Source organism: Malania oleifera, chromosome 8 (assembly GCF_029873635.1).
Source record: "Malania oleifera isolate guangnan ecotype guangnan chromosome 8, ASM2987363v1, whole genome shotgun sequence".
NCBI classification, from domain to species: domain Eukaryota; kingdom Viridiplantae; phylum Streptophyta; class Magnoliopsida; order Santalales; family Ximeniaceae; genus Malania; species Malania oleifera.
This window is the reverse complement of record NC_080424.1, coordinates 56,925,901-56,997,989: the sequence shown is the minus strand read 5'-3', so window position 1 is coordinate 56,997,989 and position 72,089 is coordinate 56,925,901. Positions and strand designations below refer to the sequence as shown.

Below are 72,089 nucleotides of genomic sequence, written 5' to 3'. Positions count from 1 at the left end.
CTCAAACACCCATTAGATATAATGAGTATTTGTCATAATCAAAACCAGGCATGACCTATAAGGTCAACAATTAAATACTACAATTTAATCAGTTAAATTTTTAAAACAACCCACTGAATTTGTACTCCTCACCTTAGCCTCAGAGTGGTGCTTGGAAAGCCCAATTCAAAATTTCGCTCTGGTCAAATTGACGAGGATTGATGCTAGGCCCTTGAAATGGCGTCTAATCGTCAATTAGGCTAAATATTTTAGAGAAATTGAGGAGAGAGAGTGGGTTTAACTTACCCCAAGAGTGGTGCCTACAACACTCTTATGAAAAATCCACTCCGTTTAAATTGACGATGGCAGAGAATGGAACCCAGCAGCATTTTTCGTTTTCTGATTAGCCGAGTATTTGTCGAAAAAATGAGAGAGAGAGAGAGAGAGAGAGAGAGAGAGAGAGAGAGAGAGAGAGAGAGAGAGAGAGAGAGAGAGAGAGACGAGAGTATGGAGAGATGCCTGAGAGAGAGAGAGACTCTGGATTTCAAATCCCCTTTCAATTTCAATGGGTAGCTTAAGAAAGCTTCCTATTTCTAACCTTTTATTATATATATCATAATAACATTTCATATATATATATATATATATATATACACACATATATACATATATAAAACTTATAATATATTATATTATTAAATTAATTTCTTTTAATTTAATTTAATTTAATTTTTTTATTTTTTTACTTTTTTTATTTTTAAATTTTTTTTTTTTGGGATCATTACATTCTCCCCTCCTTAAAGGAATTTCGTCCTCGAAATTCGCTAATCAATCCTTTTACATAACTCTAAAATTACCTAATCATCCTCATACCACAAATTCAATATACTCAACAGATATGCATAAATACGTTACTTAATATTCAAATCCTCAATTAAAAACATCAAGCATCCAACTTGACCACAAACCATCAAATCACAATACCTAATCACCAAGATTCTCCTTTAAAGACTTTTCTCCATAAATTAACCAACCTAGCCCTTGAGTTCTAATTTCAAGTTCTAGTCTTTTGCTCGAAAACATCACCATCGATGGATTTACCATGGTTTTTTAAAGCTAGCTACTTCTTAAAAAAAACACATAGAAGACCATCAAGGGATTTCTACCCCCAGGCTTATGAAACAAAAACTCAAAAGTCCTAACAATGTCTTGATCTACCCATTCCTATCTGCGTCCTAACTTGAACCTATACTCTGGTATTAATCCTCCTAAAGTCTGCAGGACCTAACAACCTAAAGTTCTGATACCGCTTTATCATGCCTCGAACCCGCCAAGTGGGACACAGGGTGTGATGTGATCCAATCACTTGTTTCTGATACCATAACCCCAATCACATAGCGAAAAAATAAATAAACATCCTCAATAATATACTAGAGTTCTATATAACATCCCAAAAATAATTTCCCAACATCCAGTATCCATATATAATCTCATAAATAGAAGGTTCTCTTCACCTCTTTCAAACTAACAAGAGAAGCCGAGCGGTGGTGGCTGACAATGAATTTGTTGGAAGAGCAGTGGGCAGTACCTACTGTTATAACATGGAAGCATTTTAAGGAGGTCTGCTACGATCGGTATTTTCCTACCACCACTAGGAATGCGAAGGCGGATGAATTCTTCAACTTGATATAGGGGCAACCCATTGTGCTGCAGTATGCTGCTAGGTTTGTGGAGCTTTCTTACTTCGCTCCTTTTATGGTCTCAGATGAATATCAAAAGGTGAGGTGGTTTGAGAGGGGCTTGAAACAGAGAATCCACAAATATGTGGCATGCGTACAAATACATAACTTTTCAGAACTGGTGGATAAAGCCACTATTGCAGAGTTCAGCCTACAAGGAGGTCTAAGGATGTCAGAATAGAGGAAGAGACCCACGTCTCCTAACTCCTATGCTAATGTCAAAAAGGATCCATGGAGGGGAGACATAGATACTGGGGGTTAGAGGCCAGTTAGGAGTGCTCAAGGCCATTGGGGTAACTTAACACCCTCTTACTGTGAGAGGTGTAATCAGTGGCATTAGGGAGAATGCCGGGGTAGGGGTCCTATGTGTTATCGGTGTGGCAAGTATGACCACATAGCTTAGGATTGTCATGAGTCATTGGGTTAAAACTAGGGACCGCTGAGCAACACACCCACTATAGATCATAATTGGGGAAACAATGCCACGTGGCAGACCAGCACATGTCTACATACTTGCCCTAGCTGGGACAGACACTACTAAAGCCGCAGGTAATGTGTTTATGTTTTAGATAAATAATAAGTTTCATTTAATTCTGGGATGCAATGGTTCACATGTTAGAATAGATTGAAATGTTTGGAATAAGTGATAGAATATATGTTGATTAACAAATTTTGAGGACGAAATTTTGTAAGGGAGGAGAATGTAATGACCCGAACCCAGAAAATAAAAGAAAAATAAATAAAATGAAAAAGGGAAATAAATAAAGAGAAAATAAATTTAAAAAGGGGAATCGGTAGGGACTCATCGACGAACTCGTTTTCTTCATCGATGAATGTCCTTCTGGCTCTCGTCGACGAGTACACGTGTCTTGTCGATGAGTAATTACCAAGTGTAGGGAAAATTCAGGTTTTTAAATGATTCATCGATGAACCCAATGTTCTCATCAACGAATGTCCTTCTTTTTCATCGAAGAACCTTTTAGACTCGTCGATGAATGCCAGATTATAAAGAGGCCCTGGACCCATTTCTGCATGAAAATTCTCTCTCCTCTCGCTCTCTCTCTCTCTCTCTCTCTCTCTCTCTCTCTCTCTCTCTCCAGGGTTCGGCCCTACCACCTTCTCTTTTTGATTCTGACCCAAATTTAACCCAATTTGATGATCGGAAACAACCATGAGGTTCCTAGGGTGATTCTCTTCAAGTTAGCCGGAGCAAAAACTTGATTTGGAGGTCTTGGGCACCACTCCAAAATTAGGGTAAGTGGGATATTTTTAATATTAAATTAATTATTGAGAGTGTGTGAGCCTAGGAATAGGTAAGGGGAATAAATTACACTAGGATTTTTATTAAATTGAATTGGTTATTTTTTTAGTATAGGAACCGTATATATTTATAGTACGATTTGTCTCAACGGATTAGATATTAAAAATTGATTGGTTTTGATTATAAATCATATTTTGAAAAAAAATTGAGCGGCATGAGAATAACCTTTCATAATTAACTGATTGTAATATTGTTCGGTTGTGAATATAGTTTGCTTGTGAATACTGCCTATTTGGGTGAATAATGTCTGTTGTGAGTGTAAATGTGTTGTAATATACGTAGCTACCCTACGTGGGCCACGTATAGTGAGGTACACAGTTGCCTTATGTGGGTCATGTATTGTGACATACGTAGCTACCCTATGTGGGCCACGTACTATGTCATATGTAGTAGTCCTATATGGGCCACTTGTTGGTTAGTATGTAGTAGTCCTATGGGGGCCATGTACCGACATAGTATGCAATAGTCCTATGTGGGCCACGTATCGACATAATATGCAGTAGTCCTATGTGGGCCATGTACTGTGTAGTACGCAATAGTTCTATATGGGCAGTAGTCCTAAGTGGGCCACTTATTGGTTAGTATGTAGTAGTCCTATGTGGGCCACGTACCGACATAGTGTGCGGTAGTCCTATGTGAGCCATGTACTGTGTAGTACGCTGTAGTCCTATATGGGCCACAGACTAAGATCAATGGAATGTATTTTCCTATGTGGATGAACTGTGGTGTATATGTTTGTAGACTATGTGAGATGATTGATGTGAATATGTGTGAATACTGGTATGAAAATATTTATGGCAAAGTAAATCTCTCCGCTTGGGGACTTACTATGAAAGGTGAGTGCCCTGATAAGTATCAGTTGTAGCCGCACCCAAAATAAAGGGTAAGGTTACAAATGATATCAGAGCGGAGAAAAGGTACATGTATGGCGTGTAATCTTCCCAATCCCCGAGAACTTTCGTTATAAATATTGGTTTTGTTTGTGTGACTACAGTTTGCATACGCCTTGCCAGTTATTGATTAATTGATGAGTTTATTATTATTATTATTATTATTATTATTAAAAATCTCCTGCCACACACTGCTATAGTTTATTTCATCCTTACTAAGAGGTGTCTCACCCCGGCGAATTATTATCTGCTGGTTCTACAAGGCTTAAAATCCTGTTTTGATGATAAAAAACAAGAGGAGCTTAACATATTTTGTTAAGTGATGATATTTCAAGATTCAAGTATGTGATTACAAGGTCAAGTGCTTACAAGGATCATTCAAAGCTTATACTTCAAAGAAAAGATGATTTAATAAAGCTTGAAGATCATGAGAGCATAGATTCAAAGATGATTTAATAAAACTTGAAGATCATGAAAGCATGGATGATAAAGAAGACTTGCTAAAAAGCTTAAAGTATATTAAAACTTGAAGACAAGATGGAGCCAAAGAAATACAAAGCAAGAGAGCCCAAAGAAAGACGAGCATGAAGACTATAGTGCTTAGAATGTGTAAAATCATAAGAAGTCTTTTTGTCAATACTTCATATTTTAAATACCTTGTGAAATATTTTTGAAGCTCTTCTAGGGTTAATTATGGACTTAGAAACCATTTTTCAAAACCCCAAATTTTTTTTTATAAATACTCAAAGCAAGAGAGCAAAGAAACTTTGAAAACTAAAGTGGAAAACTAGATTTTAGTCTGCCCAATCATCTAAGGTGTACCCTCAGAAGATTGAAGGTGTACTTCAGAAGCCTGAAGTTTTACTTCAGACGACTAAAGAATTTTCTCAGAATACTGAAGATTTAGTTCAATCGTTTGAAGATTTATCTATTGAAACACAGAACAAGCAGAACACCCTTGGAAGACTGAACCTTCAGTTCAGTCGTCTGAGATGGGACTTCAAAAGTCTGAACCTCAGTTCAATCGTCTAACCTTGTGTCCAGTTCAAATTTTTCAAAGTATTAAGGAACATTAGAAGACTGAACACTGTTAACAGTTAGAAATTTTAAATATTTTAAATTTTAATTAAAGGTTTCTTGTGCCCCAAAATTAATGAAAACTTGGGAAATACTCTAAGTAATCTTGCGCATCATGAAAACACTATTCTAAGCCTATAAATACATGGTTTTCAAATTAAATACAACCAAGAAGAAAGAAAGAATTGAAAATTTGCTGAAAGCTTTCTTGCAAACAAAGCTCTCTCTTGCTCTCTATCTTGCAATACTCTTTTGCTGAGAAATCAAAGTGTTGATCAACTCAAATCTGAATTCTACTGCTGATCTTCATCTAAGAAGGATATTGGTGAAATCTATACTTGAGCTTCAATTGTATTTCATAGTGATATTTGATTATTGAAGTGCATAGTTTTTGAAATTGTACTAATCTGCTCTTTGTGAGAGTGTACATGTATGCAACTTTTGTTTCTTGTTTGTTGACGATTCCAAGTTGTTGGATCGTTGACCAAGTGTGGGGTGACTCACTCAAAAAATGAGCAGCTCAAAAGCTATCCCAAGTATAGGAGTTCTGTCATGTAATATTTAGCCCAAAGGTCAGATCGTCTCCTCAGGGAATGCAGCTTAATTTCAAATTTTACGTAATTCGAATAAGAAAATAAGAAACAAAAGAGTTACTGAACACAGTTCAGATTCAGATTTTTTTGTGGTTTCAAATTCTTTTTGACAAATTAAAAGAGCATGCAATTTAAATTCTAAATCCTAACTCGCATTAAATTCAACAACTAGAAATGGAAATCCTACGTTTAATAGTCAGGCAAGAATTGAAACACGTGTTGAACTTCAGAAAAAGATCAAAAATGATAACTTTAAACACAAACTTAAGCATGCATTTAAAAACTTAATCGAACACAAACTCAAACAAGAAAAAAAAAACAAATTTTTGTAATCAGTAACTTGAATCAAAATCAAGACTTTAACAACTAAATGATAAAATAAACACGATAAAAATTCAAACTATAATCAAATTAAACTTAATCTAAATAGAACCCAACAAAATTTAATTTCTAAAGAAGATTTTTTTTTATTTTATTTTTTTAGAGAACAACCTGAACTTTATCAAAAAATCTAACCCAAAAAAATTTAATTCTAATGATAATATTAAATAAAAAGAGGAAGAAAGTGAATAAACTTGAATAATAATGCTCAAACAAGATTCAAAAATTAAAACTTTGAGTGAATCTCCACTAAAATTAACAATAATCAATTAACTAATTAAAAGAGAGAATAGAGAGAGAGAGAGAGAGAGAGAGAGAGAGAGTAGCTGGTTTGAGGGAATTTCAGTCATGGCAGCAAGGCAGTAAGAACCCAACGAGAGGGCCTCTCGGGTTATAGCACAACAGCAGGCAGTGAACTTGAAGGAGGAGCAACAGCTAGAAGGGAGGGGACCTCGGGTTCTTCTTCTTCTATAGATAGCAACAACAGGGGGCCTTCTCGGATTGCTGGGTTGGCCGCACACAGCAGGGGAGCTTCGGGTTCGTGACAATAGTAGGAAGAAGATGGGCCAGCAACAGGGGCTTCAGAACAGAGAAGATATTGCAAAGTAAAGCAAAAGGAAAAGGAGAGAAGGGGGAGACCGAGAGAGAGAAGAGAAAAGAGGAGAGGGAAGAGAATAAGGAGAGCGGAGAGAGTTAGAAAGGGTGAGAGAGGGGGTGGGTGCTCCTAAAGAGAAGAAGAAAAAATATATATAAGGAGGGAGAGTGGGACTCTAGCCCTAGCCAGCACATGGAGAAGAACCCAGATGCATGGCCGGGTCAAATCAACCCAAAAAAAATATATTCTTTTTTTTTCTTCTTTTCTTGTTTCTCCCTTTTTTCTTCTTTTTGTTCCCAGTGAACAAGGGAAATTTTTACTATCCTAGAGCTTGTATCTCTTAAAGCTTGAAACATGAAAGTCGTAGATAATTTCCTCAGATTTTCATAGCATTTTGAGTTGCCTCGATTGGAGCTCGGAAGAGAAAGTAACGCATATATTACAAAGTGGTGCCAATTTTAGCTTCCTATAATTGCCCTATAATAAAATACCAAAAATTCATAGATTATTCAATAAAACCAAAATATTATAAATGAAGCGTAATGTTAAAATATTGAGCATAATTAGGCATTTAATTAAAAATATAATTCGTAATGAATGAATTAAGACACTTAATTATGCAATTTAGGCATGTAATCACACCCCCAACTAACATTTTGCTAGTCCCTAACAAATAATGTGAATGAATTCTAGGGCGGTACCCACAAATACTAATTCCAACAAACATGAAATGAATGGACATGCGACACAATCATACCATTTCACATATGGGAATATAACCAAATTTCACACAAACTCATCATATACAATGCTCACAACTTCAAAGTAAGTCATTCATGCAAGTCTTATCGTTATATAGCCATTAAGAGCAGTATACTCACATGAAGTTAAACAGCAATACAATTCATAGTTAATGTAGTCATATAAATCCGAGTATAAACAGGTAAAATCTCGAGGTATGTGTAATGTGTATGACTCGTGACACCCAAGATACCAGTGGACACCTACAAAACGGTCATTTTGACTCGGCCTAACTAGTGTACCCTAAAAAAAAATACTCAGAAAAAGATGAGTTCACTCGTCATATGTGAAGAAGAGTATCGCGATCAAACATTACACATATTGCAAGGAACAAACGCTAAATATATGGAGTGAACTAGTCTGAAAAGGATCTAGCCTATTTGTGAGGTGTCGTGTCCTTCACCCTAGCATCTTCTCACCTACTCACCATGTCCAACCAAGACCACCCTAGATTAACTTATTTACAAACCTGGTGTGAATACATCTGAAGCATTAAGTGGTTGAAGAGTCTTCATATGTGGAGAACGTGTGTCGTGTCTCTGACTTTGTGTGGTATTTATGTGGAGCAGGTATTAACCTTTCATTTCATGTGCATTTCTATTTTCCTTATTCTTTCTTCTGCTCATTCTTCAATTTTTTCCTCTTCATTGTCAATTAAGACAATCATTACACTTCTTTTATTATTTTCATACCACCCATGTGAATTAAGCTCGAACAGGAATCCATGAACTAAGTCTATCTTTAGGGGGGCTCAGCCTTCACATCTTGAGTAGGTTACAAGACCTAGGTTTCTATCTCCCCGCTAGATGTCACCTTTAGGCTAGCAAGTCAAAAACAGAGACTAGTGTACAAAGAATCATCCAGAAGAAAAGAGAACTGAGTTTCATGAACTTTGATTTGATGTTAACACTCGAAAGGATGATAAATAGCTCAAGGATACCTCATAAGGTGTCATAGTCACCACGGGTGTTCTCTCAATGCTCGCAAGGAACCCTAAGTACAATGAATCATGTGAATGTGTCTATTCAGTCTCATGAGATACCATGTAAATACAATAGTTTATATAGCCAAATTAACATTAATGAATTACTACTTAACCTTTATGGAGTTACAAAGTTATATAAAGAGAAACTACACATAAATGACTCAAGTGTGTAATTCTTAGGTTATATGCAAGTATGTGAAAGGTATATGTCAATGTTAATCATGGCATAATCATCTATCCTCAATACTCTTTCTTTTTTTCTTTCCTTTTTTTTTTCTTTTTTTTTATTAATACAAAACTCAACAAGTAGACGTACACAGTGTCGCATGCAAATTCTCACCCCCTAACTAAAGTGGAAGATTGTCCTCAATGTGAAAGCGTAAGGGAAATAGAAAAACTATGCACAGATGAACAAACTAATAAAAAAATACAGAAAATCACTACCAACTAATGCAATAGAAATAGAAAAGAGAAATGCAAATAAATAAAACAAATAAAATAAATAAATAAAAAAAGTAATGAGAGAAAGGTCAGAAAACTCTTCTAGGGTCTTGCAGAAGCAATACCTCTTCATTTGGATCGAAGGGTGTCACGAGAGGCTTAAGCTGTTGTCCATTGACCATGAAGTTGTTATCATTCATTGGATCCACAAGTTCTACAGTGCCCTAGGAATGAGCGTGTTCAACGATGTACTAGCTAGCCCATCGGGACCTCAGTTTCTCCGGAAATACATGGTATCTTGAGTTGCAAAGAAGATCTTGCTGATTCAGGAAAAGTTGTTTATCCTTGATTTTATGCAACAGCTTCATCCACTTCTTCACTAAGTGGTCCTTGTCATAAACTTTCCTCTTGGATTCTTTAAGCTCACGCACCTGCAACTTTCTCAAGCCTATGGCATCATCAAGTGAAAAGTTAATATGTTTTATAACCCATAACACAGTATGCTGAATCTCAATAGGTACATGACAAGCCTTACAGCAAACTAACTTGTAGAGAGACGCCCCTAAGTTCTTCTTAAGTGCAGTTTGGTAAGCCCAAAGTGCATCAATCAATTTCTCGAACCAGGCCTTTCGATTAGGACAACTTGTCTTCTCAAGTATGATCTTGATCTCTGCAAAGAATTGACGCTTATCCTGCGTTACCCCATGTTTTGGCATTCGATCAGTGGCAAGGTAGTTCACTATATCATCAAACTAAGGGCCGCATGACATGTCAGTGATAGGATAGATGATGTCAGAATCTAACATCTTCAGCACTTCTTTCTTTACCACCTTCATCATGGTTGGGTTCAGTCTCCATTGCGCATCACGGACTAGTATTGCTTCTATCTCTGTGGACTGCCCCTCTTATTCTAGTAACTCTCTAATCAAAGGAACTTTTTTTATTAAATACCTTAGGTTTCTTGGGAGATTCACCCTCAAATGCACTATCAGAACCAAATGCCGACAACAGTTCTAACATATCCGAGTCATCTACCACATCAACTATGTGTACCTCTGAATCATCACACCTAGTCGGCGTCTTATTAAACACGCTCATCTCCAATGTCATATTTCCAAATGTAAGCTTAAGTACTCTTCTTTGACAATTAATTAAGGCATTAGAATTTGCAAGGAATGGTTGACCAAGAATAGTAGGTGCCCGGTAGATGTTGGAGACAGGCTACTGCATGTCCCAAACCACAAAGTCCACTAGGTAATAAAATTTGTCAACTTGTACTAACACATCTTCAATAACACCTCATGGAGCTTTTAGTGATCTATCTTCCAATTGTAGAATTATGGGTGTTTTCTTCAGCTCACCTAAACCCAACTACTCGTATATTGAAAATGGGAGCAAGTTCACACTACTCCCCAAATCACGTAAGGCTCCCCCTATACGAGATTTACCAATCATGATATAAATAATGGGGAAACCAGGATCTCTGAGCTTCTAGGGAGTTTGACTCAATATTAACGCACTAACATGCTTGGTCAAGAAAGTTTTCTTCTTCACGTTCAATATCCTTTTTACTATGCATAAGTCCTTGAGAAAATTTGCGTATGCAAGAACTTGTTGTATGGCATCCAGAAGTGGAATGTTGATCTTCACCTGTTCGAAGATTTCTTGAATCTCAGTGTGATACTTATTCTTCTGACCAAATGTCAACCTCTAAGGATAGGGTACCACAGGTTGATACTCCTTAATAGTCTCATCCTCCTTATTATTTGACTTCTTTGAATCTAAGCCTACATCGTATGATTTTTCATTTCCCTCATCTGTCTCAGTTGCCTTTTCAGGTGTTGGAGTAATTGTTTGTTGATCAACGAGAATTTCAGGACATAAAACCTCTTTTCCACTTCTCAAGGTAATAATCGCCTTTGCCATTTCAATAGAATCCCCTGAAATAGTATGCACTGGTTGCTGTTGTTGACGATATACCCGGGGATTAGGTTGAGGCTGTGCAGGAAATTTTCCTTTTTCTAAGGTATTCAGCTATGTACTTATCTTATTCATGGTGTCTCTCAGTTCATTGATGGCTTGAGTATTCTGACTGTTCGTTATGACGTGAATTTGCATGAATTGCTGAAATATATTCGCCATCTGCGTCATGCTATCATCAGAAGATTTCTTTGACGGAATAGAAGCTAAATTTGGTTGAAATCTTAGAGGTGCTTAGTTCTAAGAGACCTGTTGCAACTGATACTGCTATTGAGGAGCTGCAACTAAGTGATATAGCGGCTGCGGAGGTGGTGCATAAGATTGAGGGAATTGCTGAAACTGTGAGGAAGATGGACCAGACTGATCATTCCTCCATGATAAGTTCGGATGATTCCTTCATCCCAGATTATAAGTGTTCAAGAATGGCTGATTTTGAGATTTTTTTTATCCAATTTACTGAGTGCATTTGATCAGATCCATTCTCCTACAATACTGGTAAAAGTGGACAATCATCCACCGATTTCGCATTTTTCACTTTCTCTGACTCCATAACCTCTATCTTTTTAGACAAAGAAGCAACAAGAGCCTGTAAATTAGTTTCCTCTTTGACCTCGTATCTACCTCCACCACTGATCACTTTGAGAGGTTGTGCTGCCATGGGTGCCCGGTCATATCGTGTGTTCCATTGTTGGGCACTTTTAGCTAAATAATCAAAGAATGACAGAGACTCATTCGGTTCCTTGTTGAAGAACTCCTCGTTGCACATAGTCTAGATAAACTGTTTACATTTAGGGGTAAGTGCAGTATAAAAATAATTCACCAACCTCCAAGATTCGAATCCGTGATGTGGATCAGGTCCTTGAATCTCTCCCAGCAAGCTTGGAACGTCTCATCACCTCTCTGCAGAAACTGATTGATCTGCTCCTGTAGGTACTGAGTTCTCTGAAAAGGAAAGAACTTATGTAAGAACTCACGTTGTATTTCAGCCCAGCTAGTAATAGAGTTAGGTCTCAAAGAATTAAACCAGATTTTTGCCTTATCTATCAAAGAAAAAGGAAACAAGCGAAGTTTGATATACTCATCGATTCCAGCCTTATTAATGAAAGTGGTGCAGACCAACTCAAAATCTGTCAAATGCGGGTATGAACTCTCAGAATCCATCTCGTGAAATCGGGGTATCACATATAACACGCCATGCTTAATTGTGAAGTTCGGTGCATCTTGTGGTAACACAATGCAGGAAGGTGTAGAAGTACGTGTAGGCTATAGAAGTGTATGTGGTGCAGGTGCAACCATAACTTCCTCAAAGAATTCTTCAAACAGATTACTCAAATCAATCTCAAAATCATTAGTAGAAGTAACAGGAGAACAATCAGATTCGGTGCTATGTGTGTCACTACTGGTGCTAAGTGAAATTTTGGACAGTCTATTTGAAATATCTTGGACCCAAAGCATCAAATATCAATGCTAACAATAGAAATTCACCAATACAGCAGCAAACAAGCATGATGAAATTTTGTCAAATTTTTTATTTTTTTATTTTTTTATTTTTTTTATTTTTTAATTAAAAATTAAAATAATTTGAAAAACACAAATTTTGAAATTAAAGCTGACACTCCCTGGCAATAGCGCTAAAAAATTGACTCACTCGAAAAATGAGCAGCTCAGAAGCTATCACAAGTATAGGAGTTATGTCGTGTAATATTTAGCCCAAAGGCCAAATCGTCTCCTCCTCAGGGAATATAGTTTAATTCCAAATTTTATGTAATTGTAATAAGAAAATAAGAAACAAAAAAGTCACTAAACACAGTTCAAATTCGGGTTTTCTGGTGGTTTGAGATTCTTTTTGACAAATTAAAAAAGCATGCAATTTAAATTCTAAATCCTAACACACATTAAATTCAACAACGAGAAATGGATATCCTATGTTCAATTGCCAGGCAAGAATTGAAACACATGTTGAACTTCAGAAAAAGGTTAAAAATGATAACTTTAAACACAAACTTAAGCATGCAATTAAAAACTCAATCGAACACAAACTCAAACAAGAAAAAAATATTTTTTTGTAATCAATAACTTGAATCAAAATTAAGACTTTAACAACTAAATAATAAAATAAACACAATAAAAATTTGGACTCTTATCAAACTGAACTTAATCTAAATAGAACCCAACAATATTTAATTTCTAAAGAAGATTTTTTTATTTTGTTTTTATATTTTATTTTTTTAGAGAACAACCTAAACTTCATAAAAATAAAAATAAAAACCCAACCAAATTTAATTCTAATGATAATATTAAATAAAAAGAATAAGAAAGTAAATAAACTTTAATACTAATGCTCAAACAAGATTCGAAAATTAAAACTTTGAGTGAATCTCCACTAAAATTAACAATAATCAATTAACTAATTAAAAGAGAGAAGAGAGAGAGAGAGAGAGAGAGAGAGAGAGAGAGAGAGAGAGAGCAGCTGGTTTGAGGGAATTCTAGTCGTGGTAGCAAGGCAGCAGGAGCCCAAAAAGAGGGCCCCTTGGGTTGCAACACAGCAGCAAGCAATGAGCTTGAAGGAGGAGTAATAGCCAGTAGGGAGGGGACCTCAGATTCTTCTTCTTCTGCAGATAGCAGCAACAAAGGGCCTTCTCGGGTTGGTGGGTTGGCCGCACACAACAGGGGAGGTTTGGGTTCGTGACAGCAATAGGAAGAAGATGGGCCAGTAAAAAGGGCTTAGGAATAGAGAGAGAGAGAGAGAGAGAGAGAGAGAGAGAGAGAGAGAGAGAGAGAGAGAGAGAGAGAGAGAGAGAGAGAGAGAGAGAGAGAAGAGAGGAGAGGGAAGAGAATAGGGAGAGCAGAGAGAGTTAGAGAGGGTGAGAGAGGGGGTGGGTGCTCCTGAAGAGAAGAATAAAAAAGAAATATAAGGAAGAAGAGTGGGACTCCATCCCTACCCAGTGCACGGAGAAGGACCAGGCTGCATGGACGGGTCAAATCAACCCAAAAAAAATATATTCTTTTTTTTTTCTTTTCTCGTTTCTCCCTTTTATCTTCTTTTCGTTTCCTAGCAAACAGGGGAGATTTTGAATATCCTAGAGCTCGTATCTCTCAAAACTCTAAACACAAAAGTCATAGATAATTTCCTTAGCTTTCTACAGCATTTTGGGTTGTCTTGATCGGAGTTTGGATAATAAAGTTACGCACATATTACAAAGTGGTGATGATTTTAGCTTCCTATAATTGCCTTGCAATAAAATACCAAAAATTCATAGATTATTCAATAAAACCCAAATATTATAAATGAAGTGTGATGTTAAAATATTGAGTATAATTAGACATTTAATTAAAAATATAATTCATAATGCATGAATTAAGACACTTAATTACGCAATTTAGGCTCGTAATCATAGGATATCACTTGTAAAGGCACTGCTCTAGCCTATTGAAGGAGTGACCAAGCGTGGGGTATCGCTAGGAAAGGTCTTGCTCTAGCATACTTAGGGAGTGTTTGAGCATGAGGTATCACTTGTAAAAGATTTGTTTTGCTCGGAAAGGAACGTCATAGTGTCATCCTTTGGTGGTATTGGGCAAAGGCGTGGACATAGGCTGGGGATAAGCCGAACCTCATAAAAACTCGTCTCTCTCTCTCTCTCTCTCTTTCCCTTACTCTTTAAATTCCAGCATACTTATAAACTGCATGGATGTTTTAAGTTTCATGATCAAAAATACTACGTAGTTTGGAAATTAAATAAACTAAATTTTTTTTTTTTTTTTTGGGATTACGGAAACCAAAAGTGAGTACATTGGTTGATCAATAATTTGCGGAAACGATAAGGTAGTACATTGATTGGTTAACACCCAAAGACTCTTTCACTAAAAGTTTATTTAAAGTCTAAGCTTTTGGAAAGAGTGTTGATTGTGCAGCAAATTGAGAAATCAAATCAATTAACCACAAGCCTTACATATATTCATAGGGCTGTAAACAAACAAATATTTCGAATTCCTGCAGAAGATAAAATTGCTAAAGTGCTGCAGATTATATTGAGTGGTTAATTATTTTAAGTTGATGATTGGTTGAATGAATTTTTAAGTTTTGGTTTACTTGAGTTGTTTGTGTTGTGTTGAAGTATTGGTTTGTGGTTTGAATAATTAATTAAGTACTTGTTGTGTATTTGATAAATAAACAAAAGATTAAGAATTCATAAAAGGAATTTAAAAAGAAATTTTAATAATCCAATTCACCCCCCTCTTGGGACAGCTTCTTAACTATCTATTGGTATCAGAGCGGGGTTATAGTAAATCTTAATTAGAAGTTATATAAAGATCTAGATGGCACAAATAGGAGTAGCTCCCTTTGGAGAGTGTCAATCCTCAACTAGGCCACCCATCTTTTGTGATTTAAATTATACATTTTGGAAACAAAGGATGAAAATTTATATTCAAACCATGGATTGGAAAGCTTGGAAGGTTGTTACACGTAGTAACCTAATCCCTACCAAACTTGTGGATGGAAAAGAAGTCCCTAAAGATGAAAAAGAGATGAGTGATTCAGATCATAAAATGTTGCAAGTTAACTGTAGTACAATAAACACCCTACATTGTGCACTTGATATTAATGAATTCAATAGAGTTATGGCATGTAAAACAGCAAAATAAATATAGGATACACTAGAAGTAACCTATGAAGGAACCATGGATGTTAGAGAGAGTAGAATAGACATGCTCACAAGCGAGTATGAGGCTTTCAAGATGAACTCAGATGAAACCATAACAAATATGTATACAAGGTTCACTCACATAATAAAGTCGCTCAATGCTTTAGGAAAAATATACTCCACCTATGAATGATTCGAAAAATCCTTAGAGGACTTCCTCCAATATGGGAATCTAAAGCTACAACAATTATGGAAGGAAGAAATCTCAAAAACACATCCTTAGATGAACTCATAGGATCCCTTTTCACCTATGAGATGGCCATAAATGAAAGGAGTGGAAAAACTAAAGCCCAAGAATCTATTGCATTTAAAGCATCAAACGAAAACTCTAGTAGTGAAGATAAAGAAGATGAACTAGCCTTCATATCCAAGAAACATGCAAGAATACTAAGAAGGAAGAAAAAATTCAAAAGAAAAATCCAAAACTCAAATTCAGATGGGGAAGAAACTAATAAGAAAGAAACAAAGAAAGAACTTCCAACATGCTATAATTGCAAGAAAGTTGGACACCTAAAACCGGATTGTCCAAAATTTAAGAAAGATTCTAAAAAGAAAAAGAAAAAGGTAATGAAGGCCACTACATGGGATAATCTAAGGTCTAATAGTTCGGAAAGTGAATCAAGTAACCATGAAGTTGCTTAGACTTGCTACATGGCATGGGATGATAATGAAAAACAAAGTTCCACATCCAAATCGTCAAATAACTCATACAATATATTTTGCTCATATGATGAGTCTAATGATGAGAGTATGTCATCTTATGAAGAATTACAAAATGAATTATTCAAAATTCATAAGATTCTAGTTAGAGTAACAAAATGATATATACTTCATTGAAAAATAAGAATGAAGCTGTAATAAAAGAATTAGAATCTAAAAATCTTACTGAAAATGAAAGAGATTTGAAAATCAAGAAATTAGAATGTAAGAATGAAAAGATGATGAAGGAATAGAAGATATAAGATCCCTAAATTCCATTAATAATGAGAAAGATCAATGTATTTTTGAACTAGACAATAAAACCAGCAAAATATCTTAAGACAAAGAAAAACTATAAGAAAAGGGTAAAAACATTCTAGACTCGGAAATTGGTGATCTTAAGAAGAAAATTGAAGATCAAGCAAAAATAATTTACAATTTCATAAAAGGAAAAGAAAACTTTGATAGAATGATAGGTACACAAAGAATGTGCTTGAATAAAGAAGGCATAGGATTTAATGGAGTTGAAAATACAAAGAAAAAAAACCTCTATATGGGGCACTTTGCAAAAGCCTTCAAAAATTATGCTAGCACCTCTTCAAATGCCTACACTCACACTATATGCTTCCTCTGTAAGAAGAAGGGACATATAAAGTTTGAATGTCCATTAAAGAGGAAAGACGTAAAAGTTAAACAAGTTTGGAAAGTAAAAGAAACATCTCATGTTAAACCATCTGGACCCAAGAAAGTATGGGTACCAAGATGAAAGACTAGTTCATAAACCATAGATTTTAAGTATTCCCTTTTTGAAATTAAGAAAGTCACTTAATTCAATTTTCAACAAATGAACTAGTTGAAATCAAATATGAAATTAAGAGTTTATTGATAACTATAACATTGAAACAAATACAAACAAAAATGGCATTGTTGGCCAAAATAATAGGATGATTTGTATAAGGCTTAACTTTTTAAGGTTTGGAAAGCAATATGAAATGAAATTAAAAGAAATAAAATCTAAAGCAAAATTGGGCTTATTGCATGAGAACTTTGATTAAGAAAAGATATTTGATCAAAATGAGAGATAGAATGAAAAATATTTAAGAAACATGAGAAACAATTTGAACAAAATACAATGCAATAATATGCTCCATGCTTATATATGCTGATATGCTACATGCTAAATGCTGATATTCTGATATGCATATGTGATGAGATACAAATATGAACTATATGTTAATATGCTATGCTATAATGCTAACATGTATGATTTTTATATTGCTAAAGACATGATATTGACTTGACTCATATATGAATGATTTATGGCTCACTATACATTGCAAATTTGAGCATGAAATTATTGAGTATGGTTATAAAGCATAAATCTTGGCATGATATGATATTAGTACTTGTATCTATAAAATACATTCGTATCTATGAGTATGCTAAGTGATACTTGAGAATGAAAGCATATTTGTATCCATGTGCATGTTATGATATTGATATGATATAGGTACTATTCTTGATATTGGCATCCATGAGCCTTACGTAAAATAATTAATATTTGAAGCAAGGCATGATAATTTTAAAAGCACAATCGGTAATCTTGGTATCTTCATGAATACATAGTTTTCAATTGGTGAAATCTGAATTTATTGAATATAAGATACATTTCATTCAGGGGGAGTTAGTAGACTTGATAAATAATGTTATCATGATAAAAATCATTGAAAATTATGACGTAAAATCTGCTGTATTTTCTCATGCTACTTTGGATCTTGTTGTCTATCTTTTCATGCATGATGAATGCAATTTTTTTATTATGGTTGCTCAATACCTTAGCATTTATACGTTTTTTTTATTTATATCTTACTCTTTTTGATTGATGTCAAAAGAGGGAGAAATTTTGGGCAAAAATTGAGCATGATATATGAGCATAATGTTAAATTAATATCGAACTTGATCTTGATATTACAAATATTGTTAAGATGATGCTTATTGTGAGGGGGAGTCTTTTTAAGACATTCTCAATTTTTTGCTCCTTGTTTGTCATCATCAAAAAAGGGGAAATTGTTGGACTTACAAGGCTTAAAATCTTGTTTTGATGATAACAAATAAGAGGAACTTAACATATTTTATTAAGTGATAATATTTCAGGATTCAAGTATGTGATTATAAGGTTAGGTGCTCACAAGGATTATTCAAAGCTTATGCTTCAAAGAAAAGATGATTTAATAAAACTTAAAGATCATGAGAGCATGGATTCAAAGATGATTAAATAAAGTTTGAAGATCATGAGAGCATGGATGATAAAGAAGACTTTCTAAAAAGCTTAAAGTATATTAAAACTTGAAGACAAGGTGGAGCCAAAGAAATACAAAGCAAAAGATCCCAAAGAAAGACGAGCATGAAGACTTAGTGCTTAGAATGTCTAAAATCATAAGAAGTCTTTATGTAAGTACTTCATATTTTAAATATCTTGTGAAATATTTTTGAAACTCTTATAGGGTTAATTATGGACTTAGAGACCTTATTTCAAAACCCCGGAAAGTGTTTTATAAATACTCAAAGTAAGAGAGCAAAGAAACCTTTGAAAACTCAAGTGGAAAATTGGATTTTAGTCTGCCCAGTTGTATGAGGTGTACCCTCAGAAGACTGAAGGTGTACTTCAAAAGCCTGAAGTTTTACTTCAGACGATTGAAGAATTTTCTCAGAATACTGAAGATTTAGTTCAATCGTCTAAAGATTTATCAGTTGAAACACAGAACAGACAGAACACCCTCAGAAGATTTAACCTTCAATTTAGTCGTCTAAGCTAGGACTTCAGAAGTTTGAATCTCAGTTCAGTCGTCTAACCCTGTGGCCAGTTCAAATTTTTTAACGCATTAGGGAACATCAGAAGACTAAACCCGAAAATTCAGTCATCTGAACACTGTTAACAGCTAAAAATTTTAAATGTTTTAAATTCCGATTAAAGGTTTCTTGTGCCCCAAAATTAATGAAAACTTGGGAAATACTCCAAATAAACTTGGGCGTCATGAAAAAATTTTTCTAAGCCCATAAATGCATGGTTTTGCAAATCAAATACAATCAAGAAGAAAGAAAGAATTGAAAATCTGCTGAAAGCTTTCTTATAAACAAAGCTCTCTCTTGCTCTCTATCTTGCAATACTCTTTTGCTGAGAAATTGAAGTGCTGATCATCTCAAATCTGATTTCTACTGCTGGTCTTCATCTAAGAAGGATATTGGTGAAATCTATACTTGAGATTCAATTGTATTTCATATTGATATTTGAATATTGAAGTGCATAGTGATTGAAATTGTACTAATCTGCTGTTTGTCTGAGTGTACTTGTACATAACTTTTGTTTCTTGTTTCTTGACGATTCTAGGTTGTTGGATCGTTGACCAAGTGTGGGTTATCACTTGGAGAGGCACTGCTCTAGCCTATTAAAGGAGTGACCGAGCATGGGGTATCGCTTCGAGAGGTAGCGTACTTAAGGAGTGTTTAAGCGTGGGGTATTGCATGTAAAAGGTTTGTTCCACCCGGAAAGGAACGTCATAGTTGAATCCTTTGGTGGTATTGGCCAAAGGCGAGGACGTAGGCTAGGGATAATCCGAACCTCGTAAAATCTCTTGTCTCTTTCTCTCTTTTTCCCTTACTCTTTAAATCCCAGCATACTTACAAACTGCGTTGATGTTTTAAATTTCATGATCATAAATACTCGTAGTTTGGAAATTAAATAAACTAAAGTTTAATTTATTTTTGGGATTGCAGAAATTGAAAGGGAGTATGTTGGTTGATCAATAATTTGTGGAAACCATAAGGAAGTACGTTGATTGGTTAACACTTAAAGACTCTTTAACTAAAAGTTTATTTAAAGTCTAAGCTTTTGGAAAGAGTGTTGATTGTGCAACAAATTGAGAAATCAAATCAATTAACCACAGGGCTTACATACATTCACAGGACTATAAACAAACAAATATTTCAAATTCATGCAAAAGATAAAATTGCTAAAGTGCTGCAAATTATATTGAGTGGTTGATTATTTTAAGTTGATGATTGGTTGAATGATTGTTTAAATTTTGGTTTACTTGAGTTGTTTGTGTTGTGTTGAATTATTGGTTTGTGGTTTTAATAATTAATTAAGTACTTACTGTGTATTTGATAAATAAACAAAAGGTTGAGAATTCATAAAAAGGAATTTAAAAAGAAATTTTAATAATCCAATTCATCCCCCCCCCCCCCCAGACTCTCGGGACAGCTCCTTAACTATCATTATCTTTTCAAGTCGTTCAGGTGATCGAGCTTAGAAAGCTCAGAGGGCAGGGTTAGTTTCTTTTTGGGAAGTTTGGGGTGGTTATAAGAATAGATATATGTTCAATTTATATTTTTGGTACTTTCCTGGTAATGTAATATGGAGAATTTATTATATACCTTTTGGGGTTGTATAAATTAGATCTCTGGTATTTTATTTTAGGTTGTTTATTATTTTTTACTACGTGAATGCTATCAGAGACGATGATTGGTCTCATCACACCCCGGGGCCCACCTAGAGGGTTTGGGGTGTGACAATATGTATCTTAAATATAGCATATTTTTTTCCAACGCACAGAATTGAGTTTTAGGAAATAAATCTTACACTATATATCTTGTAATCGTAAACTCATCATTGAGCTTTAACGATAAATAATTTTCAAATAATAAATTTAATTTAAGGAATTCATATGCTCATCCCCATATTTGAAAATATAAGTAAGGCCAAATATTATTAATTGAATATAAAATTCTTTGGCTGCATAATTTAGGGGGAGCAGCAATTTTAAAAATTCATCCAATATGCAATCAAATGTATTATACATATCCTATCATGTTTATTGGATGACTTGAGTGATAAAATGTGTATATATCCATCCTTCCCTTTAAGTTCAATTATATTTGATGGATAACTTATTTGTACTAAATGCCACTATCCATTACTCGCCTAATGATTATATCTTCATATGAATAATTTATATTTTATTTGATATATTGATTAACTACTGAATTGCATGTTTGTACTAAATGCCTCTTGCATGGCTAATGTAGTGATGTGAACTGCATACTAGTAGTGAATATAGGTTCTCGCATGCTTAAACTGAAAGGTATCTACATGATGCAGATTATTTTAAATTGCTTGCTTGAATCTATTAGGTTTTTAGTGTATGAATTTTTGGGAAATTTCCTATTTCTAGACGGTATGCTGCCAAAATTTCATTAGAACTTTCCCAAACATAATCAAAAGTCCAAATCATGTGCTAAGACGATTATGATAAAATGCATGCTAGGTGAACCTTAGAAATATCTTTATAGAAAATGCATACTAATTAGTTTTATAGGTCTGTACATGTTAAAACTTATATGCTTTGGGCTAAAACTGAAAAACATGTACAATCAAAGTTTTTGAATTCTCCTGGGATGTCCTTTGTCATATACACTTCTTATTGACCTAGGATAACTAGTTCATGGACACCATTTAGTCCAAATCTTTGGGTTATGTACTTTCATTCCGGACCCAAATGGTTAAACATCATCCTTGTAATTAAACGTCACATGTTTTGATGATGGTCCATAAACTAGGAAATTTGCATGACTTAGGGGGAGTTTTTCATTTTGCACACTTATAGGTATTGTGAGTTGTGTCATTCTTATATTGATCCCCTATTGCATATCTATTGAGTATAGCCTCGATTGGCTATCATGCCTTAAATTGAAATAAGTCATGCTTGTATGTGCTAAAATGCCTATATATGCTACATGCTGAATTCATTTGAAAGGATAAATATATGATGAATGTTTTAAATGACTATCATCCTTAAGCTAAAATTCAAGTAAGCATGTATCCAAATATACATGGGGAGCTTAAGCCCCACTTTTAGGAAAAATGAACAAGAGCTTAATACCTATAATCGCATGTGTACTAAGTTTTGTTATGAAGGAAGAACATATGTTGAGCGTGCCTAAATGAAATTCATTCTTGTTCTTAAATGCACTTATGTGTGCTTCAGACTCTACCGGGGAGCATAATCCCCATCCTTGAGAAAAATATTAAAGTCACTTGACTCGTGGACTTGCGTTATTATTGTTCTTACTTTTTGAGTCCGATGTTTCCTTAAGTACCCTGAACATCATATCTTGTCTTTATCAAATCATCTTTGATATGGATTGCTCCTAGTACGCATAAACACATCGCACATGACTTGATATTAGATCTCTGGTGCATGTGTTCTAGGAATAATTTTACTGGTAAAATATAAATTGTTTAACATATATACAGTAAAATTTATTTTAAAATGAAAATAGTACTTATACTGTTTAAACTCTCAATGATTTTTTATTAGCATTAGTATAAGTAGTTGACAATATCTAAGCACGAATTCAAATTGATAGGGGAGAGCATCTAAACATAAAATGCTTTATTGTGTTGTTCACCAATATTTTAGGCTTAGATTTATCTTAAATTAATTGTGGCTTGTGCTTAAACGAGATGATTTTATTGAAAATCTTTAGTTAAAACATATTGTTTGGCCACAGTTCTTTGTTTTGCCATATGATCCCTACTTTCAAATTTATTTAATATCTTTGGATATATATGCTTGCATTTTTCTGGTACTTTGTGATTTGTGCTTAAATGATAAACCAGAAGAATAATGCTTGCTTGAGTTTTGAATTAAAGTTTCTTTTTCAGCAAGCACAACCCCCAACATTTATTGAAAATCATAAGGGAGATATATATATATATATATTTATTTATTTATATATACATTTTTAAAAGCAAGAAATGAACTTCTATGGAATATATTTTATGTCTTACTTGTGTGCTTATGCCTTCATGACTTGTGCTATTAAGTGTTAAAATTGTACGTCATGAAGTTTCAAAATTTTTAAGGGTGTTGCACAACCGGTTCATTGACTTTACATGAAATGTATGTGAACTTGTTAGATAATGTTTATGCTCAAACCTATTTTTTCATATGCCGCATGTTTTTAAATTCCAATCTTAGTGGGATCTTTTTTTGTGCGTAAATTGAAATGATTTTTGCATTTTTTTTTTATCTGGCCTTGTTCATCATGTCATTTTTTATCTTTTAGATGATCAATTAAACTATTTTGTGTGCTTAATTGCTATTTTTTAAATAGTTCAAAATTTTCTATGCCCAAATCCTATACCAAAAGGTGGGAGAATTTTTCTAAGAAAAATAAAATTATTTTCAAAAAAGGAGAGTTCTCTTTGCTAAGTTTTTTTTAAATGATCAAAATGATTTTCTACTTAGCTAAGCCCTTTTTGCTAATGCCAAAAGAGGAAGAATGTTTTATGAGCAAAATGTTAATGACCAAAAATGGAAAATCTTTGGGGGCAAATATCTGAGCATGCGCTTTAATGCAAAATTAAATGCATAATTTTATTTTTTATGTCTTCTTCCATGAATATGCTTGAGCTATTATTGTTATTTTTACATTATGCATATTCTTACCGGGGGGGGGGGGGGGAGGAGCCTTTTCAGACTACACTCATTTTACTCTTAAGTGTTTGTCATCATAGAAAAGGGGGAGGTTGTTGACTTTTTGAGTCTGATCCCTGTTTTGATGCTGACAAAGCACATATTTCTTATGTGTATTTTTAAGTGCTTGAATAGGTTTACTATTCAACACACATATGAGGCAAAAGGGAAAATGGAAGTTACAAGACTTAAAACTTACTTCAATTGGCGCGTTCCATAGAGTGAAGAGTAAAAGAAGCAGACATTTTGATTTTAGTTGTATTACATTTAGTTTTTATTATTTGGTCTTTAATAATGTATGCATTTGCATGATATGAATGAAAGCTCAGAACTATCGTAGATAGACCCTAGGGACCAACACACTTCATAGAAAATATTTTTTTTAACAACTAAATCATACAAAAATGTTTAAATTGGTTAGGGTCAAAATCGGGGCAAAAACAAAGCCAACATTGGATTTTTCTTTTAGTTAAAGAGCCTCAGTCGACCGAACCCTTATGTACTAAATGACTCGGTCAACCGAACCTGTCATGTGAGGCATGTCTATAAAGCCTCGGTCGACCGAACCCACCTTGCACAAATTAGCTTAGTCAACCGAATAGACCATAGGCCAGAAAGTCAAAATTTTGACTAAGCCTCAGTCAACCGATTGATTTGCGTTATAAATGCTTTAGTCGACCAAACGGGTGAAAGTCAAATATTTGACTTTTCTCAGTCGACCAACCCACTATTGAACGCACTGTCCTTGGTCGACTGAACCATAAAGTATTTGACACCTCAACAACTTGGTCGACCAAATCTTGTAGTTCAAAATATCCTTGGTCGACCGAACCTCGAAGATGGTCAACCGAACCTAAGCCATGGTCGACCGAACCTACGAAGGGTTCACAATGGCCAAGGTCGACCGAACTTATTAAACAATCTAGAAAATACCTAGCGTGTCCTCAACGGTCATATTTTTCACAAAGTCTATATATACCCCCTCATAACCTCATATTAGTAACTTTGATTAACTCTAAAATTCTCTCTAAACCTTTGTTAATCAAAGTTCCCCCAAACCAATTTTTATAGTTAAAATCATTCTTTTGGGGAAAATTTTTATCCAAACCTCTCTAAATCTCTTCCATGCTTTTACTTCAAAATTATTTTTTAGGAGAGTATTTTATTTAGGGCATTTTACTTGCACATACTCCCACTTGTTCTTTATGTTCTAGAAATCATTTCCTGAGAGTATTGCTTGCATTTCTCCCAGTTATTTCTTTGATAAATATTATTGGGAGAAATTATTTAAAGCACAAATGTTTTCTTGAACTTAAAATCCCAGATTCTCCAAATATTTTTATTTGCAAAAATATTTATTGGAGAACATACTTATAATATTCACATATATTTTATTTGTGCATTAACTATTTGAAAAACGCCCTTACTATACTGAGAATATTTAATATCATATTAGAGAGTGCATTGTAGAGCTTTAATGTATACATCTTTACTTGTATTTTCAGAAGCATTATCTTGTACAAAAATCTTTTTAACGTACCGGTTTAGTTCAGCCCAAAATTGAACTGGGGAGTCTCCACCCCGTAAAGGAGACAAGTTCGACTCAACCTTGTAATTGAGCTGAGGTTTGCCTCGCCCCATAAGGAGAGGTTGTAACGGCTTCTGCTCCGCACATTTAAGTGAGTAGGGTTAGTGGAATCCTTAGGGGGTAAGCCAAAGGCGAGGAAGTAGACTACTTTAGCCAAACCTCGATAACAAATATCATGTGTCTCTCTCTCTATCTCACTTAATTACTGCACTTTAAATCTACATATGTGTATGCTTGTTTATTCATAGTTCCAATTATTTGCATGCACACTTTTATTTAAATGAGATATGTTGTCGTGTATGTTCACACTCATAGCTTAATCATTTTACATACACCAGCGTAATATCAAATGGGATATGATTTGTGGTGAATTTGAAAATGTTTAAATTAGTTAAAAAGTTTTAAAACTCAATTCACCCCCCCCCCCTCTTGGGATCACACCACTTCCAACACCACCTCTAGCTTGGATATTCATGGGGCCACACAAATTAGAGTGAACTAGTTCTAATGCCTCTTTTGCTTTATAGACCTTGGCCGAAAAGGGCCGCTTGGTCATCTTACCTTCTAAGTAGGATTCACAGATTGGTAGTGCCTCCACTTCTAATGAACCTAATGGTCCATTCTAAACCAGCCTTGAAATCCATCTTAGATTAGTATGACCTAGGCATAAGGGCTAAAGATAAGTTTGGTTCAATTCAGAAGGTTTCTTTCTCTTACATGGTAGTTTATCAGTGTTATTTAATTCATTTAGTTGCACTATAAGAGAAACATGATTAATAATATAAAGACCATCCACCAATGTATCATAACAGATAAAACGTTTATTTAACTTAATGACAACTGAGTTATTAAAAAAAACAGAATATCTATGATCAACCAACTTGGAAACTGAGATCAAACTCCTTTTAATGGAAGGTACATAAAGAGAGTCTTTCAATATTAAAATCCTATCTCTACCAAAATAAATGTGACTATATCCTACAACAACTACTGACACTCTCGTGCCATCTCCCAGAAATACGTAAATCTTCCCATCACTTTGCTAGTGGGTTTACTAGAACCCTTGCAAAGAATTGCAAATATGATTAGTGACTCTCGTATCTACACATCAAATACTAGTAGATATCACCACTAGACATGTTTCAACTACTAGTGAATGAGATATACCTTTGTTGTTCTATTTGGCAAGATAAACTGGACATTATGATCTCTAGTGCCCTGACTGCTTGCAATGAAAACACTTTCCCTTAGGCTTTTTCACTCCATCCTGCGGCCCACGTACTACTGAAGGATCTCCATGTGGTTTCTAAACCTTTTTTATGCTTTTTTCTATCTTTCAGCCTAGAAGAAGAACCTTTCTCGGTCACAAGAGCAATAGTGGTTTCCTGATGAGGCCCTCAGCTGCTTGAAGCTCGTTAAGTAGTTTTGTCAATGAGTAAGAGAGCTTATTCATGTTGTAGTTCAGGAAAAACTGCTTGAAAAAGTCAGGCAGCGACTAGAGAACAATATCGACCTGGGTTTCCCTATCCATTTCAGCTCCAAGGATCTTTAGCTCATTGAGAAGACCAATCATCTTCAAAACATGATCCCTTACTGAGGTCCCTTCTACCATAGTAGTATTCATAAGTTCCTTCATAGCAACCTTCCTAGCACCACAATTTTGATCCCCAAACATTTCTTTGAGGTTCTACATTATATCATAGGCAGAAGGCATATTCTGATGCTGATGTTGCAGAACATTCGACATATATGCCAAAATGTAACACCGCACCATCTTATCAGCCTTAATCCAATTCTAGTAAACCTGAGTTTCCTCATCAGTTGCCCCTTCACCGGGTTTCTATGGACATACCTCTACGAGCACTTACTTGTACTCCTCTGCAGTCAGTACAATATCCAAGTTCCTTTTCCAGTCAATATAATTAAGTGCAACCAATTTGTTTTCTTTGAGAATAATAGCCATTGAAAATCATTTTAATCCTGAGAATCATGTATTATAACAAAATATGATGAGCAATAATAAACTCTTAATTCAATTAAAAAAATATGGTTCCCTCTACCAATATTTTCTTTCAAAGAATCTATCAGCAGCCTAGCACACCGTGAGTTGTGTACCTCGATGGGAGGTTGTCTACTATTCAACATTTGTGTAGACAGGTGAGGACCTATAAATTTTACTATCTAGGCAAGTAACTATGTCAAGCAAAATTAAACTGCCGACTTAACTCTAGTCCTATAAACAATAGCAGTGACTCAGATAGTGAGGATACTATTATTCGTAACTAAGTGTATACCATCACATAATACTAGACCTATTGTCCCGTAGTGAATCCCCAGATAGAGAGGTGACTCAATACTAACAATTACTAAAGTCTATACTTGGTGAGTCTGTAATTAATTCCATCTGATGGGGGGAAAGACACTAATATCATCACATAAAATTAATTATTTCACCTATAAACTAGTGATGGAAACCATGGAATTTATATGTAATAAATTCCCTCACCCACTTAGTTATTTAAATCATGAGGGATACAAACACGTGTTTAATATTTAAATAAATTTAATATTCCAATATTGGTAACTAAATTACATGCAACAAATAAAATTCCAAATACCCTTAATATTTTTTTATAAAAAAAAATGGTATTATAACTTAGGAATTAATTTTATTCTCTAGTTGCACATGCATAAACCAACATTGATATTTTAAATTTTATATGCTAATAAAATAGCGCAAGAACAACAAATACGCCAAGCAAGCATATATAAACAAGAAATATGATATAATAAATATTCAGCTATTATGGTCAAGCAGCTTGCATCATAACACCATGAATCCTTGATTGCCATTACGCAGTGCCAGGGTTCGGCAAGGCCCTGGGACCAACGCCCCCGGCAGTATTCGACCTGCCCAGTTAGGTCACAGGGGTCCAAGTAAATTTAAATTTAAATTCAAGTTTAAATTCAAATTTAAAATCAAATTCAAATTCAAATTCAAATTCAAAAAGGAATGAAAAACCACATCACTATTTTAGGTTTTTTCCTATTTTTCGCCACTGGTATGCACACGTCACAACTGTGCCTCTTTCTCAGATAAAGATGCATCAGATTAAAAAATCCTATGCCTCCGTAACCGGAGTTCACATGCTAGGAATCTTGTAATAAACAATCGCAATCACAAAACATATATTCATGTGATGAAGTTGCATCAGATTATAAAATCCTATGCCTCCATAACCAGAGTTCACATGCTACGAATCTTGTAATAAACAATCACAATCACAAAACATATATTCGTGTGACCATAATTTCCGGACAGAACGCTGCAAAATAGAGGTTAGTGCATACACAAGTTCTACCCTAAGCATGTATTGATTCGATTTTCGAAGAACATGGTATTATTATCTGTATACAGTATCAACCGAAGCTCCGATACCAATTGAAGGGACTTGTGTAATAGCCCTAAGATTCGACTATAGTGCATAAGGATAATAAAAAAAACTGATCATGCAAACCCTAATTACGTGATTAGGATTATACCTGCGAGATCTGTTTGGTTTAATCTCGAATCTGCAAGTACTAAAACGAGCTCTTGAAGACAATCAGGAATCTTCTATGGTATTCCTTGAACATGCCCTGCTCATGAGAGAGTGGGCTTGTAAGCGGCTGCTAGGGTTTTCTTCTCTTACGAAACTATTTGCCTCTCTAAGTGATCGCTCGTCTTTTTCTAGCTGCTGAGTGGAGCGCATATATATAGGCTACAATAGGGACCTCTGGGCAAATATGACTAGGGCTTCCCATGTAATTAAGAATTCCTAATCTGACCCGGATTCATCCTTAATTACGTTAATTATAATTCATACTACTAAAGAATTATAATTGCACTCCTTGTCATATTCGAAATTAAATTTTGAGCTCCTATTATTAAATGTTTATTTATCTTCCCACGTAAAGATTACAGATACCCGTTTATTAAATTAAATTACTGACAATTTAATTAATTGACATATTAATTTCCTAAGACCTTCCACTTAACTTATTTGATGTGCCGGATTCAAAATCCAGCTGCAGGGTTAGACACAATCAAAACTTATAAGCTTCCTCAAGGGGGTATTATTAATCCCGATACCGGGATGTGGATTCCATCAATAATTAATGTTCACCATACACATAATGTCATCACTCAACTCATTGAGTTTATTGACCCATAAAGAATCTCACTCTTCTATGAATCAAAGTAATAAACACTATATGCACGCGTCCAATAATCCTATCAGGATTAAGAGCATAAGCACTCATAATAGCCGTGAGGTGTTAATTGTTATATATAGTCAATATAAAAACAATTACCTCAATATGGTCATGTTCAATACACACAAAGTGTACTAGCACAAGGAGTTGGAACTATACCATTCCCAATAGTCAAAACAGACCTATTAAAATCTTGTGCTATAGTCCTACCAATGATGTGTCCAATTTCATTTAAGACTATGAACAATAAACTTATATTCCATAAGAATTGATTATCTAATATTCTGTGTATAAGTTGTACTCTACAAACTAGATCACCTACTATATAGAATAAAAGACACATGCATAATCATTAAATAAATAATGTTAGGCAAACATTGCTCACAAAGATTCTCATTAAAATGGAATAACTAAAGTTATTAATAAATACCAAAACCGATTACATAAAGCATGTAGCATGTCTTTTAGTATAAATCCCTAACAGTTTTATGCCTTACTTGGGTTATTAAACATGTTGCGTTTTAATTTCATTTAGTCCATTGACTAGATAACTTACCATCTCAAACAAAAGCAAGAAAAATAGCCATGTTCGAATCATGTCCAGAAACCCCATTCCATTGTAAATAACATGTTAGGTGATCATAGAGTTTAATTTCCTTCATTTTTGGGTAATAGTTAAAATTGAAATTTAATCATACTATTCCTTTCGGAGATGACTTAAGGACTTCCTCAATTACGACTTGCCAACACTCTTATACTTGGAAGTTATTCTCTAAGGTGTTTTTGAAGTCAAGTTAGACACCTATAAGTCAGTTAATATCGATTGTGTTTTGATGGGAAATGATTTTAATGCAAAATATTTGGTACTGGAAATGTCAAAATCAAAATGTATAATGGTGTTGTAAGAACCATAATGTGATGTAAGGCATGTACCGAGTCTAAGGAAAAATGTTATTTCATTGGGTACTTTAAACTGTAATGGGTATAGTTACAAGTCTGAAAGTGGGGAAATGAAAGTGTGTGAAGGCGACTCATTAGTGATGAAAGGAGAAAAGGTAGCGAGATATATCTATGCACTTCTAGGTGTTATGATTGTAAATGGAGCTGCAGTTGTAGAATCTGAGTCAGATATTCTGTGGCATATGCAGTTAAGGCATATGGGTGACTAGATGTATTCAGATGTTTGGGGACCGGTGACGATAGTATCACGGGGCAGACATATGTTTTTCGTGGGTTTATCACGAAAGGTCTTGGTTTATCTCATTGAGCACAAGTCTGATGTGTTTCCCAAGTTTAACTTGTGGTTGAGGTGGAGAACCAGACTGGGAGAGAGATCCTTAGGTTAGACATTGGGACTGAGTACACTAGTTTCGTTCAAGGAGTTTTGTGAGTAGGGCAAGTTATATGTAGGACTTGCAAGGTACTTCTTAGTGAAGTTAGTGAGTATGGTGCATTTCTCGTGTGACTGATCTCCAAAGGTATCGCTAGGTGGGAGAGTTGCTGGTGAATTGTGGGAAGATTTTTTGGTAGACTACTTGGTTGTGATTGGATGTCCACTGATGCACTATTCTAGTGATGCATGAGTGATCCTGTGGCAAACAAAGGGGTGATTGAGGACATAACTTTTGGCGATAAAGCCATAGGGCAACGTACTCAAGTAAAGGAAGAAAAATAAATGCCAGAAAATTGTGGTAGCAGCGAACATGTAATTCAGGTGGAGTTAGATACTCAAGGCAGAAATATGGGGAGTTCTATCTCGAGTCAACGATATCACGGTATGAATTGGCATGTGATGCAAGTGGAGCAACATACTTAAGGTAGAGATGATGTTGGTCATATTGCAAGGAGTTTCAGCTCGGGAGACCAATAAGATCACGGTGGGCCCATGTGCACTATCATATCACCACTCAAGTATAAATTTGGTATTTTGGTGTTACATGCATTCATTACTATCAGCAGCACGGTTCCTACTATTTTTCAAGTTGTAATGCATGGAAAAGGGAAAAATATATGGATAAGTGTTATGGTGGAGAAAATAGAGGTATTGCATACGAACCAAGTGTGTGAGTTGGTAAGACTTCGCGTGTGGAAGAGGATGATAGGATGCAATGGAATGATGTATCTTTTATGTGTGAATGACATGCTATAGGCTGGGAAGGCTTTAATTAAGGCTTATCAGTTAGGAACTCTATTGAAAGGTTTTGATATGAATGTGTTGGGTGTAGCCAAGAAGGGTCTTGGTTTGAAGATTTGCATGGACAAGGCTACATGGATATTGGTGTTATCTTAGGGTGGCTTTGTGGACAAAATTGCAAGGAGACTTAGTTTGTCATCTGAAAGAGGTTCTGTAAAGAATCGATATGGAATGTCTACCACTCGGTACCCAAAGATAGACTGTGATGTTCGGGATATGTCAAAGGTCCCTTATGATGATGTAATATGGTGTTTCGGCAGGCAACAAAGTGGACCGTCAGTTGTGAGATTTTTTGAAGACTATGCAGGGGACTTTGGTGATAGAAGGCTTGCAGCAGTGTTTGTGTTTACTGTTGTGGGAAGGCCTTATTTGAAGCCTAGGGCGAAGACTCATATTGTTGCATCTAAATGTATCAAGGTTTATAGATGAAGTTGAAGCTGTCATCGGTAAGTTCAAGCGGCATTGCCTCGACTTGGTGCTTGTCACCAGTTGCTAGACGAGAGGCGGTCCCAACCTAATGTCCCAAGTTCAAGGTGGAGCGATGGGTTCATGGTTTTAGTTTCTCCTAAGGGGCGTATGTTCACCAAGGTGGATTTTGTTGTGAATTGTGGCTAATATTATAAAGGAAATCATGAAGGAAATCAGGGTATAGTAGTGTAGCATGAGGCAGTTTTCTATTCTGCCTAAAATCGTCAACTGTTTGGCTCGGGACACCTAGCGCAAATTTCAAATTTTAAATAAATGGAAGTTAGCACGATTAGGTTTCGGGGGGAAACCTCCAAGGATGCTTATATATACATAGTATATGTTGTATATGGAGAGTCAAATGCAGTTGAGATTATTATTGAGAGGGTTCTTGTATTGTTCTTGTAATTTACACAAGAATATAGTGAATCCATGTCGTTTACTCCCGCGGATGTAGGCATTACTGAACCACGCAATTCTTGGTGTCATTCTTATTGTTATTGCTTTCATTTACTTGATGTAATTGTGGAATTGTTTTGTATTCACCATTTAGATTGTTGTATTGTTTGTTTGATCCTTTTACACAAATATATATTCCGCTATGCATATTTGGGGGTTTTTACACAACACGTATGATTTTGAGAAACATTCAGGGTTCGACCAACAAAATTAGACCGAAGGAACCATATTTAGTTTATTTGGATTCAAGCTTCAAAAATATGTGCTTCTCAACGCTTTTCTCAATTTTAAAAGGCCGATGATGAAACCTTAGAATTTCAAAAACTCATGCATTTCACTACACCTTCAACTTAAAACTCATTTTTAAACTCACCACTCTTTTTAAATACTAATATACAAACTCGATCTTCCACTTTGATTTCTCAGGCCGGTAATGCATGCCCGACATTTTCCCAACCATTTGTTTTCATCCATCATCATCGTCATCATCATCATCATCATCATCATCATCATCATGTTTTCATTAAAACTTAGGGTTTTGAGGATAAGCCCTTTTATACTCTGGGCTATTCAAAGCCATGTTGGAGTGTTTAGACAGTGACTTGATTACTAGAGGACCAAAATGGGTCTTTTATCTTTCATTTTCATTTTTTTTAAGTCAACACCTACGTAATTGTGGTAACCATTTTATGAAGGGATGTCGTAGGGGCATTGAAAGGTTGATTATCACTGATATGGTTAGCTAATCACCTTCCCTATGGACAAATGTGCTCTTGAACTCTTTTTTTTTTTTTTTTTTGAAAACTTTTTGTAAGTTTTTTTTTATTTTCCCTGTGTGTGTGTTTTTTTATTCAAAAAAAAAAAAAAAGCGGTGACTTCGTTTTTTAAATGTTTTACCCTGTTTTCTTCAAAACTCATTTTTTGATCATTTGGGAACTGTCATTCCCTCTTCATTGGTGCCTCAGATAGAATCTAACATTGACAAGGGGTTATGTCTTTGCATGTCTTTGAGGAGCTAAAGATGAGAGGGTTTTTGCCTAATGTAAGGCCTCCCAATATCTAAAGGTTAAGTAAATAAGGAATTTCAAATGAAAAACCATATAGTAAACAATTAATCCTCCTGGGAATCATTAGGGATTGTGTCTTCACATGCCTTTAGGGATCCTAAGGTGAGGGTAGTTTATGTATCTTGCAAGGTCATCCAACACTTGAATACTTGGTAATTGAATAAAATAAAAGAACCAAAAGTCTCGATCATTCGAATTTGAAGGCAATCTTAGGCTAATTAGGTACCATTCGATGAATGGGTGTCTAAGGGGTGCTAGTACCTTCCCCTCACATAACTAACTCCCGAACTCGATTCTAGTCATGCAAACCTTGACTATTGATTTCCTTGACCTCAGGTTTGACTTAGAAACCAATTAATTAGTAGTAATTAGGTAATCTAATTGCACCTAGGTAAATAAACAGTTAGTGGCGACTCCCTAGACTTTATTAACCTCATTTCTCACAGTCACCATTGTCCCCTACACTTCTACTCCATACTTTGATTGACACCTCCTCCATCCTCCATTTTCATACATTTTTCATTTACAGGATCGCCATCCCTCTGCATCAAGGTCCCCTCGGGACATTTCGACACTTGTATTACATTTGTATTTTTGTAAGAGGCTAGTTTTGACTGTGCATGCTAAGATTGGACACAAAGACATATGGTGGAGTCTTGATAGTTTTAGGATGTTTTAGAGAGCTTTGATTTGGTAAGTTTGATTCAAGATTCACTAGAGAGAGTCCTCAACCCTTGGCCTTTGCTCAAGCTGCTCTAACGTCCATCAAATCAGTTGTGATACATGTTTCCTTTTGTTTTATCTCATCCTACTATGTTTTATGATTAAAAAAAAAAAAAAAACTACCCAGAGGCCATAACCAATCCTACCTAATCTTCTTATATCCTTACTATTAATTTACCATTTAATAATTTACATTTAAGTTTGTGTTATTATATTATAAAATGGTTTTATGTCAACCTAAATGCAATTTGATTATATATGAACTAGATTTGGGTCAATACATCTAACCTTAAATTTAAATTTAATCACTGCAAGGATTTTTTTTAAACAAAAATTTTAAATCTATTATAAATCTGCCTAAATAATATTGATATACCCTAAATATATCAGCTTATAAAAGAAAGTCAAAACCCAACAATCACTACCTAAGTCAAATCCTCTAGCAAGAGCAATTAGCTCTAATCCAATAATGAAGGGAAAGATCCACGCTGGAGCCTTAAACGCCTAAAGTGATCCATGCTAACCCTTTAAACCTTTGGAGCTATCCATGCCTCTGCATCATAATGACGGATTACCCCAAGGGTCAAATCTCGCCACTACAAAGAAAGGTGATGCAAACAAGACAAGGTAACTCACTCTTAACCCAATCTTACTGTTGCATTCAACCTCTTGGAAGCATTCCCTTACTTAGGCATCGGAGTGACCCCCTGGAGTACACCCCAGGTCCTCCAAGCCTACTTTGTTTTCATCCTTTTCAAGTCATCAGAAGTCGGAGAGCAACGTCGCAGATCATCACCATTTTATCTCGCAACAATTGGCACCGTCTGTGGGAACCCCTTCTAAGAGGTGCTCATCTTGCTTCCAACCTCCGATTCTCAGATAATAACGACAACCCATGACTTAAGCTCTAGCCCTGCTGCTGGTTAAGAAGCACCCCAGTTTGTTTACTCCACACCCAGACTTTATTCATGGGTAACCAGGGAGGAATTTCTCACCTTCCAAAGGAGAATGGAAGCCTCCTAGAAGAAGATGGAGGATATGTTCAACCTACTCGTGTAGCAAAAGGGTCAGGAAGAACATGTTCCACACCAACAACAGGTTAGCCCTGACTCAACTAAGAAAGCAGAGAATCTGAAGGAAAATGAGAGAAAAACCAACCTCACTAAGAAGGTGGAAGACGCGAACAGCGCAGGAGTCAACGAGAAAAGATCGAATAAGTTAGAACAGAAGATAAAAAAGATATATTAGATAGAGAAGATGATGAAAGAGGGTTGAACCAACCCCTCTTATAGGGAAATCTCTTTAAAATCCTCGGAATTGTCGTTCAAAAAATAAGTAATGGAAGTCTCACTACCCAGCAAGTTCAAAATGCTCACTTTTGAAGTGTACGAGGGTTTGACTGATCCGGTCGATCATCTGGACACCTTTAAGGTATTGATGCAATTGCAGGACGCACCTGAGGCCATCATGTGCCGGGAATTTATAGCCACCCTTAAGGGTAGTGTCAGGGATTGGTACCAAACCCTACAACCTAGATCGATTGGCTCTTTTTCTAAGATAGAACAGCAGTTTACTAGCCATTTCATCGGCAGTCGAAGAATCGTCAAAACTTCGGCTCATCTGATGAACTTAGTTCAAGGAGAATGAGAGACGCTATAAAAGTTCATGCACCGCTTCGTCACTGCGACCATGGAGATCCGCAACCTGGACATTGGAGTGGCATTGCCAACCCTAACCACGACCCTTTAGCCAGGAAAATTCCTCTCTTCTCTAGGAAAGAGACCCCTAGCGGACATAGGGGAGCTAATGGTAAGAGCACAGAAGTATATTAATCTAGAAGAGGTAATGGACACAAGAAGAGAGCAAACTTATTTGAAGAGAAAGAGTTCGAGGGATTTGGGGGAGGCCTCTAAAATAGGGAAGTGGCAAGAGAGTAACAAGTTGCAGAGTAGCGCTAAGGGGTTAGGACATACAAGTAAGTTTCAGTCCTACTCCCGTAGATGTCTCGCATACCAATGCCCTAGGCTATTCTAACCTAATCTAGCATGCCCAAGGAAATTGTTCCATAAAATTGCATCTCTGTCAGTCATGTACTCGAACATTTTGTGTGCCTTTATTAAATTATCAAATTTTGCATACATACTTATAACTGCATTCCCTCTCATGCTATTCGATTTTAGTCCAAAAAATGAGCACAACTCATTAGGAAAAGAAGAATCAGGCCAACTGATGAGCAAACCTTGTGAGGCCAGAAGACTGCCCAACAAATGAGCATAGCTCATTAGGCAAAATCAGCCCAACTGACGAGCAAAGCTTGTAAAGCCAGAAGATTGCCCAATAAATGAGCATAGCTCATTAGGAAAGATCGGCCAACTAACGAGCAAAGCTCGTGAGGCCTGAAGACTGCCCAACAAGTGAGCACACTTATTAGGAAAAATTGGTCCAACTGATGAGCAAAGCTCATGAGGCCAGAAGATTGCCCAACAAGTGAGCACAACTCATTAGGCAAAATTGGCCCAATTAACGAGTAAAGCTCGTGAGGCCAGAAGACTACCCAACAAATGAGTATAGCTTATTAGGCGAGATCGGCCCAACTGACGAGTAAAGCTCATAAGGCCAGAAGACCGTCCAACAAGTGAGCACAGCTCAATAGGAAAAATTGGCCCAATTAACGAGCAAAACTTGTGAGGCCAGAAGACTGCCTAACAAATGAGCATAGCTCATTAGGTGAAATTGGCCCAATTGACAAGCAAAGCTTGTGAGGCCAGAAGACCGCCCAACATATAAATGCAACTCATTAAGCGAAATTAACCCAACTGACGAGCAAAACTCGTGAAGCCAGAAGACTGCCCAATATGTGAACACAACTTATTAAGGAAAATCAGCCCAACTGATGAGCAAACCTTGCGAGGCCAGAAGACTACCCAATAAATGAGTATAGCTCATTAGGTGAAATTGGCCAAACTTACGAGCATAGCCCATGAGGCCAGAAGGATGCCCAACAAATTACCTCGAAGTGCTGCTTGGCAAAAATAGTTTGGCAAAAACTGCCACAAAGATCAACTCGGCAGAAAATGCTCATGAAGAGCTGCTTGGCAAAAACGGCTCGGCAGATAATGCCCATAAAAAGCTGCTCAGCAAGAATGGCCACAAAGATCAGCTCGGCAGAATGTGCCCGCAAATAGCTGATCGGCAAAAATGGCTCGGCAAGAATTTCCCTAAAGAGTAGCTCGGCAGAATCAGTTCAGCAAGATCTTCTTGGAAAGAACGATTCGGTCAGAATTGCCTTGAAGAGCAGCTCGGAAAAAACAGTTCGGCAAGAATTACCTTGAAAAGCAGGTCGACAGAAACAACTCGGTAGAAACAGTTCGGCGAGAAATGCCACGAAGAGCAGCTCGGCAAGAATGTTCATGAAGAGCTGCTCGACAACTCGGTAAAATTCCCATGAGGAGTAGCTCAGCAAGAATGCCAAAGAAGAGCAGCTTAGCAACTCGGAAAGAATGGGCCCATGAGTAGCAGCTCGGTAGCTTGACAGAATTCCCATGAGGAGTAGTTCGGCAAGAATGCCCACGAAGAGCAGTTAGACAAGAATGTCCATGAAGAGCAACTCGGCAAGAATGCCCATGACGAGCAGCTCAGTAGCTCGGCAGAATTCCCATGAGGAACAACTTGGCAACTCGGTTAGAATGCCCAAAAAGAGCAGCTCGGCAAGAATGGACCCATGAGGAGCAGCTCGGCAGCCCGACAGAATTCCCATGAGGAATAACTCGGCAAGAACGCCCACGAAGAGCAGCTTGGCAAGAGCAGCTTGGCGGCTCAACATGAATGCCCCATGAAGAGTTGCTCAGCATGAAAGCCCCACGATGAGCTGCTCGGCACAAAATGCTCGACGAAGACCTGGTTGGCATCATCAACTCGGGTGAGCCGAAAAACCCGGCTCAGCACGAATCGCACACAAAAGCATCGGCTCAGCCCACAACAAAATCCGGCTCGGCAAAGTCGTGTACCCTTCCACCTCGGCTCGGACTAGCCGACTCCCCATCGAGTTCGGCTTAGCAAGCCAGGAGCGCCACAAGATCAGCTCGGGTAAGCTGAGCACGCTCTCCGCAAAAGCCCAACAGGAACAACTTTCGAACTTTGGGAACATGACTCAAAACTTCAAAACTAGGGGAGGGACAATTGATATGCCCTAAATATATCAGTTTATAAAAGGAAGTCAAAATCCAGCAATCACTACCCAAGTCAAATCTTCTGGTATGAGCAATTAGTTCTAATCCAATAATGAAGGGAAAGATCCATGCTAGCGCCTTAAACGCCTAGAGTGATCCATGCTGGTGCTTTAAACTTCCAAAGCGATCCACACCCCTGCGTCATAATGACAGATCACCCCAAGGGTCAAACCTCGTCACTATAAAAAAAGGGTGATGCAAACAAGTCAAGGTAACTCACTCTTAACCCAATATACTGTTGCATTCAACCTCTTGGAAGCATTCTCTTAGTTAGGCATCGGAGTGACCCCCGGAGTACACCCCGGGTCCTCCAACCCTTCTTTGTTTTCATCCTTTTCAGGTCATCGGAAGTCGGAGAGCAAAGTTATCACCATTTTATCCTGTAGATAATACTATATTGTTTTATTACAATATGAATGATTTAGATAGTTGAGTGGACTGGACCAGTTATTCTATTATGAAATCATATTTTCACATGCAACTAAAATGTCATTTTATTTTTTATTTTTAAGAAAAATAATAATGATTAGGGTGTGATATTTAAATTTATCTAACACATGCTTGTGAATAATTTTCCTTAATTAAACTATTTATCCAAACATGATGTTTAAAATCAAAGATAATCTAATAATTTTAAGTTAATTGAATAAAAAATAATAACGAACAGTTATATTTAAGTGAGCAGAATAACATTCAATTAAAACCATCCATATTAATATATTAATTAAATTAAATTTTAACAAAATTGCTTAATTCTTAATTGCATGATGTGGAGACCTAGATCATTATGGATTTATTATTTTCATTAATATTATTTTAATATCCTTATAATTTTTATCAATTAAGTTGAATTTTAGGAACCAAAAGGGGCAAGGTTAAAGTCAAAAATTTATCCATTTCTAATTGAATGATGACATGCTGTTGTGTTTTGTTGTCAAAATATTTCACTAATATTCAGACATGGTAAAAATCGTTAGGATTATATCTCATTCACGAATTTGCTTTAAAAAATTAAATAAGAAAAATTATTTTAAAATATTTCACTAATATTCAGACATGGTAATTTGTTATGTTACCACATATTTGCCTTACGATAAATAGCATAATGTTAAAAACAATCACCATAAATTTATTTAAAATAATTAATTTCACATTTTTTTTAAAAGAATGTACTATAATTATTTTACATTTTTTTTTTTAAAATCCAATACATTCCTTGAGATGCAAATTGGTAGAAGGTAGAAAATATAAATTCAAGGCGAGGGATTACAATAGAAATTGAAGAAATCGATTGAATTCAACCGGTGTAGATGTGGACGCCGATGGCGACAAGGAAGATGATGAGTAGGCTGAAATAGATGATTGCGTGAACCAGAATGGAGGCGCCGCTGGTCTGCATGTTCCCGAACTCCACCACCCTCGACCGCCCAGGTATTTGGATCAACAACCCTGGCGTTAGCATCACAAACAGCACCAGTAGTAGCTGATTTCAGTGATCCAAGCGACGCCATTTCTTCATCAGTTCTTCAAACAAACCCTAATTGTTGTTCTTTCAATTTTCGCCTTTTCCGTGTAGGGCTTTGACGTGAATGATAATACAGAACCGCAGGGACGACGGCCCCTTTCAGATGAGTCCCGTCCTCACCAGCGCCCATTACTCTCCGAAGAGTCTCAACTCAATATATTTCCCATTTTTTTCAGATTCAATGATGAGTGCGAAGCTGTTGCTGAGTCTTAAATTTGGATTCGTTATATTGCTCTTTTTCTGGGCACACCGTTTTGTCTTCTGCTGATCTCTTCGTCAGTTTTCGAGCCGATCGGATAAAGGGATAAAGAGGGATATGATTTGCCCATAATGTTCTTACGCATCTTCGATTGTTTCCTTTGTGGGTTGCGAAAGATTCATCTGACTCGTCAATTAATCGCCATCTTCTTCGAGAAGGGGATTTTGGAAGCTTTGATTGAACGGGGAGATGGGTTGTTTCTCGTGTTACGATTCGAGGGAAGAGGATCAGCTGAAGTCTAGCCCTCGGTTCCTTCTAACATCTCCAAATTGTCAAGAAAATGTTTCTCTGCTGCTTAATCTGATTTGGGTTTTATTGGATTTATATGCGTTTTAAAAAATTTAAAATAAATAAATCATACTTATTAAATGAGTAACCGTTTATTAAACGGACAGATTAAAATTTATACTGATTAATAAATAGATCAATCTAAATCCGAACTTGTTTAACCCAACCCCTTTACTACCTATTCTAACTGACCCGCCATTGTCACCCCTAGAGTTTGGGCCTCCTTGTCCTCGCTCGGCCCCTATAAATATTTGTCAGTTTTGAAATTTCTGAACCGAAATCGAAACTGAAGCACTTTAATTGAAAGCTGAAAATATGGCGATTCGGTTGCGGTTTTTTCTATTTTTAACTGATTTTTTTTAACAAAAAAAATAACCTTTATTTTTTATAAAGGGGAGTGCCGACTGTCGAGGGCCCAAGAGGTAGAGCCGAGACGACCTATCCTACTAGCGCTGACGCTGGGTGCTGGACTCAATGGGCTGGCTAGCAGAGTAGCAGAAGCAGTAGACGAGTGAGTCTGAGAGACGACTCAAACGAGGCCAGACAGCGGACGCACAGCGCAACGGAGACGAGAGAGTGAGACTGAGAGTGACGAGTGAGAGTCTGAGAGACGACTCAGACGAGGCCAGACGGCGGACGCACGGCGCAACAGAGTCAGAGACTCACAGTGAGAGCTGAGAAGAAAAGAAGAGAAATGAGGGTGGAGGCGGAGGCGGAGGCGGAAGGCGACGTTAGCATGAAAGTGAAAACTTTTAAAGACGAAAAGTGAAAACCCTAATCCCGTAACCCGTGCCGCCTATACATTTACTGGCCATATTATATAAATCGGTTTCTCAATTTTTTTCAGTTTGGTTTCAACATAAAACCAAATCAACCGAACATTTTAATATTTGAAAATTGAAATCGAAACCTAAAAACCGAACCGCTTATGCTTTCGGTTTGATTTTGGTCCGATTTTCGATTTTTCGATAATTTTCGTACACCCCTACCTACAAATATACCCCTTATATATATTACCCCTGTTCTATGCCTCAACCATGACCCTCTCTAGACCATTTCTGCTGTGTCCTGGATCTGTGCTCAAAAAGAAATCACAAACAAGCAGTAACAGAGTCTCAAATGGTGAACATGACCAAACCACACCTAAGCATATGCGGCTGCTCATGTTTAATTGTGATTCATTTCCTGCAATTTAAAATGGCATGAATTTATTTATTCACTTGCACTTATTTATTTACACAAATTCAAATGAAAGATAACTTTCCTTGATAAGATCATTTGTCACTTGCTATCATCATAACTTAACCATGGGAAAACTATGACCGAGCTTTATCAAAGATGTTACAGCAGAAAGGGTCGTGGGGAAGGCTTTGGAAATTTGGGCAGTCCAATGAAACCCTTCAGGCCTTCAATCAACAGAGTCCCGGAAATGTAAAGACTGCAGTCATCTTCGATAAAGTTTGGACCATAGAAAAACCACACCAAAAATACAAAGTGCAAAAAGAACCACATGGACAATGTGGTTCGACCCATGCTGGATGATGCTTTTGTTCAATTTCCTCATGTTGTTCTTCACCCCTGCTTGTGCTTTGATCAGTGTCATTTGCTGTCATCAACACAAAATGTAAGCGCTGTCAACACACATCTTTCCATCAAGAGAAAAAGCCGTAGTAAAATGCTATTATCTTACATGAATAATCTGCATCCCATATTTTAAATGAGCTAGAATAATTGCGCAATTCAGAAGATGGCATCATAAACAAACAGAATTGGAGGGCCAACAAAATTCTCTTTATGGCTACAAAATTTTCCCTTTTATCTTTTTTAAAGCAAGTATCATTAAGACTTTTAATCAGAGAATGAATGAAAAGGCTGCACCCTCTTCATAGCAGAACAAGAAACCATTCTTCCAATTCTCTATTGACAAGAACTTTCAACATGGACCATACATGTCAGTGGCATAAGAGTAAGACTCCAAATTTAAATAAAATATTGTCCTCATCAACTTTTGAAAATAATCCTTCGTAGGTACCAGAAAAGGAAAAAAAAATAAAATTTGCAGCAAATCAGTTGGATACACATGTAGTTCTTGCCATATCAGCGCACTGAGACATGAGAGTGCCTCCAACCAAAGGCAGATCTGCAAATCTGTTGGACACCTGTAGCCCTTGCCACATAGCACATTGAGCCATGAGAGCCCCCAAGAGGTAGCAGATCAAAATGCAACATGAGCCTCTGGGTTGTGGCGGATGAACTAAGCCATGAGCTTCCGGACCATAGCATATTCTTACAGCTTCTGTGCTGCTATATGCAGCACTAATTTACCACATGCAGATCCCTAAGCTATATCATGTCAACCACAAGACTACCACAGAATGGTTGACTATCCAAGAATCTTCTGCCAAGTACATCAATATGCAAGGTACTAGATAACTTCTGCACTACACTTGATTCCTAGTACTTTCTATATACAGTTAAAACTGAAATTTAAGGATTAAAAGTCTTAATTTAAGAAGTAACATTGTAGCTAACCTTCTGCAAATGTTCAGATGATCATACGACATAGCATGGGCTATATAACATGCAAATTGCAAACTGTGTCGAGTCTGGCACTATTGACAAAAAAGCTGCACTGTAACAGGTTTCGCTCACTCTAGAGTGAAGCTACCCAACAAACAACCTAGAGGTCCTAGAGTCACTGTCAGAAAAAGCTACAATACCACAACATTGTCAAAGATAGTTGGCTGTCTAATATGGTATCTGATCTCTAAGATGGTAAACTTGAGCTCCAAATGGGAAATTTAAGAGGTTTTCATCCTAATCAATACAAATGGTACCCTGCCACACTGTCGTCAAGAGTAGCTAAACAAATTTGAGAGGATAGCAGCAGGCTCTGAAATAGGAAGGGGAATCACAGCTTTTCAGCTCAACAGAAAGAAAAGCTATGCTGCTATAGTGGCATAAAATTGCTGATGATAGCTTCAGTCTAAACTCTAAAATGATAGCAACACTCTCTAAGATAGTAACAGTTTCACGAAGGATGAACTATAAGCTTCTAGTCCAATATTGCCCAGAAAATGGATTCTAATTCATGGAACAGGGACAGGATTGCAGTGTGGCGCACATGCTCTAAAATGTGGAATGGTAGCATTATACTTATATATTGGTGAAAATTCTATAATGACATTTGTATACTTTAGAGAGGATGTTGAGGTATTTCTAAATCTAGGAGAGTGCCTGATGTAGGATGAGAAGCGGGTATTTGGATCATGGTTTTAAATCGCGGAAAGAGATTTCGGGGGCTTGTTTGTAATATTTGTGTATTTTTAGGGGTGTGTTTGTAGTTTCATGTAGTTTTAGGGTCTATGTGTGATTTCTTATGATATAGCCTTTCTTATAAATAGTGTGTGAAAGCCATGCAAGAGCTGGTTATTGATGAATTTAAATTGAAGTGAACGGAAGTTCTTTTTCCCCAAGTGTATCTCCTTCTTCCCCCTCTTTTCTTCTTCTTCCTCCTCCTCCTTCCCCTTCTCTTTCCTCAATTTCATCTCATTTCTCCCTTAGCAGCAAGATCCTTGATGCTGTTCTGTATCAGATTTCCTTCAGGAAATATATTAATAAAAGGGCAGCCCAGTGCACAAAGCTCATATGTATGCGAGGTCCCGGGAAGGGGGCAGACCACAATGGATATTAATAATGACCTATCCTAAAATAGAATTATAATGCGATAATTCTCTGCTTTAACTAATAAAAAAAGTTAAGTGAAAAATATCAAATTTCAAATTTTGGATCACTAGAATTAGCATTTCAACTGAGGTTAGGGACGCTCCATGGGAGAGGTCTCTTTGGGAAGGGTGCCCTCTCTCCTGGTATTCTTCAAAGGATTTGCACTGCCCCAAGGATGGAGCCCTATTTACAGCTTCATCACGCCCAAGATTGCATCCCTTAGAGAGGCTTCCAACTAATGATGGGCGCCCTACCAAAAAGAAGCTCCCTAAAAGGGCCTCCCTTAGGGCAGATCACACCTCTAAATGCACACACTGGACCAATGGCCCAGACTGCTACTGACCACTGCTTTCTACCCTCTATATCAAGTTTAGCAAGATTCATTTACCAACTTTTACATAACATGTGAAACTACTTAAGACCAATAATAGTCACAAGACAATGGTCATTTAAAAACACATAATAGTCACACTTTATGCCTTGCAACAGCAGTACAGCTGCGACAGTTCATGGTAAATTATTTTGCAAACAGATTGTTAATCCTCTGTAGCTATACAGCTTACTGTTGACATCTGAAACAACTGAGAACAAGGAGAATAACAAAAAAAGCACACCTTAAGTGCATGCATGCACACAGCTTCATGCACGCTTTAATAGCTCTGCCACATGTTTTCTTATCCTCCAAACAACCAAGTAGTAAAAGGCTACCTTCTCTAATTCCTAGAATCCTAGGAGACGGTAGCCTTGAACAACAGAAGCTACTCCAATCTCAGCCCACACAGCCTGGGGTCTGGGGATAACAGCTTACTCTAATCACCAGGCCAACTGAACATAATTCAATAGATCCACCAAAACTTATACTGCTTAATTTATGATTGTAATAGTTAATCATGTCCCAAAAATGGGAGAATTAAGTAATTAAAAGCAGAAATTGTAACTGAAAGAAATAAAATCTTCTTTAGTAAGTTGAACACATACCAGCTGATTAATAAAATCATTCTGAAATTTTGCTTCTGACTCTATCTCTTGAGCTACCTGCACCGTCATAGTTGAGTAAGAGCCAAAACAACAACCAAAAAAAAAAAAAAAATCATCCTTAAGGGGTGACATATCTTAAGAAAAATAAAAATAATTTAAGGTTGAGACTAAAGATAAACTGCATTGTAAAAATGTGACAGCCACTGCAGCCAAGGCCAATCAATGAGAAACAGAGATAAATTATATGCAGCTCATACCCTCCAGGTGCTTTCCCAACATCCTTTTCAAGCATAAACAGTAGACAGCAGATGTCAAAATTCACAGGCAAATAAACATAAGGAGAATCTCCTTCCCTGGATTGGGAGAGGAAGGGAAGTTCATATTTTATGATCAACCGAGTAATTTTATTTAAACAAATGCAACAATAACAAACCAAACCTTAAAAGTATATTTCTTTTAAACAAATATACTAAAAAAAATTATTGCATTTAAAATATAGACGTACAGAAAATTCTTCCCTTAACAAGTCTTATGTTTTCAGATTTCAAGTTGAATAATACACCATTGTCTATAGCCATGGTATCAGCTCCACATTGACAATATCCACCATGCAGCATGGCCCAGAAGAAACCGACTGTGTAGCATAAATAGAAAACAGAACTCATAGAAATTCTTCTTTCTAAGAACAAGTTTATACAAAATCCAGAGAAATTCTTCTTCACAATTATGAGCCTAAAATATGGAGTTTTGCTGCAAAGACAATAGTTTCATTTAAAACGCCTGATAACAGTATTATAAAAAAGTGCTAAATTATGTTTAAAAAACTGACAGAATCTGAGACATTCCAACAATGAAAGCTTGAACAGTTGGGGAAAAAAAATGCTTAGTGTAACAGCTATTTTATTTAGTCCAACTATTTGATGAGGTTTTATTTTATAATTTTATATAATGTTAACAAACTCCTTTAAATTGATCAAGCAAGAACAATTTGTTAGGGGGTGTGTGTGTTAGGACCAGACTGCAAGAGCAGGGAAGGGGCTTCCAGTTTATTTGCTTTGGTTGGGAATGGGTGTTGGCTTGACAAACAAGAACCTCAACAAACAAACAGGTTTCAGTTACCAACATAAATCCACCAATAGCAAAACTACTTGGATTCAGGAGCTCATAGATACCTTACCTCCATATATGCATGCTACTCTTGGAGATCGTCAAATACAACTGATTATCTATGGTCCAATCGTCCAAAGCTCTGGTCATATTTGATAGAACCATAGGATTTGAATCAATTGAATGGAAAAACAGTTGAATCCATAGGAGAATCAATAAGCTAATTGAATCATATGTAAATTGTTTGATTCATCGACTCACAGGTAAATTGATATGAATCAATCGATTTAGTTGGTTAGCAGCAATCTCAGGCCATGTCCCAAAAAGAAACTTTTTTAATCATTTTTTTGGGGTTCACAACTGCATTTCTTTCCACATCTATGACTGTTCTGTCTTGAACGACAGAAGAAAACCACAATGTTTGGCCTTCACTTCAAGGATTATAGACAAATCTAAATTTTGTGCTTCATCCCACCATTATGGCGCAGAACATTGTTCCTTCATTGAGAAAGAAAGTACACTGCTGTGGTCCTGATTGGCTAGGGTGGCTTTGAAGTTTATGTGAGTTCTCAACATACAAAAGTTAGTTTTATTAGCTTTTTCGAATTATTTATTAGTTTGTTTAAGTTCTTGAAAAACTTTTCTTGGTTTTTAGTTCTCAGAGAAAGCATGCAGCACATTAAATATGATTTTAAATACCATAAAATTCAGTTTTTTTAGTTTTTCTTGACTATTTCTCATATTAGAAAAAGGTGCTCACTAGTTACAACAAATTCAAAACACATAATGCAAATATCCGAATACATTGCCTTAGAAATCTCCTTACCTGCAACAAGTCATTACTGTTAATCCTATTAGCAAGCCAAAGTCCTCATGAAAGTAGCCTTAGCCTTCCAAATAACATAATTCGAAGGGAAAGGATGAGAACTAGAAGATTTCAACAAATGAGGGACAAAAGACTTTGTAGTAACAGAACCAGAAGCATCCCCAACCTAAATCCACAAGTCATTCCTCACTTAAGGAACAAAAGAATCCAAAGCTACTAAAAAAATAGTAAGCCCATCCACCTCTCCATCATTGAGATTTATGAATAAATAAAATGAGGAAACCTCACCCATCAAATATCCTCCCAAAGCTGAATGAGATTCCCATTACCAACTTTGAATCGGTTAAGAGGATAGAAAAAATAAGCAACCTGCAAAATAAACTTCAAAGGGCTCACGTGAGAAGCATTACTACTTCCTTTATGCTTTAGTATCCAAGAAGAGGGACCTTCATAACCATTTTTCGAACTAAAGATATGTTTCTAGACACCACATTACGAAGGCGCAAAACCCCTTAAACTTAGGTCTCCTAGCCATGTCTCAATAAACAAGATGATCACTCTAATCATCTCCCACACCCGGCCACAAAAAATCTCTCATAAGCCCTCTCTAGTTCAATAGCCAAAACTCAAAGGAACTCTAAAAAAATAAAGAAAACGGATAGAACGATTAGGAAGGATTGCACTAGTGAGAATTCGCCTCCTACAGATAAATAAGCTCTCTTCCACCTCTCCAACCTTATACCCAATCCTCTTTGCCACTAGATACCCAAGGGAGACAAATCCCAAAAGAGAGAGAGAACTAGGATTACTTCCAAAAGGGAAATCCAAATAAGTCAAAAGCAAATCTAAACTTGTATTTCCTATTGAAACAACAAACCCCTCTTTCTCACCCCTCTGGCCCTCCCCATGGCAATGCCAACCATCCCACTCTTAAGACACGTTAATCTTCAATCCCAAAATTTCCACAAAATATTTACTGAAGTTACAACCTTTTAGGCAACTCTTAGTTCTTAGTTCTCTTGACTCTTAATTTTTTAATACAAATCCATATTTGTTAAAATATTTCATTTTTCAACATATTTTCAATTGATTTTGGAAATTTGTATTGAATCCTATGATTCAATTGGATTCTCCATTCACAAAATTGGTATTTTGATTCACGATTCGAATCTCAAGTTGACAAAAATGGTTATTTATTTTTTCGCTGGATAATCAAATAGCGTGCCTTTCATATTACTTCTACAACCTTATTTGCAATTGAAGATTTCTGAAAAAGATCAGGATACATGTTGTCTGAGGTACATGCTTCCTCACAACAGAATATAATTTGAAGCAACTCAACTAGAGATAAAATTTCCCAGAAGCTAAATATATCCTCCAATTGTTAATCACAGAATGTCTTTTATTTCATCACAAGGGTACTCTACTTAAATGAGTGTCAAAAATAACTTTTGTTCACTATTATTAAGTAAATGACTAAATGAATATTCCTTAAAAGTAACAGTAAGTTTACCACGATTCCCAGCTATTAAACTTAAAAAGGCATAAAGGACAAGTCTACCACGCAAAAAATTTCCGACAACTATCAAGAAAAGGCCCGGTCCAAAATCGGATGCCTATGCATTTTTTTTCCCTTTCAGATGTTGAAAATTAGCTAGGTCAAACATGCTGTAATCCATACAATGATGAGGGGGAGAAAAACTATAAACAAGTTGAATAATAAATCAAAAATTACATTTCTGAGTTGTCTAATCTGTTTGCGGAGCCCCGTGACCTCCTCATCCAAGTCGGCATGCACTGGATCGATGCGCAATTGGATTTCATCAGAATGAGCGACGGGTCTCGTGCTAAGACCTTCTCTGCAAACCAAATATAAATAATTATAATCATAGAAAATTATTTAATAAAAAAAGCAGAAAAAACAAAGGAAAGAAGAATTCTTAACCCTCTGTTTGATTAGCGAGAATTAGAAGAAATACAGAACCTAAGATCGATTGAGCGTGAAATGAGATGCAGCAAATTCCAAAATTTACCTTCTTCGTTTAATACAATTCTCTCGGAAACCAAACAGTGAAATAGAAAAATCAAAAGCATATGAATACCTCGATCTGTAAGGGGCAGCACCGTAGAAAGAACCTCCCCCGTGCGAACTGCTCGCCATCGAAGAAAATTACAAGACAGTGGAGCGACGAAGAAGGAGAGAGAGAGAAGCCCTAGGACGGAAGAACCACGAAGGGTGCGGAATGGTGCGCGCGTGCTAAAATCACAGACGGCAGCACGAATGTCAGGTGGAGCTGGAGTACACACCCAAAGGCCAAAGGCGCGCTACTGTTTCGGCCCTGCGTTTATATGATCGTTTGTTTTAAAATGCGAGCGCAATGAGCGGTTGGATGCGGGTGTTACACGGAATGGTGATGTTGTTCGGCGGAGATCCACCGTTGGTCTCGACAATCTGGCGGTGTCGAGACTTCCATCTCTGCACTCTCAATTTTAAAAGTTGGTATGCGGTAAAGTTGTTTTTTTCTAAACTAGAAAATCTTTCCAGGTGGAGCATAAAAATATACTTCCCTTGCTGAGTGCGTAATAAGAATATTGTGTCCTTGTGTTGAAGCATGGATGAAAATTATGGTTTGTTCTTGGAAAACTCGTTATAATAGAAACTTTAATAGAAAATTCGAATGAAAGTTGCAAATAAAACAATTAAGTGGGGAAAGGATATTAGAGCAATTAAAGTCGATAAAAAATGTGAAGTTTGGAAAAGCACCGAACAGTAGAAAAAGGAAATTCAATGATGTTGAGTTAAATTGGAAAAAAAAAAAAAACATATTTTTTGAGCTGCTATACTTGAAAGATCTTTTACAACCCCACAACTTAAATTTTATGCATATTGAGAAGAACATATGTGGGAATGTGATTGAGACATTATTAGATATAAATGGGAAGATGAAGGGAAATACAAATGCTCGCCTAGATAGATATGGGAATACAACTTGAGTTGCACCTCATTCGTAATGGGGACAAACTTTTCATGTCATCAACATGTTACACATTATCGAAAGATGAAAAAAAAAAAAGTTTCCTTGATGGTTGAAAATAGTGAAGTTCCGCAATGGATGTGTGTCTAACATATCTCGATACATAAACATGGCGAAAGGTAAGATATTAGAAATGAAGAGTCATTACTATCATATCCTTATTCAAAGGGTTCTACCAATTTTCCTTCGTGGATACTTGAATGACGATGTTCACTCAGCTTTGATTGAGTTGGGAATTTTTTTTTTTTTTTTGGGTTGTACTAAAAAAATTGTGAGAATCTAGGTATATTCCTAAGAGAGGGGATGAATTGGGATTTTAAAATTTCTTTGCTTCTTTGTATTACTAATTCCTTAGTTGAGTTTCAACTTCAACAAAAATTTAGTTTCAGTAATTAATCAATCTTCAACAATCACTCAAATATAATATTAATAACCAACCAAGTATAGTCAATATTCAATCCAAGTTTAAGTTTTTGATGTTAAAGCCCAGCTAATAAATTCTAAGTTTTAATTTAGGATTATTAGAAACAAATCTCAGAATCTTTTAAAATTAAAAACTCATATTTTATTCCTTGACAAAGAATAATATAATTTCACAGATTTGATAAAACTTGCAACTTTAGCAAAATACTTTTTCAGTTGTGATATTCAAAATCAAAATTCCAGCAATTCCCAAAATTTAGTAAGTGTTAAAGATCATACACGCAGATTATATGTAATGCCCCGACCTGCCACGTGGCCCCGGGGTGCTATTTTAGTGACGTCTTTGTACCTAATACCACATCATCATAAATAAATGTAGCGGAAATAATGAAACATTCTCCAAACATACAATACCAGAGTTTTAAATTTCCTTTATACATAAAGGTTTCCAAACATCCATATTACAACCTAATCGAAAAAGGACAACTAACTCAGTACATACAACCGTAATACAAGTCCAGTGACTCATGACATGACTTACATACACCAAAGTTCATACAGATACTCGCAAAAGAGACTATTCTAACTTCCACCCCCTTATCCTGCTAAGCACGATCCCTGGTATTGCCTAAAAAGATGATTTGTATATTGGGGCGAGACACTTCTCAATAAGGAAGATTAAGTTAACATCAGTGTGTGATCAGTATGCATTAGGTGTTTACAGAAAACATTCATCCTTCATTTAACTAAAAATAGCATTTATACATTATACTCACTTTATATTGCTGAAAATATTCATTTCAATTCCATGGTATAAACAGTTCAGTAAATAACTAGTATCATTTACATAGATCTATAGATATGCATAAAAGACACTCTCTGGGACTAAATACCATTTACTTCCCCCATGGTACAGGTTGTGCGACCCGAAGGCTGGACTACGTCTGGGGTGATCAACCCAGACAAAGTCAAATCATACGTCTGCATCTAACTTTGACTACACAGGCATCCGAAACTTCTTGTGGGATTCTGATTGCCTTACCACATCCTGAAAGTCTAGGCTTCCAGGGAAGGTACACCCTTTATTGAGGCTAATCAGCTGAGACCATCCTACACTTTCATCAAGAACAGTGTGGGCGCACATGGTTAAATACTGAATCTCTAGCAACGGTACCGTGCTCATAACATAATTAGTTCTCAGGGTTCCTAAAGCATATACAATTTAAGTAATAAAAATTGTATTTCCACTCATTTCATATAAAACCTGTCATGTTATAAAACTCAGCCCCTAGCCGTCATATACCCCTCGGCTCATAGCCGTTATATCAAATCTTGGCCCTCGTGACCGTCATATAAAACTCAGCTCATAGCTGCTATATCGAATCCCAGCCCTCGCGACCGTCATATAAAACTCCCTGTGTTTTCACAAATAGTTCCAGTATTGCACAAGCAGTTCCAGTATTTCACAAACAGTTTCATAAATTCGGCTATACAATAACCCTAAAATTAATATCCATCTGCCACACAATTTCAGTATTTTAAACATAGCCCGTAGATAGCCAAGAACACAGTATATTTAGTTTATAAGGTCAACCAAACTTCCCACCGTTCATTTTATTCAAAATAGCATAATATATATCCTAAGTTTGAAAAAGGTTCATTTTTAACGGTTGGTTTTCGAAGCAACAACTGAAAACATAAATATACTTACACTAAAAACATTTCAATCGTTTCAAACTCGTTAAAAAGTTGACTTAACTTAATCCCCTTACCTGTTTTGAAAAAGAAACTGAAACGGACGAAAAAATCAAAACCCTAGCTTTTCGAACTGGTAGAAACTCAAGATCCTACGAGCCAGTAAGAGAGAGAGTGATCCAGGAGTAAAAGAGAACCCATAGGAACCTTTTAGTGAAAAAAAAAAAATCAAAACCCTAGCAGAGCCCAAGAAGAGAGGATTTTCAAATTTCAAGAAAAAATTAGCTCACTTCTATTTATAGGTGGGCAACCTAAAAGAAAACCGTCGACGGTTTTCCCTATATCCAGAAAATCATCTATGGTTTCATGGTTGACTTGCCCAGTTGACCCAAAATCGGCGATGGTTTTTCTCCTGCCTCCTGAAACCGTCGACGATTTTGGCCCTGCCACGCCCAACTCCTTCCTTCTCTTTTATTTTCCTTTATTTTTTCTTATTTCTCCATTTTATACATATTTTATTTTATTTTTCGGGTTCGGGTTTCTATAATCTCCCCTCCTTATAAGAATTTCATCCTTGAAATTTGCTACCTATAGTGAGCATATTCTGACTCATGACCCCTCTTTACAAAAGAGTCGGTAGCCACCCACATGGTGGCTCTGTCCCAAATTTATTAACTACCCTCACTTATGGCGGAGGAATACTGTGGTTACACATAATGTCTCAGGAGATTACAATACCATACATAACATTCCCAAAGACCATCCATATACTAAAACTTTAAACAATCAATAAACTAACACACTTGCCTTACACGACCTGCAAATAAAACCACCACTTACCTGTGTAATTGTACTAGTCTGTCTAACACTGATCCTCTCTGAAAAGCTATGGGTATTTCTAACGTATTTTTGTCTCTAACTCCCAAGAAGCCTCCTCTACTGCAGTGTTGACTCTATGAGTCCAATCCTATTTTGATAATGACAAATCACTTAGTATTTGATCGGTGCATTGAGATTGTGAACATGAACAATATTTTGCATGCACGGAAGGTTAGAAAGTCATGGAAGCCATGAGGATTAAAGGATACACAACTTGACACAATCCATTAAACTAAAAGAGTAGAAGAATGAAGATGCAAGCGGCAATTGACTTAGAGACTCTATTTAAAACCCCGAAAAATGTTTTATGAAGAAGTAAAGCAATAAAGCAAAAATGGTTTTTGAAAACAACATAAATAAATAAATAAATAAAACTGAAGTTGGACTGCCAGACGACTGAGGATTACCCTCAGAAGTCTGAAGAAACAACTTCAGACGACTAAAGTTTTACTTTAGACATCTGAAGAATTTCCTCAGAAGACTGAAGATTTAGTTCAGTCATCTAAAGATTTAATTGCTGAAACATAGAATAGGCATAACACCTTTAGACGTCTGAACCTTTAGTTCAGTTGTCTAAAGCAAGGACTGTAGAAGTCTGAACCTTAAGTTCAGTCGTCTGACCCTGTGTCCAGTTCAATTTTACAAAGCTTTAAGAAACTTCAGTCGTCTGAACCTAAGATCTCAGTTGTCTAAACTTGCAGAAATTTAAAAAATCTATTCTTTAGAGAGAGAACACACAAGTTGTTTACTTAATCAAGTTGACCAAATGGTCAAGACTTAACCTAGGGCCAAGAACACTTATAAAATAAACCTCTAAACCCTAGTGCCTCACTTTTTGGATAATATTGAGAAACTTGAACATATTGCAATACGATTGCCTGATCTCCAACTTATACTCATCAAGTTTAGGCAAATCATCTCAGCTTTTCGAAGGGATTTCATATACACATCTTGATAGCAAACTTTGGTGATTGAGGTTTGGTAACAAGAGATTGGTTTGCGTTTTCAATATATATATCTTGAAGATTTTTCATATCTCATACTCATACATCTATTACTCTTATTGAAAAAGAAAAAATCTAGTATTGTTACATAAAAATTTATTTGTGAAAGGACTTTTTAAACATTGAATATTTGGTGATCTTCAAGTTCTTATTTTCATTCAAAGACTCAATATTTTGTCATTGCGAAATCGACTTGATTGAAAAGTTTAAAGGTTCTCAATATATATTTGTGAGAAATATTATTGTGACAAGAAGTATTTAAATCTTTGCAATATTCAAAGTCTTTTATTCATTCAAAGATTCAACATTACAAATTATTTGATAGCCAGAACTTAGATCTTCATAATATTCAAGACCAATTTTTTAATAAGGTCACATTCGGTATTCTTGCATCTAGTAAGTTGAACTAAAACCCTAAGTTCTCCAAAGCATATACTTATATAATTATTTTAGGAGATTTGATCAAAGGGAAATTTTTTGAACCATATCATTCATATAACGATTACATCGTTACATACATACTGAGCTTCAAGTTTTATCATATGAATATGTGTTAGGTTTTCCATTGTACTCACTAGCTTTGTTAGAAGCAATATTGGGTTTTTACAGTTTTGAAATTACATATTGTAATCACAGTTTGGGTTGTGAACCGGGTGAGGAGGAAGTTGTGCCTCTTGTAAGCAACGGATTGTAAGGGAAGCTTCGTACCGGTTAAAGGAGTAGGGATTTAGTGGAATCCTTGAGTAAGTTGCTCAAGGCGAGGACGTAGGCCGGGTTGGCTGAACCTCGTAAAATCGTGTTTGCCTTCTCTCTTCCCTTATCTTTTTAATTTTCGCTTGCATTTCATTATCAGCTTTTGAATGTTTGTATGTTGATTTATATTATACGCACTTGATAATTAATTGGGTAAAATAAAATTTATTGAGATAATAATTTGAATTAATTTCAAACCCCTGCAATTAATTTGCTAAATATAGAAATAGGGATTAAGTGGTAAAATAAACTTAAAGATTTTTAAAATACCCAATTCACCCCCCTATTGGGATTACACTTGAATTAATATTTGGTATCAGGGCAGGTTTACATAGACTTAACCGTCATTTTTGTAAAGAGATCACATAGCACACATCGGTGTAACTCCATTCGATGAGGGACACTCATCCACTAGACCACTTATTTTCTGTGGTGTAAATTACACCTACTGGAAAAGAAGAATGAGTATATATGTAACGACCTGATTTATAATGCTTGTTTTTTTTTTCCGTATAAATACTATGAAATTCCACTGCTGTGATACCTTATAATTTAAATCAAACCAGCAACCTAAGCAGCGAGAAATTGAATTCATATAACCATAATCATATATATATATATACACACACAATACCAGAGTGCTAGAATATTTCCCAAAATATACATATACAACTATTCCCAAAAATATCCTCAACTGAAGTTAGGGAAATATAATAATAACCTCCCAAAATACTCACCCTCAGATAGGACAGTACTATAGCCCCTTCTACCTACGAGCCTGATTTGCTCGCCTAACTGGATCACCTAAAAAATATTAAATCACTGGGATGAGATCACGCTCAGTAAGACGAAATATGCTATTGCTAGTGTGTCGCAAATGAGTTACATTTCTATAAATATCTAATTTAAATATATCATGAATAACTAAATCTAAGAATATAGGTATAAGTACATACAATATAGCTTCTATCTACGTTGCTTAACATATCTATCTTCATAAATTTTCTATTAATAATACTTCTAATATATGTAGATACATTCACTGTTTCTGTAAATCTGTATATACATATAATAACTGAGAAAACTTCCCTAGATGGATAATTGTATGTCATGATTTAACCCCTCATGACAGGGTTGTGCGGCCCGTGGGTAGGACTTATCACTAGCTGGCCTACCATGATAAATCACTATTCTACGAAAGTCCGATCGACGTCCTCAACCTTAACAAACGGGGAGTTTGTCCACTTCATAGGCACGATCGACTGATATAAATTCACATACTATCTGAGTTATGTGGTTGCACTCTGAACTGAAAATAGCTACGGTACCGTGCTCTGTAACTTGATCTGTAATTGTCCATCAGGGTCTGATACTATATAATACATTTCTACACACAATCTATCTGTTTTGTAATGATTCTGTGTTAACTGTATTTGTAAGGACCCGAACCCGAGGGGGTTCCTACATATAAATTTTTCAGCAGACGCAAATAAATCTAAATTATTTTTATTACCAGAGCACTAATTAGCTTTATTACAAATATATGTTTCAACTATTAAAATGCAAATTTCTAAAATTCTAAAATACACAAATATATTCTAAATTGTATTATGCTAATAATTTTATTCTACTCAGCTCTTTCTATTCCTGCCTATGTACTTGCTACGCCAGATTTCTGGTACACTCTTCAAAATGATCTGAAATGTAAAATAATGATTAGGATGAGATGACGCTTAGTAAGTAGATAAGATTATTATTAGTGTGTGGCCAAAATGAGCTTTCATAATTTCGTAAAATAATATTTAATACTATAACTTCAAAAATGCTTTTAAAAATTTATGCATAAAATTTTTTGTCATAAACTATAACAGTAAAATTTTTATAATCATATACTATAATTGTTAAATTAAACTTTTAATTTTAAAAACTGTAATAATAATTTTTAATTATATACACATATATACTTTTCCTTATACGTTTCCTTTAAAACATCATTTAGGCACAATAATGGTCATGTTCATATAAACTTATACTTTACCTTCAAATCATCAATAACTCTATATACGTAATTAAATATGTATATACATATACTGTAAAAATCACCCTTAGGTCTGTTAATCGTAAGTCATGTTTACCCCCATGACTGGGTTGTGCGGTCTGAAGACTGGACTTAACTGGCTGACCAGCCAAACTAAATCAACGTGCATCATCATTAAGTGAGATTTTCCCTATTAAACCCTAGTCCGACCCAGGTGTGCACTCAGGAGAAATCCATTACCATATAAAATTACTCTGTAAACAGTGTGGGTGCACTCTGATCCGTTTAAACTTTAAGTTGCGGTACCGAGCATTTGTAACTTTGGACTTTCTTTACCATAATGGGTTTTAAAAAAAAAATTAATATATAATTTGTACAATTAAAATAATATCATGAAAATCTTATTTTTACTCATATTTTCGTGAAATACGCAACGTAAAAAAATCAACTCATGTAATTTTTACTCATATTTTCGTGAAATATGCAACATATAAATAAACTCATGTTACACAATTTTCGTGTTAAAAATATTTTCTTGAGTAGAAATTAATGATGTAAAATACCCGAGGGGTTTAGAACATTTCTCAACTCAAAAATAAATGCAAGTATATTAAAGATAAAACTAGTATAATTAAATATGCGTAAAAATAAACTCAAGAGAATTTTATGAAACTAACTAACATAATCGGAATTTACTTACAAATAAACTTGGGTATGAATTTTAAATAAAAATTTAACGTAATTAAATTTACTTACCTCTTCTTTTACCTTGTGCCACGAACACAATAACTATCTCTAAGAAATGAGATTGGAAATAGTGGGTGAGTGAGAACCTATTCAAAAATTCTCTCTCCACCACTAATTTTTTCACTTACTAATCATTCTCTTCCTTTGAAAATTTTTATGAAAAATGAAGGTTAAGAGTTTCCTATTTATAGGAAAATTTTGGAGAAAAAAATAGAATTTGTAAAAGTGTAAGGAAAGGGGTGAAATTATAATTTTTTTGAATCAAAGAATGGGCATAGGATGGGTTAGGCATGGGTTAGGTGTGAGATAGGGATGGAGGTCATATTGGAGTGCTTGCCACCACTCCCCTTTAATTAATTACTTAATTAATTAATTAATTATTTTATTTTTTAATAATTTTTTAAAATTATTATTATTATTATTATTATTATTATTATTTTTAAGCCATGTTTTAGTTTTTTTTTAAAAGAATTAAATTCGAATTTCGAAAACTTATGTGGCCCCCACATGGTCTTGTGGGCCCTACACAACTTTGAGACCGAAGTAGGTCCTACGTAACTCCAATAGTTCTCACGTGGTTTTATGAGCCCTACATAGTTTTGGGACTCATGTGGACCCTACACAGTCTTGTGGGCCCCACATAGGATACCTATATTATTATTATTATTATTATTTTTGTATGTATTTCTACAAATTATGTTTGTCAAAACACTATTTTATATATATGTACTTATTTATGTGTACAAACAGTGTCTATACTGTTTATCTTATGAAATTCCATTTTGATCAGGCCGACCTCCATGGAGCGACTGAGCCGCAATGGTCTCTGAGCACTTGTTAAGACAAGGTCTTTCTTAGGTATCAAACATGGAATCAAAGATCCTACAGAAAAGCACTTTTGCATTGATATTATTATTATTATTATTATTATTATTATTATTATTATTATTATTATTATTATTATTATTATTATTATGCTTTAATCGTATATATATTTTTGGGTCATCATAGTATTAACCATGACGCTATAAATAACCGTTTCTATATCAACTGTATTTCTGAAGTAAACTGTAAATCTGTATGTCATAGTACTGTAAAACTGTATAATCACGATATTATGAAAAACTATAAAAGCATATTCCCATCTGTATATACTGTAAATCATGATCCTGAAAATACTATAAAAACATCCTCTTGTCTGTATAAACTATATAAATCGTATAAACTGTATATCATAAATCTGTAGAAACTATTTAATTGTCGTTTTGTAAAGGCTGCATTGAAATCCGAGTTTAGGACTATTTATACTCTGAGCTTCGTCGACGAGACACGTCACTTCGTTGACGAGGCCACAAAGGACGTTCGTCGATGAATATCTACTCCTCATCGACGAAGTTTAGGAACTGACATATAGTCTCTCGGTATCTTCTCATCGACAAGACACATCCTTATCGACGAGCCCCTCATGTGTGCTTGTCAACAAATCTCCTGTGTTCGTCGACGAGACCTTGCTATATTCTTCCATTAATTCTTCTTTCCTCTCTTCCTTCTGTTATTAAATTATAATAATTATTTGGGTCTCTACATTCTACCCTCCTTATAAAAATTTCGTCCTCAAAATTTGCTATCCATATGATTCATCATCCTTTAAGATAAATGGTCTACTTATTTTATTACTTACCCTCACTTATGGTGGAGGAACACCATGGTTACATAGGTAGTTCTTGGAGATTACAACTATAAAAGAAAATTTCCCCAAAACCAAAATATTACATATTCTATACTCTACACTACAATTACACTGTACTAAACAAAATAAAATTATTATTACTTTAACTTATACATCACTGCTGCAATTCATTAAACAAGTGGGGGTATTTCTGTCTAATTTCATCTTCAAGCTCCCAAGAAGCTTCTTCTATCATGTGATTCCTTCACAAGACTTTCACTATTGGTATCTTCTTATTGCGCAATTCCTGTTCTTTTTTATCTAAGATCTACATTGGAGCCTCTTCATATGTTAGAACATCACTGAGTTCTAATTCTGCGTAACTGATAATATGAGAAAGATCTGAGATGTATTTCCTTAACATAGAAATATGAAATATATCATGAATTCTAAATAGAGATGGTGGTAAAGCTAGTCGATAAGCAACTAACCCAATCTTCTCGAGTATCTCAAATGGGCCAATAAACCTAGGGCTCAACTTACCCTTCTTCCCAAGCCTCATGATTACTTTTAGTGGTGCTATTTTCAGAAATACATGGTCACCCACTTCAAATTTCAATTCCCGACGGTGAGTATCTGCGTAGCTTTTCTACCGACTCTGTGCTGCACTGATTCTATCTCGAATAAGTCGGACTTTATCGTATGCCTACTGTACTATTTCTAACCCTAAAACTCGCCTCTCACCCAGCTCACTCTAGTATAAAGGAGAACAGATCCTCCTACCATAAACGCTTCATAAGGTGTCATGCCTATGTTAGCCTGAAAGCTGTTGTTGTAGGCAAACTCCACCAACGGTAAATACTGGATCCAGCTACCCTCAAAATCCAACACACATGCTCACATCATATCCTCAAGTACCTGGATCATTTTCTCTGTCTGTCCATCTATCTGAGGATAGAAAGCGGTACTGAATGCTAACTGAGACCCTAAAGCCTCCTGCAAACTCTTCCAGAACCATGACGTAAAGCGTGCATCATGGTAAGAGACTATAGATATCGGCACTCCATGGGACCGAACAATCTCGTGTATGTAAATCTCTACTAATCTGTTCATAAGGTAACTAACTTTAATGGGTAGAAAATGAGTTGTTTTCGTCAGCCTATCAACAACTACCCAAATGACATTCAGACCATGTGGCGCCGACGGTAGCCCAGCAACAAAATCCATGGATATGTGGTCCCACTTCCACTCGGGAATGAAAAGTGGCTGCAACTGTTCTACCGACCTCTGGTGTTCAGCCTTAACCTGCTGGCACGTTAAGCACTGCTGTACAAATTCTGCAATTTCCCTCTTCATACCGCTCCACCAAAAAGTACTATCGCAGATCCCTATATGTTGAATCTGTGAGTCCAATCCGGTTTTGATAATGACAAATCATTTGGTATTTGATCTGAGCATTGAGTTTGTTAACAGGACCTATATTAAGCATGTACAGAAAGATAATGAGTCATGGAAGCCATAAAGTAAAGCTGACATATCTTGGCAAGATCTATGGAACTCAAAGAGTACGAGAATCAAGATGCAAGCGGAAAAGTTTAAGAATATCTTGGGAATGGGTATTTAGAACTCACGTACTTACATTTTCATATGATTTTATTTGAGGCTCAACATAATTTAGAATGATTTTAGGATTTATGCATTTCATATATATCATTAGGGGACTTTAATGGACTTAGAAATACTTTTAAAATCATGGAAAATATGTTTTATAAAAGATTCAAGAAAGAGAGCAAAACAGATTTTTAAATTAGAAAAGAAAAATTGAGAAAAATGGCACTTCAATAGCCTGAACTCAAGTTCAGTCGCCTGAAGAATTTCTTCGGTAGCCTGAAGAATTAATAGTAAAAAAGAATTTTGGCTGAGGTACTTTGGTTGCCTGAACTGGAACTTCAGTCGCCTGAAGTCACTTTAGGAGCCTGAACTTCAACTTTAGTAGCCTGAAGTCGCGGGAAAGTTTAAAAATCAGATTTTTATTAATAGAACTCGCGAGCTTTTTCTTTGATCCAACGGTTGAGATCAATCCTAAGGGTAAGACACTATAAATACTAAATATCTAAACCCTAGAACATAGCTAAGACACACAAGAAGAGAAGAACACATCTTATTAAAAGAATATTGAGAAACTTGCTCTTATTGCTATACGATTGCCTACACTTCAACTTCTACTCATCAAGCTTGGGCAAATCAACTCAAAATCTCGAAGGGAACTCGTTTACTCATTTTTTTTTTTCATTTTAGTATTGTGGTTTGATCATTCAAGTTAATATTTTCAAGAGTTTCTCATTCCATCACTTGTTATTGAATATCGTTAGAAAAGTTTGATCTTGAGTGTGAACATACATATAAAAATTGCTTTTGAAAAGATCATTACTTGAGAAAGTTTTTATTTTTTTGCTATTGGTTGATTGGTTTTTGATTCAAGAGTGTATATATATATATATATATTGTTCATAGAACTTATCATTGAAAAATCTATTTTTGATTAAGTATTAAGAGGTTGATCTTGAGTGTGCATATATATATATATATATATATATATTAAATCACTTTGATAAGATTACCACTTGAAAAGAGCTTTAGCTATTGATTAAATATTTTAGATTCAAGTGAGTTTTTCCATTCATAGACTCGATACTTTTAAAAGTACAAATCCACTTGATTAGATATCCTTGGAGTTCTTAAATACATATATTGTTGAAGGATATTTTCTGAAATAGATCACATTGATTTTTGACCTTTGGAATACATATCTATATATATATATATATATATATATATATATATATATATATATATTTGCATAATGCAAAGGTCGTGTTGTGATTAAATATTTGAAAGAAAACTTTGTGATTTTGATTGATTTAATATTCAAGACAAAGTTTTTATTAATAAGTTCACATCAAATATATTTGTGCATTTTTGCAAAGTACTAAGAACCCTAAAATTCTCCAAAGAGTTTTAAATGTCATTACTTGGGAGTTTTGGTTAAAGAGGGATTTGTGTGTTGAAGCATATCATAAATAAATGATTGTATCGTTTCCATACATTTTGAGCTTCAAGTTACATCATATGCTAATATACTAGGACTTTGAATTGTACTCACCAGCTTTTGTTAGAAGCAACATTGAGTGTTTGTAGATTTGAGCCTAAATTGTAAACACGGTTCGGGTTGTGAACCGGATGTGAGGAGGAAGTTGTACCTTTTGTAAGCAGCGGATTTGGAGGAAGTTGTACCTCTTGTAAGCAGCGGAGTATGAGGGAGTTGTACCTCTTGTAAGCAGCAAATTGTAAAGGAAGCTCCATCCCAATTTAAGGAGCAGAGATTTTAGTGAAATCCTTGAGTGGGTTGCTCAAGGCGAAGACATAGGCCGGGTTGGCTAAACCTTGTAAAATCGTGGTTGCATTCTCTCTTCCCTTAACTCTTTATTTGTTGCACTAAATTATATTAATTGCATTGCATGTGGATGTTGAATTACTTTACAGACAATTGATTGGGTAAATGGAACTCATTGATAAAATAACTTTAATTGAGTCATAAGTCCCTACCATTGATTTGTTAAATATACAAATAGAGGAGTAAGTGGTAAATAGGGTTAAATAATTTTTAAAATACCCAATTCACCCCCCCTCTTGGTATTACACCTATATCAACAATTGGTATCAGAGCGGCTATACATAGACGTAATTGTTAATTTGTAAAAAGATCACATGGATTATTTTGTTGTATCCCCAATTGTTGTGGAACAAATCTCTGCAAGACCTCCAATGTTTTATGGTGAAAATTTCACCGAGTGGAAAATGAGAATGACTATTTTTATCAAATCCATGGATTCGAGAACTTAGAGAATAATTGATCAAGGAAACCTAGTTCCTATGAAAATTATTAATAATATTGAAATCCCTAAATCTGAATATGAGTTGAATGAGAATGACATGAAATTAATGCAAATAAATTTCGGTGCTATGAACATTCTATTGCTTGGTTTAGATACTAATGTTTTTCATGAAATCAAGTCATGTCAAAGTGCTAAGGAGATATAGGAAGAACTCGATAGGAAATTTGGAGAGACCAAAGGAAAGAAGTCCTCTACTTGGGAAGATCCATACTCAAGTGATAAGGTAGTAGAAAACTATGGCCTAGTTGCATTGGTTGATGAAGAGGTACACTCGACTCACTTTACTTCTCATTCAAATTCTCAAAATGATTCATGCAATGACTGTTATACATCCTGTGATAGTTTTGGCAGTGAATATTATGATGAATCTGATAATGATAACATGCCATCTTATGAGGAATTACACAAGGAATTTGTTAAGGCTTATAAAATGTTAACAAAGATGACCAAAAGGAAAATAATGTTGGAAAGTGAAAATAAAGACTTAGCAAAATAGTTAGAGGATTTTTGAGAGTCTCATACTTCTTGGGAAAAAGAAAAGACAGAAAAAGATTTAGAAATTAAGAGATTAGTAACCAAGAATGAGGCATTACTGAAGGATTTAGAATCAAAAAGATGTGTTGAAAAAGAAAAGGACTTGAAAATCTTGAAATTAGAAAACAAGAATGATATGATGGCAAAAGAGCTGAAAAAGTTAACATCTATGATTTCGAGTGATAATGCAAAAGATCTTAAAATCTTTGAACTTGAATGCAAAGCAAACAAAGTGACCGATGAATTGGTAAAATTACAAGTTGTTTACAAAGGCTTAAAGAATCCAAAAATTCAAGACCTAGAACGAAAGATAGAGGATCAAGCTAAGATCATCCACACATTTACTAAGGGAAAAGAAAATTTTCACAAACTCTTAGGTTCCCAAAGGATGATCTTGGACAAAGAAGGTATAGGTTACAATGGAATTGAAAATAGGAGAAGAAAAAACCTATACATGGGGTATTTTGTTAAAGCGTCAAAATTCTATGCTAGTACCTCCTACGGTCCGTATGCTCACACCACTTGCGTATTATGTAAAAATAAAGGACACATTAAATTTGATTGTCCATTTAAAAGGAAAGGTGTGAAGCTTAAACAGGTTTGGCAAGTCAAACAAAAATGAGTACCGAACAAACCCCAAACACTCCCCTTTAGACTTTAGGATTGAGAATTTAGTGAAGTCAGCCACACAAACAAAAGGGGGACGTGATAACTAATAGGCTTGGGAATAGTATATGGTTAATATGTAAATCTTAGTATGTGTATCTACTGCACTATTATTATACTAAGAATCCTACGAGAAAGTTAAGTCAATATGATTCTCTAAGCAAGATATTCAATCTAACTACCTAATGTCTCCATATCATAATGATTGGATAAAATGTTAAGATATTGAATGGCACGCAAATCTTGATGTACTCAAAAGTGAAGGTTGAGAGATTAACAGCTAAAATATTGGGTACTTTATATCTTAGCAATGAGTAACATAAATCATAACATTGAAGAATAAATTCACTTCCAAATGGATTAAAGCATTGCTGTTTAACGAATAATTCTTAGTGCTTAACACATGCTTAAATATTAAAATCCTAAGTTAAATAGATCATGTCCAATGCATAAAACTGAGCCTTAGGAATAAATCATATATTAAAAATCATCTAATCCTAAACTCACTCTTGGAGCCTCAAAGGATTAAAATCAGTCATCACTCTAGCCACAAGCACTAATAATCATAAACTCTATATCTTTCAAGTGCTTGTTAAAAGATATCCCATTATAATCAAATATGGGGCATTCTCTAAGGGAATAAAATTGTTTACAAAGACATTCTTTATGAATATTCCCATTGTGCTTAAAACGTAAAAATTCCTAAGTTTGATATGTGATTAAGCAACATCCTCCACAAGAAATCTTTACCATACCATGATCATATCCAGTAAAGATTCATCCATTATAGGGTCATACCCTTGCTTAATATTGAAGACATACTTAGAAGGTACCGTCCAATAATTGGATAATTAGAAATACCTAAAGAGCAGTATTCCAAAATTAATATTATTCAAAATTGCTCTTTGGCCTATGTAGTTGGATATATTTGCTACCATGAAAATATTTTGAGTATTGCCCACACACAATAAATATTCTTCTGAACTTAATGATAATTAAACTGTTAAGAGTATTTGCAAAATCTCACTTCACAAGCTCTCAAACTTCAAGTCAAATCGATTAGAAGAGTTTGAATGTGTCAAATGGCTAAGAGACCTATATGATAATGCAAATGACTAGGAGACCTATGCACTGAAACCCATAAGAAAAGAGGCAATATAGGCTTATGACCCTGGAGTAGAATTGTTTATGACTTGTTGGTCCTCTAAGCTAAAGTGGGTAAAAGTCAAGTAAAAATCATTCAAAACCTTAGAACACTCAGCTAAACTGGTGAAGAATGATTACAAGGAAAAGACATAAGAATATGATAAGGGTATAACTGAAGGGGAGAAAATTAACTTGAAAATACTATGGCCCTGAAACATAAGCATAATCACATTTAGTATCATATTTTGTATGTACATCTGGTATCAAATCATGAATGGTATGATTCTTGTGTGTATATTTGATGCAACATGTTTACCAGATGAGTGTTGCTTTAAATCTATACTGAACTAAACTTGTTGCTTGCTTGAAAATACTTAGGGGAGCTGAGCTCCATTCCTAGAGAAAAAATGTAAAGAACTCATGTGCATCATAGTATCACTCTAGTTGGTCTAAAAGATTTCACAATGATTGCTTATATGACTTTGAACTAGTAGTGAAATTAAACTTTGATAAGCATAAGCATTTCATTTCATCTATGCAAGTATTCAAATTCATAGGGGGAGCATGTGGAAATTATTGCTTATCGTATTATGCTTACCAATATGTCTTATGCTTAGATGCGCAGTGAACTTTCTATAGCATGCACTCAATTATGATGATTATATTGAGTACTCTAACTAAAAAATATAGTGTTTTATCAAAAAAAAATTTCTTGAGTTAACCATATGACTTTGTTTTGAAATGCATTGATATAATTAGACTCTGTATGGTTATTCTGTCTGGTTACAATTCTTTTCTGAATGGTCTTAAAGCAAATATCTATAGTAAAACTTGTTTTGAAGATCCGAAAAGGTGAGAGATATATACTAGAGTAAAATTTTTTTATGAGAACTAAAGTGGGAGAGATATTTTATTGCACAATCCACAATGTGTATAAGCTTAAATAAATAAAACAGGGGAGAGTTTTTTTTTTTAACTAAAATAAACATGGTTGCCTAGAATTATATTAGATAACATAATTTAGGGGGAGCAACTTCACTTAAGATGTAATCATTTGGTATCAAATCAATCATCTTTTGGTATCACATTAACTCACATTTGGAATCAAATCAATTAGCATTTGTTCTCATTTGATATAACATTAGTCCACATTTGATATCACATCAATCAATATTTGGTATCCTCACATAATCATTGAAACTTATGCATTAACAAGGGAGATGGTTGATGTAAAAGGGGGAGAAGTAAAGTCTATTAAAAATCTAATGGTTGAACAAGATTAAAACTTTAAGATTTCAAAGGGCAAAAGAACATAAAGGTATGTCCATTCATGTATTATTATTATTCACCTTTTTGTTGATGTCAAAATGGGGAGAAAAATTGGGAGCAAAAATAATAACACACAAAAATCAAAAGCAAAGAAAAATCGCAAGCAAAAATTGCTATTGAAGTTATCCAACGGGTGAGATATACAAAGGGGGAGAAGCTGTTTTTGATGTCATGGTTGAAACATCATGAGCATATCAATAAGCATATTCATTATGAGAATATTTCATATTTCATTGGGATTCAAGCTAAACACTTTGTGTATAAACATGAGCATATTGTCCTTCATTGAATATTTGATGCATTAATTGAGGGGGAGCCTTGTTAGGCGTAACCCATTATATATATTTTTTTGCTCGTGTATTTGTCATCTTCAAAAAGGGGAGATTGTTGACTCTATGAGTCCAATCCTGTTTTGATAATGACAAATCATTTGGTATTTGATCTATGCATTGAGTTTGTGAACAAGACCTATATTAAGCATGTACGGAAAGATAATGAGTCATGGAAGCCATAAAGTAAAGCTGACACATCTTGGTGAGATCCATGGAACTCAAAGAGTACAAGAATCAAGATGCAAATGGCAAAGTTCAAGAACATCTTGGCAAATGGGTATTTAGAACTCATGTACTTACATTTTCACATGATTTAATTTGAGGCTCAACATAACTTAGAATGATTTTAGGATTCATGCATTTCATGTATATCATTAGGAAACTTTAATGGACTTAGAAATACTTTTAAAATCATGAAAAATATGTTTTATAAAAGACCCAAGAAAGAGAGTAAAGCAGATTTTTAAATTAGAAAAGAAAAATTGAGAAAAAGGGCACTTTGGTAGCCTGAACTCAACTTTAGTCGCCTAAAGAATTTCTTTAGTAGCCTGAAGATTAAGTTCAGTAGCCTGAAGAATTAATGGAAAAAACAGAATTTGGCCGAGGTACTTTGGTTGCCTGAACTAGAACTTCAGTCGCTTGAAGTCACTTTAGGAGCCTGAACTTCAACTTTAGTAGCTTGAAGTCGTGGGAAAGTTTAAAAATCAGATTTTTATTAATAGAACTCGCGAGCTTTTTCATTAATCCAACGGTTGAGATCAATCCTAAGGGTAAGACACTATAAATACTAAATATCTAAACCCTAGAACATAGCTAAGACACACAAGAAGAGAAGAGCACATCTTATTGAAAGAATATTGAGGAACTTGCTCTTATTGCTATTCGATTACCTACACTTCAACTTCTACTCATCAAGCTTGGGCAAATCAACTCAAAATCTCGAAGGAAACTTGTTTACTCATCTTGTTTTTCATTCTAGTATTGAGGTTTGATCGTTCAAGTTAATATTTTCAAGAGTTTCTCATTCCATCACTTGTTATTGAATATCGTTAGAAAAGTTTGATCTTGAGTGTGAACATACACATAAAAATTGCTTTTGAAAAGATCATTACTTGAGAAAGTTTTTTTCTTTTTTTACTATTGGTTGATTGGTTTTTGATTCAAGAGTGTCTATATATATATTGTTCATAGAGCTTATCATTGAAAAATCTATTTTTGATTAAGTATTAAGAGGTTGATCTTGAGTGTACATATATATATATATATATATATATATATATATATTAAATCACTTTGATAAGATTACCACTTGAAAAGAGCTTTAGCTATTGATTAAATATTTTAGGTTCAAGTGAGTTTTTCCATTCAAAGACTTGATACTTTTAAAAGTACAAATCCACTTGATTAGATATCCTTGGAGTTCTTAAATACATATATTGTTGAAGGATATTTTCTGAAATAGATCACATTGATTTTTGACCTTTGGAATACATACCTATATATATATATATATATATATATATATATATATATATATATATATATATTTGCATATTTCATATGTAATGTTGTGATTGAATATTTGAAAGAAAGCTTTGTGATTTTGATTGATTTAATATTCAAGACAAAGTTTTTATTAATAAGTTCACATCAAATATATTTATGCATTTTTGCAAAGTGAACTAAGAACCCTAAAATTCTCCAAAGCGTTTTAAATATATCATTACTTGGGAGTTTTGGTTAAAGAGGGATTTGCGTGTTGAAGCATATCATAAATAAACGATTGTATCGTTTCCATACATTCTGAGCTTCAAGTTACATCATATGCTAATGTACTAGGACTTTGAATTGTACTCATGAGCTTTTGTTAGAAGCAACATTGAGTGTTTGCAGATTTGAGCCTAAATTGTAAACATGGTTCGGGTTGTGAACCGGGTGTGAGGAGGAAGTTGTACCTTTTGTAAGCATCGGATTAAGAGGAAGTTGTACCTCTTGTAAGCAGCGGAGTAAGAGGGAACTGTACCTCTTGTAAACAGAGGATTGTAAGGGAAGCTCCATCCCAATTTAAGGAGCAGGGATTTTAGTGAAGTCCTTGAGTGGGTTGCTCAAGGCGAGGGTGTAGGTCGGGTTGGCTGAACCTCTTAAAATCATGGTTGCATTCTCTCTTCCCTTAACACTTTATTTTCCGCACTACATTATATTAATTGCATTGCATGTGGATGTTGAATTACCTTACACACAATTAATTGGGTAAATGGAACTTATTGATAAAATAACTTTAATTGAGTCATAAGTCCCTACCATTGATTTGTTAAATATACAAATAGGGAGTAAGTGGTAAATAGGGTCAAATAATTTTTAAAATACCTAATTCACCTCCCTCTTTGGATTACACCTAAATCAACACAATACATTTTCGTACTGCTAGGATGAACTGTTTATAGAGACCTATGAGCCTCCTCTAGAATCGTTCTCTTAATATCATCATTCATAGGCACGCACAGTCTGGTGCGAAATCTCAAAACCCCGTCGTCAGAAATGCAAAATTCCTCTCCTTAGCCATCATGTATTCTGGCTATTACTTCAGCTAATTTTGGATCATTCCCCTAAGTAGCTTTAATCCTTTCATATAGCGTAGGCTATACAACCAGGCTAGCAATAAATGTTTGAGGATCATCTTCCACTAACTCTACACCAAGCCTTTCCAAGTCCATCTGAATTGGATGCTGAATTTCTACTGCTAACTGTGTTGTATCATCTCATTTACGGCTCAGTGCATCAGCCACTACATTTGTTTTACCTGGGTGGTAACTGATGGTGCAATCGTAATCCTTGATGAGTTCCAACCATCTCCTTTACTGCATATTCAACTCTTTTTATGTAAAGAAGTACTTTAAACTTTTATGGTCTGAAAATATTTCGCATCTCTCATCATACAAGTAATGCCTCTAAATCTTTAGTGCGTGTACCACTGCAGCCAATTCCAGATCGTGAGTAGGGTAGTTCTTTTCATACTCTTTCAACTGCCTGGAAGCATATGCTACCACCCTACCATGCTGCATCAATACACAGTCGAGCCCTTTCAAAGATGTGTCACTGTAAATTATATAACCATCACCTCCTGATGGAATCGTCAGTACTGGTGCAATGACGAGCTGCTGCTTTAATTCCAGAAAACTCTACTCGCATTCTTCATCCCACATAAATCTAGTATTTTTCATAATCAAACGCGTGAGAGGTCCTTATAAAGCTAAAAACCCCTCAACAAACCGACGGTAATTGTAGTGACTTAGAGAATTTATAATATTTAAATAATAAAAGGAAAGGAGAAAAGGAAATTGAAAAGGGGGAAAATCAGGTCTTCGACGATGAACGCTTCGCGTTCATCGATGACGTTGCATATTGGACTCGTCGACGAAGGTGTGTTTCAACAACGAGAAAATACCGAGAGAGGTTTGGGTAATTCTGAATTTCATCGATGAAGAGAGAGTTCATCGACAAATTGTCTTCTTGACCTTGTCGAAGAGGTGACATGGCTCGTCGATGAAGGCTAGTGTATAAGTAGCCCTAAACACCATTTCTTGGCTGATTTTTGCCGTAGAAGTCCTCTCTCTCTCCTCCTTCGGTTCCCTTCACTTCTCTCTAAGATTTCAGGCCGATCTTTTTCCAGTTCGATGATCTAAAGCCACCATGACACTCCTGGGAAAGTTCTCTACAAATCTACTTAAGTGGATCATTGGTGGGATTTGTTCGAAATCCATCCCAAATCCAGGGTAAGGTTTTTTACTCAATATTTGGCTTCCTAACAGTTGTAGAAAGCGTAGTACGCGTAGAAATACTAAACTTTAGTTTTGGAAAATGTTATTTTCATGGTGTTGAACGGGGAACCCTGCGGGTGTAGGACTGTTTTCTTAGGGGCTCTTCAAGAATCAGGTAAGGGAATAAACTAAGTTACTTATTTTAAGAAAATGTATGTATGTTATTACAGCATCTGATTTCAGGAAAATAAATATATTTATATATGCTTTATGTTTGGGAAATACTGTTGTAAAAGATGATATGTTTAAATATGTATGAAACCTATTTCATGTGGTATGAGTAGAATTATAATGAAATATTGTTTAATGGGAATATGATAAAGATATGGATTTTTATAATGAAAAACCGGCATATGGGCCAAGAATTTTATATGATTTGCCGGCGTACGGGCCAAGCTATGGATATGCTTGCCGGCATACGGGCCGAGCTATAGATATGTTTGCCGGCGTACAGGCGGAGCTATGGATATGTTTGCCAGCGTACGGGCTGAGCTCTGGATATGTTTGCCAGCGTATGAATCGAGCTAAGGATATGATTTGCTGGCGTGCGGGCCGAGTTATGGTAAAATATGAAATATCGGCGTACGGGTCGATGATTTTCATGATATACGTATATATGCAAAATGATATGATTTATTTGATAATTAATGGTATG

The 72,089-nt window shown here is 35.4% G+C and overlaps 1 protein-coding gene and 1 long non-coding RNA gene across 2 annotated transcripts; one reads left to right on the top strand and one right to left on the bottom strand.

Annotated features, from left to right (window-relative positions):
• Positions 1-39,941: 39,941 nt before the first annotated feature.
• Positions 39,942-40,861, top strand: LOC131162029 (uncharacterized). The gene is made up of 2 exons (XR_009138671.1): positions 39,942-40,132; positions 40,278-40,861. It is a non-coding gene; the product is annotated as an uncharacterized LOC131162029 (long non-coding RNA).
• A 1,098-nt stretch (positions 40,862-41,959) lies between these two features.
• LOC131162028 (bet1-like protein At4g14600) lies at positions 41,960-49,940 on the bottom strand. The gene is made up of 4 exons (XM_058118125.1): positions 49,513-49,940; positions 49,146-49,269; positions 45,478-45,534; positions 41,960-42,379 (listed from the first exon to the last, which is right to left on the bottom strand). The coding sequence occupies exons 1-4, from the start codon at positions 49,569-49,571 to the stop codon at positions 42,218-42,220; spliced, it is 402 nt and encodes a 133-aa protein (XP_057974108.1). The 5' UTR covers positions 49,572-49,940; the 3' UTR covers positions 41,960-42,217.
• Between the last annotated feature and the right edge of the window lie 22,149 nt (positions 49,941-72,089).

Coding starts and splice junctions, on each gene's coding strand:
- LOC131162028 (XM_058118125.1), bottom strand. CDS start 49,571: ATGGCGAGCAGTTCGCACGGGGGAGGTTCTTTCTACGGTGCTGCCCCT. Junction 49,270..49,512: donor GCTGCCCCTTACAGATCGAG/GTATTCATATGC, acceptor TTTGGTTTGCAG/AGAAGGTCTTAGCACGAGAC. Junction 42,380..45,477: donor ATGATTTTATTAATCAGCTG/GTATGTGTTCAA, acceptor TGTTGATGACAG/CAAATGACACTGATCAAAGC.